Source organism: Sminthopsis crassicaudata, chromosome X (assembly GCF_048593235.1).
Source record: "Sminthopsis crassicaudata isolate SCR6 chromosome X, ASM4859323v1, whole genome shotgun sequence".
Classification (NCBI taxonomy): Eukaryota; Metazoa; Chordata; class Mammalia; order Dasyuromorphia; family Dasyuridae; genus Sminthopsis; species Sminthopsis crassicaudata.
This window is the reverse complement of record NC_133623.1, coordinates 89,356,417-89,428,505: the sequence shown is the minus strand read 5'-3', so window position 1 is coordinate 89,428,505 and position 72,089 is coordinate 89,356,417. Positions and strand designations below refer to the sequence as shown.

Genomic DNA, 72,089 nt, shown 5'->3' with positions numbered 1-72,089 from the left:
ACACCAGAATCAGATGGATTTCCAACTGAATTCTACTAAACTAAATGAAACTAGTGTGTGTGTGTGTGTGTGTGTGTGTGTGTGTGTGTACTGCATTTATTTTTTATTAAAGCTTTTTATTTACAAAACATATGCATGGGTAATTTTTCAACACTGACCCTTGCAAAACTTTCTGTTCCAAATTTTTCCCTCCTTTCCCCACCCCTGCCCTAGATAGCACCTAGTCCAAAGCATTAAATATGTTAAAATACATAAACTCAACTTTTAAAAAAGCTAATTCCAAATAGACCCGAAAGGACCTTTGAGAAGAAGGATGCTAGCCACATCCAGAGAAAGAACCAACAAATAGAAGTAAGTGTAGCATGGTTTTATGTATCTATATGTAATTATGTATTTGTGTCTAATGGTAGCCTTCTCTAGGGCAGAGTGAAAAGGGAGAGAGAGAAAAAAAGTCTACAGCTAAGAACAAAAGAAAAATTAGGAGGAAACAAAGAAAAGCAGGGTGGCTTTGAAAAATGATGTGTGGTGTTGATTTATATGGCTTTTCAAACAAAAATAAACAGGGCGAAATGGAAGCGTATGGTTTTATACTGAATCTTCTTCTTACGCTGGGCTTTATACACGGATTGTTCTCTTTTTTCATCTTTGTATTTAAGTTCAAAATGAATTTTTAAAAAATCAGCATGACTCACAAATAAGATGTGTGATTCTGATACCAAGGAATTTCCTACGTAGGTGAGAGCCCTAGTATAATTTAAAACTTGCGATTCAGTTGCTGTGTGATGATTCATGAATGTTGCAACATTTCTATAAAACTTCTCTGCCTTTGAAAGAGGATTGTGAGTCATTTTTCAGGTACTGGTCCCATCTGAATTTTGGAAGGTATATTTGAGTGGTGAATTAGGTCTAGGATGTCTTTAGGAAAAGTCTCCTCAACTCCTCCTAATATGGGCGATTTATGGTCCCCCAAGCCTTTTATGCTGTCTTTCAAAACCTTTCTAATCCTCAAGCTCTGAAATCAATTCTCCCCTTTATGGATGTCAAGATTCAGATGAAAGCTCTGCCTATGGGAAATGCACAGCATTATGAATGAAAGAAAGAACAACTTGTCATGTTTAGCAAGCAGCACTTAAGCGGTCAAACTGAAAAGCAAACTTGCCGGCCGTTCAACTGCACCTAGCCAGATAGCCAAATGATTTGCTGTTTGCACTCTCTGGATGTGCCCAAATGCCATGTGGGAAATGCACATCTGTGGGTCAACCACAACTTTGTGTGAAAAAATTGCAAAGGATATATTCAGGAACAGGCTAGAGCATAACAAGGAGCCCATTCCTCGGTAACAACCAAGCCAGTGGAGGGGAAGGGAGAAACCTTCTCACTTAGATCCTTGGACAACGTGATTCAGCTTTATCCAGCTCCATCTTCCTGGGTAGATCCACCAAGGAGGCCTTCTACTGGGACCCCACATATCAGCCGGCTTTCTAATCCTGGATCATTTTCTTTTCTGCTCCTTAGTTCTAGGGAGAAGAGCCAGCTGCTGCCACAACTGCAGCTTCTGGGTACTCTGTCCCACCTCACACACTGCTGTCAGCCATATTCCTAAAGGGTTCAAACTTCCATTTAGGTGGCACCCCAGTGGCTGGAGCAGGGGAGCAGGAATCAGGAGGACCTAAAGTCATATCCAGCCTCAGACTCAGTGACTCAGGGTAGGTCACTTCACTGCTGTCTGACCTGATGTCCTCAGCTGTGAAATGGGGATAATACCAGCCCCTAACTCCCCGGGGCTGTGGATCAAATACGATCCTATTTGTAAAATGCTTGGCCCAGTGCCTGGCACATGACAGTTGCCATAAAGATGCTTGTCGGTATATTCATTGATTGTTTTCCCCTTTCTAAATCGAGTTCCCTAGCTGCTGTTCCTCCAGCTATAGGATTCATGAGAGTGATTGTTTTTTCTCTATGCGAGGCCCCCTGCTCAGGAAGCCTCCTCTCTCCAAAAGATCCAATCTCTGACTTCGCAGACTCTGGTTACCATGGCGGCAATCCTCCAGACTAGACAATCTCGCTTTTCTGTTCCAAGACAACAATGTAACCTAGCTGGGTTCATTCTGCCCGAGAAATGCTCCTCCTCTAACTAGGATTTAGGAACACTGAACAGGAGCCCCCCTCTTTGCAGGGGGGCGTCAGTAAGCACATGTCTGGTCCTGCTGCATCTGACAGGTGCTTCTTGGGGGAACCTTGATACGGCTGCCCTGATTGCTGACCTCTTTAATGGGAAAATAGCCTAACAGATGCCCGCCAGAAAAACAACCGAAGAAGCTTTAGGCCAATGCATGTAACTGCCCAGAGCTTCTGAAGCAAAGGAGCCATTAATAATTGGGAGGGGGGAGGAGGGACAAGAAGAAAAATTTACAGACACTGGCCACCTGCTGACGTTGCACACGCTGTGCTCTGGAAGAAAGGGACTAGGGGAGAGGACGGGGAGAGGTTTAGTGGATGAATTTTGGAAGCCAATAGAAAAGGTGGCCCCTTTCACCAGAGACTGTTTCCGAGCTGCCTCTGGATGGCCCCTGACACTGGAAGGGTATCCCTAGGAGGTGCCCCTTCATCTTGGTGCAGTCATGGTCACACCTGAAACCTCATCGCGCTCAGAAGAAGGGCAGAGGGGACAGCTTAGGGCCCAACTAGGGCTCGAGAGGGAGAGGGGGGGATGGCATTGAAGACCTCCTCTGACCATCTCTTCATTAGCATCCTCCCCCACCCATACCTCAGGAAGGAATGGAGCTTGGTGGGAAGTACACCCCAACTTCCCAGCATGCCTCCTTTCCCAAGACCTTGCTTTTTCCAAACCTATTCTTCATCCTCCCTCTGAGCCAGGACTCCTCTTAACCCTTTCCAAACTGTGCAGCCCCTAACTCTAACCCCACCATGTCCCCCCTTTTCCCTCTTGCTCCTCTCCAGGTGGTTGGAAGTAGACACCTTTGGGGCACAAACGGTCTTGATTTCTCGCATGTACAACTCTATCACTTAACACAATGTGGGGCAACAAAGTGGTTACCTTTAATTATGAATTTATTAACGTAGAAGGGATTTTCTCTTTGCTGTTAACATTATTTCGGGCTTCTGTTTCACCCGAATTCACAGTTTCATCTATTTGCTAAAGGAATGGAGATTTCAGCTGAGTACCACCCTGATGGAGGTTTTCCATATATTCCCTCAAAGAAGACTAGATCAGCAGCATTCGTCCATCCATACCCTCTCCTGGATGAGAAGGGAAGAACAGATCAGACTGAGACAACTGTGGCCCTCTAGACCTGCCCCTCTATTTCCTCCCACAGGGGAGACCTTTTTTTCTCTCCAAGTGTGCCCAAAGGAGCAGATCCTCATACTTATCTCCCATTCCGTGGAAGATTTTTTCTACACTATGGTAGTTACTGCTGGACTGCTTAAGAGGTGAAGATGGGGACAGCTACTTGGTGCACTAGACAGAGCAGTCAGGAAGAGCTGAGTTCAAATCTGGCCTCAGACACTTAATATTTACTGGGTGATTCTGGACAAGTCATTTAACCCCAGTTGGCTCTGCAAAAAGGGAAAAAAAAAAGAGAGAGAGAGAGAGAGAGGTTAGGATAGGAGAAAAGGTCCCAGTTTGCAGGGCCTTGCCTTCCCGATCATTAAAACTGGGAGGAAGAGGAGGATCTTGGGCATAAGGGGCTGTATTGCCACTCTTGACAGACTTCAGTTCCCTCATTTCAAAATTGCTCAAATGATCCCTCTAGCCCCTTTTTAACCCCGACCCTGTGAGCACATGCTTAAGCTGAGAATTACCAGTAGGAGAAAGAAGAGCTGTCCACCACATTTCATATTTAACAATGAAAGCTTAGAGGGCCCAAGCCGTCACAGGCAATGGTGATAGTCACAGTCACAAGAGGGCCCTGGTGGTTATACTTCTTGGGGGAGACTATGTCCTCGGTTACTTGACAAATAGTGAACAGAGGTTGCCTGCGCTGGGAACATTCGTTCTCCTCATAAGGGGTGTTCGGAGCGTCATGGATAGCTTTGCCTTTCTCTTGTTTTTGATGGATTACGGCACGCTTTGCCTTACATGTGTTCTCTGGCTCCCAGGCCTTCCAGGCCATCATGATGCTGTGGTCCCCATTAAACTGGACCTGCCTCAGGTAGGACGCGACCTCCTCACGGAAGAGGTCCTCAGCCGCCGGCTCTTCCACATCCCTAACTTCATCTTCTCTGAGAAAGGCCTCTGCCAACGCTGATTCCGTGGAATCCAACAGCAGCATGTCATTATCGGCCTCCTGGGGTCCCATGGCTTGGATGACATCCACATCTTCAGCTGCATCCTCCCACGAGTCACTATCCCAAAACTGATTCAGTAGCTCCTGGCTATCCTCTAGGATTGCTGGATCCAACCGGTATCCCCACCCTAGGCCCAGGAGCAGCAGCAGCATGGGGAAGATCTGCAGAACTGCCTTCATCTTTCCTGAAAAAAGAAAGGCAGACTTGAGGGAGCTAAGGATGGTGGTGGGAATCTCTTCAGAAAACACTCACATCCTCTCCCCTCTCCTCATCTGATCGTTTGCCATCCCTCCATCTCAATTTAGGACAAAGTGTCTGTTCTCTCTTATGTTTCCCCAACTCTTCCTCCTTCCCTGCCTGGCCTGAGACATGATGTCGCAGTTCTGCCCCCTTCTTTTCCCTCCCCACTTCTCATGCTGTGGTTTCTGCAGAAACAAAGTCCAACCGCGGCCCGATACTTCTCGGTACGATAGACGGCGGGGCTGGCCGGAGCTGGAGACAAACCGAATGGCAAGAGCTTAGGTCTACGAGAGGAAAGCTGGAAGTCTTAGGTTCTCCCTTTGAACACCAATGAACCTCAGAACCCTTAAAGGTGAGCCAGGGCTGTCCCACAAGCACTTCCCTCGAATAAGGTGGGAAAAGGTGGGGAGCTTGAACTCCAGGCTCCTTAGGCAAGGGCATCACAGGTGGCCAGAACGCATCAGCAAAGAGATGGCCCCTCCCTCCCATCCCTGCCACCTGGGTCAAAAGGACTGGCCCCTCTAGGCGATGAGACTGGATATAGTGGGGGAAAGTGCCAGAGCCCAACTCCACCCAGAGGACAATACTGGCGATTGCTGAGTAGTGATTCTAAAGACTGGTTCTGGCCCTTGCTCTGCCACCACTTTGAGCAAGCTATTCAGCCCTTATGGGCATCAGATGCGTCCTCTGCAAAATGAAAGGATGGGACCGGATGACCTCCATGACCCCTTGGAGCTTCCGAGGGTCTAGGAAGCCCTTTTATGGCCAGTCTGTTGTAGTTACCCCGCATTTCCCTTGCTGTGGGATCAGCCCATTCTTGCTCCTCTTCCTCTATCCCCAACTCAGCATGGGAAGAAAGGCCTCCAGAAACAATGTCAACCTCTGGACCCAATCCAGTGGGAAGAGGATGAGGATGTCCAGTTGGACATATCAGGACCTCAGAGCCTCACCAAACGCTTTGAGGAGGAGGACACAAAGGAGGAGGGGGGAGGAGATAATTCACGTTGACACAGAACTTCCTGTACGCTATCTCACTGGATACCACCGACAACCAAATGAAGTAGGTGCAGTTATTGACCCCTTTTTACAGACGAGGAAAGGGAAGAAGGAATACAAACTCAATTCTATGTGACTCCAAGTCCAGCCTAGAGCCCGTACCACCCTGTGACAGGTCCCTTCTGCAAATGAAGAACTATCGAAGGTTCTCCTCCTCCTCCTCCTCCTCCCAGTGAAGTCTGAATCCAAGCCATTCCCAAGCAGCAGAGGGAAGCCGAAGAGTTGGTCTCCTGGGCTGTCTAGAGACGGGTAGGTGAGGAAGCGTCTGGCCGTGAGCCTGTCATCCCTGCACCGACTGGCCCCCTTCCATAAGGGACGTGTCCCTCCACCTCATTGTCTGCGCTGCCACCACTACTGTTACCTCCATTCTAGTGTCGGATGTCTGTCGTCATCTTCCATCTTATCCCATTTAGACATCTGGACGGGACTCTTTGCTTGTTGTCTCTCCCATCGGAACTAACTCGAAAGGCCTGTCTTTTGCCTTCTTCTGTTTCCCTGGCACTTAGCATGATTCCTGGCACATAGTAGGTGCTTAAATCACCATTGAGCGACTGGCTGACTTACCTAAGCACCCAAGAGACTTCCAAGGTCCCCTTTCATTATAATCTTTACCCCAACCTTCCAAAGGTGGAGTCCTTCCTCCCGGGTCAATTACCTGGAAACTCAGCTGCAGAAGAAACACAGGTGCTTCCAGTGCGCCATGTACCCTTAAATAAAGCACTGCTCAACCCGTCCTTGAGCACACTCCTAGCCTTTGCTCCTTCCTACCCACATAGGCTCCGTCAAACTGGATCACACTGCTCACAAGCTGCAAGCGAACCGAATGCCAAGATAGGAAATGACCCAGGAATGTAAGGGGGCAGGAAGGCATGTTACATCAAGGGGCTGTTCCGCTCCTTGCTCACACCCACAGTCCTGCCGCGGGTAGCTGTTCTAAAGTTGGCCGACCAGATCCCACCGTTTTCCATCTCTCTTTCAGTTCTTGTCCGTTTAACTCTTTCCTGGGGAAAAGCAACAAACCTGGTCATCATTCGGCTCCATCGTGGATATCTGGCTTTTCATTTCAGGCAGGAAATTGTGCCTGGGCTTAGATTGGACTTTTCTACCAGATGCGAATGTACACGTCCCTCTCTTGTTAATCCCATCCCTACTTTCACGATCTTCCGTGACATCCGTGAATCTTGTTTCTAATCACCCGATCAATAACTCTCATTTCCACAATGACATCCCGTCTCTTTGAATTGAATCATTTGGCCCCAGAGAAGAGAAGTACCAAAGCAGGATCCCCCTGTACGGAGCCAAGATCACCAACGGTTTCTTCACACCCAGAACAAGGATAAACAAAACAGGATCAAAGAAACTCTAGATCAACTTGAAAGGACCATCGATCCTTAGCTAATGGATGAAGACAACACCATACAGGAAACGGAGAGCAGATCGGTCACTCCTTCGGCAATTAAAAGGTAACAGGCAGTTGTGAAGGGAGATCTCCTCCCTCCACATCCACTGCAGTTGTTAGGTACGCGGTAAGAGACTTCGGGAAGGAATCAAGGGTTCCGGCATCTAGCCCCCTCATAGTGAAGGGCTCCAACCAAACTCCTCAGAAAGAATCACTCAGATTCGGGCAAAGGGTTGAGGAAACCTCTCGGACTTAGGTTCCTGTCTTCCTTTGCCACACCAGGGATTGTGCACTCCAGAGGGCCAAAGGATTTGGACCCATTTATCGGTATCCTCATCTTAACTTTCTCTGGGTCAGCATGTGGCAGTATCTGTGTCAGGGATCAAAGATCAAGCGACCGTGATGGAAAAAGGAGGATTCAGTGCTCTCCAAGACAGCCGGCAAAACAGCCACGCCAAAGCAAAGGGGAACGGCAAGAAGGCCTCAGTAAAAGGACCTCGAGAGCTGTTACCCCTTGACTACATACTCTCTCGGAGCTGGAGCTCATCTTCCCGTGCGCTCTGTGGAAACACAGTGCAAGCTCATAGACTTTCAGAGAGCTTGGGGGCAGAGCTATTTGGGCCAACTTTTGAAAAATCTCGGAAAATGCGTCCTTTCCAAAAGCTAAGCCTGGCTACCTAATGGAGAACAACTGCTAATTGGGAGTTCGAGGTGGGGAGCCCAGAAGTCAGGGCTTGTGAGTACATTTAGGGTTAGAGCCTATCTAGCAGAACAAACTGGCCTCTGGTCTGTGGCTGGCTGGGGCCCAACAGAGCAGGTTACAGACACTAGAGTCAGGAATCAAACAGAAGTTGAATTTCAAAGTGAGGGATGTATGCTTTGCAAGCAAAGAGGCAGATTAAAGCAATACATGTGCCAGAGTCCTGCCCTTAGTGGGGGACCTGAGGCAATGTGCTTAAAACAAAGGCTGTGCAGCGAGCTGTCGCCCTGGCAATAGAGGGTCACAGCAGCAATGTGACCAGCTTGATTCATGGCAGGACTTCATGACCAGAACACGAATACTTGTCTGGTGCTTGTCCAAGCTCAGGGAACACCTGGTGCTGGTCAAAGCCATGTGATAACTATATGATGTTGCCAGAGGGTGAGATCATTCAGGGGGCGAACACAAAGGATTGTTGTCACGCCAAGCTCAGGGCACGGCTTGTTCGCCGGGCCTTAACTCCAGAAAACAGGGTGTCTCCCGAGGCGATCATCGGCCAGCCCCTCGGAGCTAACCCCAGACTCCCAAGGGGACGTCGTGCCCTCCCCTGCCCCGGGATCCGGCCTCCAGTGAGAGCCGGGATGGTCACTGCAAAGCACGTGCTATGGTCATATCTCTTTGGCAACTGGGAAGATAGCTTGAGGTAATGTTACTGATTAGGAGACTTGCAATAGTCCAGGCAAGGAGGGAAGAGGTTCTGTTCTAGGGAAGCAGCAGAGCGAGTGGAGAGAGGAGAATGGGCCCGAGAGAGATTTCAGAGGCGTAACATGACTCGGGGACTGACTTGTTCAAGGGATAATGCTAATCAAGAGAAAGAGAAGGGGAGGAGTGTTTTAAGGGACTTCCCGATAAGCTCATACCCTAGCTTCTCTGTTGTTGTTCCCTTATTCTTCAGTTGTGTTCAACCGTCTATGACCCTAGCGGAGGGCTTCTTGGCAGAGATCAGATCGATTGGCCGTTTCCTTCTCTGGCTTAGTTTACAGATGAGGAAACTGAGGCAAACAAGGCTAAGTGACTTGGCCAGGGTCACAGAGCCAGGAAGTGTCTGAGGCTGAATTTATCTTCCCGACTCCAGGTCTAACACTCTATCTATTGCATCACCTAGCTGCCTGACCAGTGCCTCGTTAAACAAACAAAAACCAGTGCTATTCTCCTCATGAATTCTCTCTAGGTTTATCTGCAGTCGAGCATCCGAGCAGTCAGGAGGATGAGTGGTCTGTACGGGGTCATTGATCCTGAGGTGATCTTCAGCCTGCAAAAGCTTCAGAACTACGACTGCAGGTGACTCTTAACTGCCCATTCCCAAGTCCTAAACGGGCATATCGTGCCATCCCTCTTCCAGGCTGTCAGCTCTGTGCTGTTTGCCCTCCTCCTCTCCCAATCTCCGTCACTTAGTGACCACCGAACCTCACACTGCCCTCAATTCTCAAATCCCTTCACCCCTCTTCCAGTCGTCACTCCTGATCTATCCAATGTGTGCCCCGGATTACTGCAGCTGAGCAGTGCCATGCCCCCATGCTGCCTGGGTCCAATCACATCCCCTTTTCCCCTTTGCTCCACAAGCTCCCCACCACAACCTTCCCTTGCGTATGGGAGCTGAGAAGCTTGTCTCTTATTTTCCTGTGGCAAGAGAAGTCATTCTCAATTAATTTCCTCTTCTTCTCCATCTTGAAATCAGCTTGACATCATCCCCCATTCTCCCCTCTTTTAAGCTCTACTCTGATGAAAAGGTGATCATTCCCTTCCAAAAATGGCAGCCCCTCTACATATACCCTGGGTCCCTTCTCAAGCTCCTGGAAACAGTTCCCCCACTCAAATCTTTTGACCCTAACCCTTTGGTTTTCAATTCCTCCCCATCTACTGGCATTTTCTCTGATGCTTATGAACACATGCAAGTCTCCTCCATTCCTAAACCCTGAGTAGACCTTACCAGCCTCTCAAGCTATCATCTTCTCTTTCACACACTTCTAGAGAAAGCGATTATAATCTTTTCATCTCTTTCCTCTTCTCTCACTTCTCAGTGCTTTGCTGACCTCATCACTCAACTGAAACTGTTCCCTCCAAAGTTAGCAATTATCTTTTAATCGCCAAACCTAATGGCCAGTGGTTGTTTTTTTTTTTTTTTTTTTTTTTTTTCCAATCATCCTTTTTATCTTCTTGCTAGCATCTGTCGATCACTCTCTCTTCCGGACACTCTCCTCTGTGTTTTTGTGGTACTTAACCCTCTTGGCTTGGCTCCCACCAGTCCCACTACTCCTCTGACTCCTTTACTCATTATCCACATCCCATTCGTAAAGTGTGGATATCCCCCAAGGCTTCATCCTAACCCTTCTTCCCTTCTTCTTCTCTATTCCTTCTTTTTCTCTGAGTGACCTCATCAGCTCCCATGGATTTAAATCATCATTTCTGCCATCATATGAATACAGCAGTAGTTTTTTCCTCTAAGCTTCAATCTAGATGGATGGGATTCCAGCCTGATATTCTGTGAGCATCTCAAACTCAACGTGTGCAAGATAGGGCTCAGAATGTTTCCCCCCAAACCCTCCCTTCCTCCAAACTCTCTCACTTTCTGTCAAGTCATTGTCATAAGGCTTTCAGGTATACAACATTAGTATCATGCGCACCTCTTCTTTGTAATCATACGTATCCAATCGAGGGGCCCAATCAAGCTCCTTCTACTTCCCCAGCATCCGGCAGCGGCAGTGGGATACAGAGGATGGCCTCAGCATCTGGGATAAGCTCTAAGCAGTCCTTAGGGCTTCAGCCACCTTCCTGGCCCCGCCCGCTGGAATGAAATGTTCTCCTCCACCCACTCTGCCAGGGAAAGTCTTCACAGACTTGGGGTAGACAACCCCCCAACTCACCAACGGGTCTGAGGCCTGTCAGTTCCCCTCTGCCTGATTTCGGCCACTCGCCGAGACATCTCTGCCGAGCCGTGGCTGCTGCACGTGCTACAGCTTCTCGGGGCCACGGTTGAGAGTTGGGTGCCAGCCAAACACCCCGATTAAATGAGCAGCCCTGAAAAGAGCTCAGCAAGCCCTCACAGTAGAGGTGCTAGTCCTCCCCCAACGCCCTATACATATTTTGAGTCTTCCAATTTAAACAAGACATTTTTCTCTATTTAAATCCCAAACTTGAAAGTCATCTACCTATTTCATTAAATTATGCAGGAAATTCCTTTTTGCATGGCCTCAGAACTGTCTTAAAAGATATCTTTAGTCAGCAAATTGTCCAATATTTCAAGAAATAGGAATGCTAATCACCAGCAAAAAAGATAACAGCAACCAGAGTCATGATGGCTTTCAGTCTGCATTCCCACCACATTTGGCTTTGAAGCCATTTAGCTCTGTTGCATTATCTGTAAAGCTTTCTGATTTGTTTTGAAATTCTACCGATCTCTCTCCTCTTTCGGTCACTTTTGTAATGTTCTTTCCTATACCATCAATTACTTGATTCATGCTTGAGAACGTCTAAATGTTGGTAGAAATAAGCCCCTTAGGAAAAAAATCTTCTTTTTCATCCGAATCTTCTTCCAAAAGATTTCTTCTTTCACTTTTTACGGAACCAGTGACATCATCATCCGTTAGGTGGCACTTGAGTTTCGGAAGCGCCTTTATTACTCAAAAAGTTGTTTTCCTTTTCCCAACTTTAACAGGCAGACATATACCACCTGGGCATCTGCAAGGAGGCTTCTGGTTGCCCTTAGGAGTCAGGACTGAGCTGAACTAGGTAGGGAAAGGGAAGGGAAGAGGGGTAAGGGGAGTGGGAAATGGCCCAGGTCTCTGAAGTCTGCCTGAAGCCCTCATTGCCTTTTAAGGGGAAAACTAGTCTATTCTCTGTGGCACTTAGTCAATGTTGATGAGGCAGTTAGCTATTACAGTGGACAGGGCAGTTGACCTGGAGTCAGGGAGACCTGACTTGAAATACAGCTTTGGGAAACTGGAGGAGTCTCTTAACCTCTGTCTGCTTTTGTTTCTTTGATTGTAAAATGGGAATGTTAATACTAACAACAATAATGACACTTACCTCCTGAGAAATTCAATTGATTCTACTTTGTCATTGATTTTATAAAGTACTGATTTCATATTGCAATTGATTCTACTGAAGTGCCCTTTAGTCAAGTTCAGGAGTTGAGTTTTCACCTTTGAGTTTAAAGAGCAACCTGACCATAAGTTATTAAGAGGAAAGAACTATCATCTTCTATATCATTGCTCTTAGGTAAATACCAAGACATAGGGGGAGGGAGACAGAGCCAAGATGGCAGAGAGTAGAAAAGATTTTGTTTGAGCTCTTCCTAGTTTCCCTCAGAATCAGCACTAAAACAAGTCTCTGAACCTATTTTCGAATGACAGAACCCACAGACATTTGAAGTATAATAATTTTCCGATTTAATATATCTTGGAAGAACTTTAGGAAAGGTCTGTCTCAATTGGGCAGGGGGAAACGCGGTCCACTGACATAGGGAATCGAGCTCTTAGTCAATGTACAGCAGCATTGGCTACTCTGTCCTGGTTCAGGCCAGCAGAGCAGCAGACTACCTGGGAGAATACTAACACAACTATGGAAGGCGAATTGTGAGCCCCCCAACCTCAGCACAACAGTCAGGACTTGACCAGGCCCACCCAGCTTGGGGAGGAAGTCAGCAGTTATCACTGGCCTCAGCAAAGTCAGTGAGAATCCCCTGTCCTCCTATAGAGGAAGTGAGAAAATCTCTCCTGTGTCCTAAGAGCAAAGCTATACCTTTAAAAATAAGCAGGAAAGCAAAAAGAGCTCTGACCATAGAGAGCTACTCTGGAGACACAGAAGTTCAGAATACAACCCTAGAAGAGGACAGCAGAGACAAAGTGCTTGCAGATGAAGCATCAAAGGGGAATAAGCTCAAAAGACTCTTGGAAGAGTTCAAAAGCTCTTAAAAGAGAGATAGAAGGGAAAAAGTGGGGGGGAAATGAGAGCTATGCGAGAGATTTATGAAAGTTTGGGAGGGAAAGCCAATAGCTTAAAAAAAGGAAGAACAGAAATTGAGGAAAGCAACTCCTTAAAAAATAATTTTGGTGAAATGGAAAACTAAAATAAACCCTGACAAATAGAACTGGTGAGATGTAAAAAAAAAAAAAAAAAAAATCCACTGCAGAAAACCACTCCTTTAAAAATAAAATTGGCCAAATGCAAAAGGAGGTTTAAAAAAGGTAACCAAAGAAAATAATTCACTAAAGACTAGTGGACAAATGGAAGTCAATGAGACATAGAGAATCAGTCAACATTTTTTAAAAATTAAATGGAGGAAAATGTAAAGTATCTCATTGGAAAAACAAATAAGCTGAAAAATAGATCCATAAGAGACAATCTAAGAATTATTGAACTATCTGAAAGCCACGTTGAAAAAAAGAGCTGGACAACATCATTCAAGAAATCATCAAAGAACCAAGAGAATATTGTGCACAGCAATAAGAAGATCCTGATGATCAACTGTAATGGACATGGCTCTTTTCAACAATGAGGTGATTCAAGGCAATTCCAATAGATGTCATAGGAGGAAGCATTCACATCCCCAGAGAACTATATATGGAGACTGAATGTGGATCAAAGCAGAGTATTTCCACCTTTTTGTTATTTTTTTTTGTTTGCTTTTTCATTTTCTTACTCATGTTTTTTTTTTTCCTCTTCTGATCTGATTTTTCTAGTGCAGCAAGATGAATATGGAAATATGTTTAGACACTTAGCACATCCTGGCTGTGTGACCCTGGGCAAGTCACTTAACCCCAATTGTCTCAGAACAAAAAAGGAAGAAGTAGAATTGTACATCTTTAACCTATATTAGATTACTTGCTGTCTAGGGTAAGGGAGGGAGAAAAAGTTGGAACACAAAGTTTTCCAAGAGTGAATGTTGAAAACTATATTTGCGTGTATTGGGAAAAATCTAATACCATTAAATTAAAAAAACAAAAACATCAAGACATCTGGTGTTATCTCTAAGTCCTGAAGCTGGTCCTTATGAGATATGTTGTCCCAGAAATGACAAAGACATCAGAATTTCTAGGAAACTCAGCCATACCTCTGAGATGAATAATAATTAAGGGAGCAGAAAGACCATACTTCTAGCTGGGTGCCCTTTTCTCTGAGGAGAGCAGAGCGATCTCAGGCCCCAACTTCCTGCTTCCCCTTCTAACAGGAATGAAAATCTCTTATCGGAAAAGGGTAGGGGAAGAAGAGATGTCTCTTCTATAAGCCTTTAAGCTCCATAAGGACAGCATCTTCCCTGACACAAGTGGAGCCCCGCCATCATGGAGGGCCCTCTCTTTATTCTGCTCTATATTCCTGCTTAAGCAACCCTTCCATACCATCCGTATTGAACAGGGTGCGCTTGGAAGCACACAGATCCCTTGGGTTTCAGGGGGGTATTGGTCTTGGAGAGTGAGTAGGCTCTTTTATGTAACCCATATTCTTATTTGCTCTAGCATATAGTGAAGGTCTTTGCCAGCCAGATTAATTTATGAAGGGTTTGTTTTAATTCATGCATCTCTAAGTACAGTCTTTTTCAAAAGCTTTTGTCAGGGGACCTTCTGGGAATGAATGCTCTTCAAAACCTTTGAGAGTCGGTCCAGAAGGAATGAGAAATGGTCATCCTTTATGTTTTTGCAGGTATATCTAGGTTCAATCAATTCTTTTGATCAGGGCAAGCAAGACTACATTAATTAGCTTATCCTTGAATCTCTGAACACTCTCTTGCTCCTGAAGGTAGAATGTCTTTGAGCCACTCCGCCTTGCAGGTGAACTAGCTTTCGTTTGGGGATTTTCTTCTCTTTTTAATTTTTATCACAAAAAAAGAATGAGGAAGAACAGTTGGTTATAATTTTGTCAATTTGGAATGTAACATTCAAAAGCTGTTCTCAATTCTTCCTGGAATTGTATGGTATCTCTAAGCTCCCGGCAAACCCCAAGGACAACGTTTTAAGTTGATTAACTGGACATGAGGTAATATGCCAACTCTTCTTCCTTCCTGTTGGCATGTGGCACAATGGTTGGGGTACTCTGAAATTGCCTCCCAAGGATTTTCACATCTCATACTTGGGAGTATGTTGCCAGTTGGACAGAGCAATTACTTGTTGAATTAGGAAATCCACCAAAATAAGAACAAATTGAGCAGCTGTTTAAAAGTGTGGAGGAGATAAAGCTAAGATGGTGGAGGGAGAGGAAGCATTTTTTTGCCTGGGTTGCCCAGCACTTGTCTTTTACAACAACCTAAAATACACACCAGTTCAAATTTTGGCTGGGAAAGCCCAGAAAGTCACAGAGAGTCATTTCCAACCCAGCCTAAGGAGATAAGAGAGATCTGTGAACACTCTACATGGAGTGTGATCAGGAAACTCGTCTTGTGATAATAGCAAGGAGCATCCCAGTACCCAGGGACAGAAACAGAACTGATACCAGTGCAGGAGGCATTTTAATGGAAAGATCCCTGAATAAGCATTGAGTGCAAGAAGTGGGGCTGCTGCATGGCATCTTTGTAGCCCACCACCCAGTGCCAAGTCAAAAATCCAGGGCAGAAAGGAACGGTCATGAGTGTGGGCCCTCATGCACTGAGCAAGGAACAGGTTTTACAAATGTCCCTGTATGGTTCTGATTCCAGGAGCAGAGAGCTGATGATTCAGTGGTAACCTTTTCCTCAGTACTATGAGTCTGTGGAAGGATAATCAGAGTAGAAGTCCCATTCTAAAGGGGAGTCAGAAGTCCCATTCTAAAGGGGAGTCAGAAGTCCAGTCAGGTACTTTCACGATTCCTGATTATCAGCCAATCACAAGACCGACCTACCAGACCGCTGTCTTTGTGTTCATTTAGTCTTGGATCTAGCAGATGAAAGCTCAAGTATACTCAAAGGTCTGGCTTCGTATTGTAATGTAGGATATGGAAATTATATGGTCAACTTTATTCCCCTTACTGAGAGGCACCAAATGCAGAATCTAAAAGCCACTGACCTGAAAGTAGCAAGAAACTTAAATTATGGAAGACACCTTCTGGCTGAATTACAGGGGAGGAAATCTCTCTGAATAACTGGATCACAGATTTGACCAAGGAAAACCAGTTGAGGATGCTGTTTTCAAAATCTTTTATAAGGAAAACCAGACAAGGAAGTAGGATAACCCAGCTATCCATAGAAAATGCTGCACAAAGACATAGAAAATGCATTGCCCCAAGTCCTGAGTGGAAGAAAACCCACATACCTCCCTTTTCTAGCACATTCAGCATTCAGAGATAGAGAGGTCTATGGACGCAGAATAGAGAGTCTAGCCAGGAGGGCGCTGTAGAGTTTTCCACCAGAACTGAGTGAAGGAATAAATGATCACAAGTGCCAAAACCTCTCTGACTAAATAATGCCAAGAAAATGAGCAAGATTCTGAGTGATAAAGCCAAGAGAAAGTCACAAGAGTAATTATTCAACCATGGCCCGGCAGCTTAGGAAGGCAGAGAGAGAAGTCTGCAGACTCAGGAGTCAGCAAGCCCCAGCGGGGCCCATAATGACACTTGGCTGTGGCAGTGGCAGCACTGGCAGCAGTGGCGAGGAGCAGCCCACCACCTGATCAGAAATAATCCCTACTTCTAGCATTAGGTGCAGTAGCAAGTTCCATTTGACAATCCGGTCACCCATTGCTCGGTTCGGAGTCAGTTCCAGGGCAGAGAGGCAGGGTCACAATGGTGAGGGAGTCACCCGAGAGTCTGTGGTTGCAGAAGAGGAGGGCACTGACCACCTTTCTTCCCAGTGATATCACTTTGTGTGGATGGGAGAGTGAGGCAGGTGACCTTGCCCAGCCCTCCCTCACTTAAGTCCAATTCACTTGTGGGTCACTGCATCTCCCCCCTGATGTCACGGTCCTCTTGGAGAATGAAGGACAAACAGTGACCTCTATCAGGAGGAGGCGCTACCTCTGTGGAGACACAACTGGAACTGGCCAGCTGGACAATACAACTCTTTCTTTCTTTCAGTCCCGGCCCAGGCCGTGCCAGCCCACCCCCAACCCCAGCAAACTAGATTCAGGCCCTGGGGCCTCTCAATCAGTGCCAGTTTCCAGACCTCTCAAACCACAGCTGTCAAAGACGACTTGGAAGGTGAGCAGGAAAGGTTTGTCTCTCAGTAGGGTGACAGGACCTTGAGAAGCCAGCAAGCCACAAATAGGCCTGGGAGCCACTGAATTAGAGGCAACAGCAGCAGCTAGCAATCGTAATTGGGAAAAGAATTTTGAAGCAAGTTTCTCTGATGAAGACTCCATTTCTCAAATGTGTAGGAAACTGAGTCAAATTTATAAATAAAAAAAAAAAAAAGAGCCATTCCTCAATTGATAAATGATCAAAAGGCATAGTTTTCAGATGAACCAATCAAGCTACTCATAGCCATACTCTCCCTGTTGACTGGAGGAATGCAAATTAAAACAATTCTGAGCTACTCCCTTAGATCTATTAGATTGGCTAATGAGCCAAAGGAGGAAAATGACCAAGGCTGGAGGGAATGTGGGGAAAATGAGACATGAAGGCATGGTTGGGGGAATTGTGACTTGATTCAACCATTCTGGAGAACAATTTGGAATTATTCCCAAAGAGATATCAAATCATGCATACGAACCCTCTGACCTAGAAAGACCCCTACTGGGCATGAATCCCCAAAGAGATTTGTTTTGAAAGGGAAAACAATCTATATGTACAAAACTATTTATAGCAGCTCTTTTCTCAGGGCAAAGAATTGGAAATTGAGGGGATTCCCATCAAGTGGGAAATGGCTGAATAAATTGTGGCATGTGATTAAGATGGAATATTATTGTTCTGTAAGAAATGGTGAGCAGGATGCTCTTAGAAATACCTGGAACATCCTCCGTGAGCTCATACAAATCGAAATGTACTGTGTACAAAGTAATAGCAATGGTGTGGGATGATCAGCTGGGAACGCCTTTGCTTTTTCTCAGCAATACAGTGATCCAACACTATTCTGAAGGGCTTATGGTGAAAAATGCTATCCATACTCAGAGAAAAAACTGATTATTTCTGAATATAGATTGAAGAACACTATCTTTTACTTTATTTTTCTTGAGGGTTTTTTTTGAGAAAGGGATATTTTTGTTTTCTTTCACAACATGACTTATGAAAATGTTTTTCATAACTTCCCATGTGCCTTTCCAATGGGGGTTGGGGTGGGGAGGGAGAAAGAGAGAATCTGGAATTCAAAGTTTAAAAGAATGTTAAAAATTGTTTTACATGTACCAGGGGAAATAATATATTAAACAAATGAAAACAATATAAAAGAAGAAAGAAAGAAAGAAAGTAATACAGTAGCTTTGGAAAAAGCACTTTCAGTGAAATGATGAAGTCAGAAACTGAACTGTAAGGGGTTAAGAAGAGGGTCAGAGAAGGTGGGGATCATAGACGGCCTTTGAGGGACTTTAGCATAAACGGCAGGAGAGATATCTGACAAGATCTGTTGAGGATGGAAGGATCAAGTGAGAGGAGTGAGGGTAACAGGGACTCCAATCCGTTAGAGGAGATGCAGGGAACAAGATGCGTGTGGAGGCCACTTGAGTGTGGGAGACAGGTGGGGAGGAGGAGAGAGGGCCTGGGTGATGGGACATGAAGTAATGGGGGAAGAGGGAGCTCAAAGTGAATGGAATCAATTCTTTATGTAAAATATGGGGTAAGACAGAAGATTCTGGGAAAATGGCAGAGTAGGTCAGAAAATCCCAGCTTTCTGAATTTCCTCCAAAAACAAGACAGAACACTGAGTCAAAGTTAACATAGAGTAACAGAAAGAAAGTTAGTGTAAAGCAGTTTTCCTCCTAAAAGAACTTGAAAGGACTTCAGGAAAGACCCTATTGCCAGAGCAAAAAGCAAATATTTCTAGGATGACTTCCCTGAATCATCAAACAATAAGTCCTGGGGGCAGCTGGATCCAATAGTAGTCTAGACCTCAGGAACTTGCACCTCATGGACAATATATAGGAGTTGGCCAGCTGAGCAGTGAAAATGGAAGGACTCTGCTCTGTGTTGACCATACTCTTCTGTGCTGACCAGAGTCCCAGGCTGCTGCTGTGAGGAGGGAATACACTCCCAGTAAGTGTGAGAGCAGAAGGTAGCAGAGGTAGCTTGCTGTGGGCATTAGCAAGAGAGTAATTTCTCTGGTTTTGGTTCCAGGTCAGAGTACAGAACTGAAGTTTACAGCCATGGGTGGGTCTGCAGGAAACAAGAGTATTTACAGAACTGCATAGCTAGGGTCTCTAGCTGTGTCTTTGGAGCAGAGAGCGGTACACAAGTCTGGGTCCCCGGATAGAATTCATAAAATCATTATAAGAAGGACCTGAGGCCTGGGACACCATTATCCAGACCTTAGAGACTAGAACATGATTATAATAATAACCTGCTAAAGATAAAATAAAAAAAAATAAAAATAAAAATGAGCATGAAAGAGAAAAGAACTCTACCATAGACCACTATGGAGAAATAGAAGATCTCGGTTCATATACAGAGGGAAATAATTTTTTTTTAAAAAGCCGCTCCTACTCTGAAAAGAAATATTAAATGATCATAACCCCGCCAAAAAATTAGTTCTTGGAAAAATGTAAAAAGACTTTCAAAAATAAAATAAGACAGATTAAGGAAAAATAGGGGAAAAAATTAAAGCAATCCAAGAATATTAAGAAAATGATAAAAAGAGAGTCAACTAATTGGGAAAAGAAATCCAAGAAGTTAAGGAAGAAAATAACTTGAAAACTAGAACTGGACAAGTGGAAGTGATTGGCATTCTAAGACACCAAGAAATTATAAAAACAATAAAAAGAATAAAAAAGAGAATGTGAAACATCTCACTAGAAAAACAACTGATCTGGAAAACATACTGAGGAGAGAGAACATAAAAATTGTTGCACTATCTGAAAGTTATGCTAAAGAAAAAAAAAAAAAGTTCTTGGGGCAGTAAGGTAGCTCACTGGATAAAGCACTGGCTCTAGAGCCAGGAGGGTTTGAATTCAAATCAGGGCTCAGGCACTTACTGTGTGATCCTGAGCAAGTCATTAAACATGAACTTCCTCCAAAAAAATAACGAAAATTACCATGAAGTTCTAGGACAAGAGGGTAAAGTAGGAAAAGAAAAAAGAAAAAAAAAAGCACCAACCACCATCTGAGAGATCCCAGAATAAAAACTTAAAGGAATACCATAACCAAGTGTCAAAGCTACCAGGTTAAGGAGACAATATTATAAGCAATAAGGTAAAGACAATTTAAATACTGCAGAGATATGATCAGGATTAACAGCCATCACATTAAAAAAAAAAAAAACTGTAGATCTTAGAACATTATAGTTAAAAAAGCAGATGAGCTGAGGTTATGACCAAAAATTACTTGCCCAGCAAAGTTGAGTATAATCCTAAAAGGAAAAAAAAAAAAAAAAAAAACAACAGACATTTAATAAACTGACTTTCAAGTTAGAAGTACACTAGATTTTTTTGGAGGAAGTTCATGTTTAATGACTTGCTCAGGATCACACAGGAATAGGGTAAAAAGAGAGGCTGAGAAAGATGGAGAGAAATACATAAGTACTAATTATAACTCTGAATGTGAATAGGATGAATTCACTCATAAAGCGGAAATGTATAGTAGAATGGATTAAAAATCAGAATCTGACAATACATTGTTCATAAGAAACAAATTTTAAAATGAGAAACACGTATACAGAGTTAAAATAAAAGGTTTTGGGGGCAGCTAGGTGGCGCAGTGGATAGAGCACCAGGCTTGAATTCAGGAGGACCCGAGTTCAAATCTGGTCTCAGACACTAAACACTTCCTAGCTGTGGGACCCTGGGCAAGTCACTTAACCCCAGTTGCCTCAGGGAAAAAAAGAGAAAGAAAATAAAATCCTTTTAACAAAAAAAGAAAAGATTGTAGTTTAAGAGAATTTCAGAATTCTTGAACTTGGAGGTGGTATATTTGTGAGTGAGGACAAGATTGAAGGTATGACCCTTTTTGTGTTTAACTGAAGTATGGTCAAGGAGAAGGTCAGAGGAGATGAGTCACTGTCGAGTAATTTAATCTGGTAAGGGTATTTGAGGAACAATCGATGTGTATGTTGGCAGAGGTGGGGAGGAGAAAAAAATTGGCAGCCAGGTATTGAACTCATTGACAAAGAAAGGGGTCTACAAACAACAGCTACCAGGATTTTGATTGAGTGGTAGATATAAATAGTATGAATTTCACATGGTTTAACAACATTCTTGTTATGGGACAGAACTTGAAACAAGGTGTTAACGCAGTGGAATTGATAGAGACAATGGTTATTTAGCATGGTGCTTAATACTTCTCTAGTTCAGTACATGCACTTAGCACTTACTACAGTTCTACAAGGTTCACACCTTGGATAAGAGACCATATAAGCTGGGACAAACTCAGCCAGAAGGAGAACTAGTGAAGACCAGAGAAGTGGTGGCAGGCTCTCCTCCTTTGCTTCTCCACTGAAAGCAAGATCTGGAAGGCCTCCAGAAAAACTAACCGGGCCCCAAGTAAAGGAGACAAGACTTTGAAGGAGACAATAAAGGATTTGAACTTTAACCCCTGGCTACTCGTGTGGTGAGTACTGAACTGAAAGGAAGGCTGCCTCCAGAGACCCCAAGAAGAGAATATTACATTTTGGCATCCAAATGTGAGACAGACACAACCCTCATTTCAGTGGAAACATCTCTGATCCTAATTTCAGTAGAAAAATCTCCTCGACCCAGAAATTAGGGTGAGTGCAAAATTAGATAATTAAAGGGCTAAAGCAGTACTTCAGCTAAAATGGGGCAGATGTTTAGAAAACAGCCTTGTTTTCCAATTCAAGGAAAATGTGTAGAGAGCATTGTCAGACTTATGAAAAGCCAAGGTTTGATTATAATTTGAGAGCAGATCACTGAACTTTTAGAAACTGTACAGCGCACATCTCCTTGGTTCTCTAAGGAAAAAGAATTGGATCTAGAGGAGTGGAAATTAGTAGGAGAGCAACTATGTCAGTTCCACAATGAAAATGGACCTGACTCAATTTCCAAAGATACACTTTATACATATAATTTAATATAACTGGCTTTAGGAAATTATATAAGTTATAGAATAAGGAAAATGAAGAAAGAGCAGGAGGGGGAGGATCCAGATAAACTAGGAGAAAAGGATGAAGAATCAGATAAGAATGGAGTTAAGTACAATTTTAAGTGTAGTGCTTCACAGCAGGATACATTATGGCATTCCCCATCACCTGACCTACTTCCTTCAATTAACCCTTCCTGGGTGAAGGGAGAAGGAGGAGGGGGAGAGGCAGTGACACAAACAGAATCACCTATGAAGCAGCCTATGACAAGATTGCAAAAGATTAAGACAAAGAAAGAAGGGCAGCTAGGTGGTGCAGTGGATAGAGCACCAGCCTTGAATTCAGGAGGACCCCGAGTTCAAATCTGATCTCAGACACTTAACACTTCCTAGCTGTGTGACCCTGGGCAAGTCACTTAACCCCAGCCTCAGGGGAAAAAAAAGACAAAGAAAGAAGGACATACCCTGTAATTGAAGAATTTGACTCTTCAGGTCAACAAAGGAGAAGATCCAGTCCTTTTGATCTGGAAAAAATCAAGGATTTGAAAAAGAGTTGTACTCTTCATGGGGCTACATCATCTTATGTTAAGATGTTACTAGAGAGTTTGGCTTGTGAAATTCCAACCCCTATTGATTGGAAATCCATAGCAAGGACATGTTGAGAACCTGGACAAAACTTGTTGTGGCTATTGGAGTATAGTGAATCATGTAGGATTCAAGCCCAATGCAGTAAGCAAACTGGAGTTAACATACAAATCACTTTTGAACAACTAGCAGGTGAAGGTCAGTATGCAGAGAATTCAGCACAGATTAATTACCCCATAGGAGCATATGAACAAATTGCTACAGCTGCTATAAAAGCTTGGGAAACCCTCCCAGGGAAAGATCGAGGAAAAGCCTTTACAAAAATGGAGCAAAGTCCCAATGATGCCTTTGCTGATTTTGTGGGACGTTTGCAGACAGTTGTCACAAGAACCATTGGAGAAAATGCAGCTACAGAAATAATGACCTAAGGAAATGGGCTAAGGAAAATGCTAATGAAGTTTGCAGAAGAAATATATGGGGAATACATAAGGATGCTCCTTTAGAGAAGATCATAAGACTGTGCCACAGAGGGCACAAATGCTTATTATACCCAGACTATGATGAACATGGGAAGATAGGATCCCTCTTGGCAAGGGACTTCTAGAGAGACTCGTCAATGCTTTCAGTGTGAAAAAGGAGGACATCTGAGAGCGCATTGTGTAGGTATAGAGATAGAGTGAGAGAACAGGCTGAGAGAAGACCTAAAACCCTATGCCCAAAATGCAACCAAGCTTTCCCCTGGGCCTCAGAATGTAGATTGACCCAGGGAAATGAGAGGCAGGGCCCAGCCCCAAGATATCAATCAAGACAGATGGCCCATGATGGCAGCAGAAGTTACACTTTTCGGAGTTCAGGACTCTGATGTGATCCACTCAGTGATTAAGGCTGGGTAAGAAATGGGGCAGAAAATAGCCTCTTTTACTTAGTCAAAAAAAAAAAAAAAAATCAATCCTGTAGGGGAAGACCCTCAGGGTTTCCAGCCATATTAAACAATTGTTATTTACATTCACTCTGAACCAATCAAGGCTCAGATAAAGATTGGATTCTCAAGGACATATGTTCTGAAAGATTTTAGCAAAGTAAGGAGCTTTTGTGCCAACAATGAACCATGAAACAAAATTTTAAAACACAGATCTTCCTCTTTTTAATCTTATTTGGTGTCTTTCTTTTTCAGTCAACTAGTGGATCAGTAGCAAAGAAGCCAGCGTATGTTGAGAATGAAATTTTGTTAATTCAACAGCTATTCCTTCACATTCAGGATCTTTGTAGAACTTATCAGACAACTGAGTGATACTTCTTTGGATTAATGGATAATGTTTTCCCACTGACATTCTCAGTAGAAGTGAAATGGAAAGACTAAAGAAATTGTAGGTAAGAGAAATGAGTATTAAGAATCCCCCCTCCAGAAATGAGTGTAAACTGTTTGCACTTCTGCTTTTCTTCCCAGGTTATTTTTACCTTCTGAATCCAATTCTCCCTGTGCAAGAAGAAATTCGGTTCTGCACACATGTATTGTATCTAGGATATACTATAACATATCTGACATGTATAAGACTGCCTGCCATCTAGGGGAAGGGGTGGATGGAAGGAAGGGAAAAATCGGAATAGAAGTGAGTGCAAGGGATAATGTAAAAAATTACCCTTGCATATGTTCTAGCAATAAAAAGTTATTAAAAAAAAAAAGAATCTTGCCTCCAGCCATTCTGGAGAGTGATTTGGAACTATGCTCAAAAATGTATCCAACTTAGCATACCCTTTGATCCAGCATTGCTACTGCTGGGCTTATATTGCAAAGAGATCTTAAAAGAGGGAAAGGGACCCACACGTGCAAGAATGTTTGTGGCAGTCCTCTTTGTAGTGTCCAGAAACTGGAAACAGAGTGGATGCCCATCCATTGGAGAATGGCTGAATAAATTGTGGTCTATGAATATTATGAAATATTCATTGTTCCATAAGAAATGACCAGCAGGATGATTTCAGAGAGGCCTGGAGAGACTTGCATGAACTGATGCTGAGTGAAATGAGCAGAACCAGGAGATCATTATAGACTTCAACAACAATATTATACGATGATCAATTCTGACGGGCGCGGCCCTCAGGAGATGAGATGAACCAAATCAGTTCCAATAGAGCAGTGATGAACTGAACCAGCTACACCCAGCAAAAGAACTCTGGGAGATGACTATGAATCGCTACATAGAATTCCCAATCCCTCCAATTTTGTCCACCGTATTTTGGATTTCCTTCACAGGCTAATTGTACACTGTTTCAAGTCCGATTCTTTTTGTACAGCAAAACAACTGCTTGGACATGTGTACATATATTGTATTTAACTTATGTTTTAACATGTTTAACATGTATTGGTCAACCTGCCATCTGGGGGGGGGGGTGAGGGGGAAGGAAGGGAAAAATTGGAACAAAGGGTTTTGCAATTGTCAATGCTGAAAAAAATTACCCATGCTTATGTCTTGTAAATAAAAAGCTATAATGAAAAAAAAATAAAATCTCCCCAATGACTTGGGGAGATCCCCTTCTTCTAATGGTGTGGTTTTTTAAAGTTCAGTCTCTTGAGGAACACTCCCCCCCACCCCTCCACCCCCTGGATGGAGTAGCCACTGGACTTTGCTCGAGCTTGGGAAAGGCATAAATTCTTTGAAGAGATTGCCTAAGGCTGGGGGTGGTCTGGGTATACAGATATGTCTGGGTTCAAGGATGACATGACGTCACTCTCAGCCTCTCACTGCACACCTACTCTTGGAAGATAAACTGTGAGCCCATGCATGATGGTCTTTGGTCTGAGAGAGACTACGGCTAAATTGCCATTCTTTTATTAGTAAATGTGATGGCTTTATTAAAAAGATTACTAAATTATCCAGAAATTAGGACTCTCAAACCTTTTTAACTGTCCCATAGGTCAAAGGAAAGGCTACAAGCTTCTAGATTATCAGCCAAATACGTGCTCAGACATCAACTCTTTCAACCTGTTTTATCATCTTGATTTGAAAGACTCACGACTTGCTAAGCAAATACACTAAACACACAAACCCAGTTTCTATGGTTACAGAATAGAAAATCTGGAGACATTTTATGAAGAACTTAAAAAGATTCTGAAAACTATCACCAGTTTCCTAGCTACTCAGTGTAATGATGAGCACAAAAGAAATGTGAAAATGCTGTGGTGAAATTAAATTTGACCCTCAGGGGTTATCATTCACTATTCTCACTGAGCTGATGAGGAAATAGTAAAGACATAGGAGTCTAAAAATAAAGCAACAAGGACCTTGTATTTGGCTATCTCGAGAAATACCCATGAGAACACCTACAAGGAGGAGAGGGCAGACAGCATTTTTTTTTTAAAGACGCCACTTCTAGACAGCATTCTGCAGCATTAGTTAGAATAGTTTAAACCAATCCCAGTAAAGGTCAACCTTCACATCAGCTGAATTCCAAGGAGTGGACAAAGCTTTTCTCACAGAATTGTTTTCAGAACAAGATGTGTACATTTTTAACTCGGGGAATGTAAATTAAAAAGTGTCATCTCTACAGCTGCAGCCCACAGTCTTGTATTTTCCCACAAGGCTTTTGGAAAGCATGCTTGTAAATCAATAAATGAAAGAAAGCAAAAGCTGAGATACTGCTCGAAAGCCTCATGACAAGCTACCATGGATCCATTCTTCAGGAAGGGTATCAAAGACCCTCCATGTGGTGAGCACTGACTGGCAGGATGACAAAGTAGATATCCTCCAGATTCGGGGGGCAACAACTAATTGCTTTTCAAAATCAGGAGATCATAGATTAAGATCTGGATGTAACCTCAGAAATGATTTTAGAGAGGAGGAAACTGAGCCAAGGTTCCAAGCAGGCTCTGATTACAGATGCAGTGTTTTCGGCATGGCAACTACATAGAGCTAAATCAGGTGTCTCTGTACAGTCAAACAGCAAAGGTCCACTTCAGAATAACAGTGAGAAGAAGGGGCTGGAGGCAAATTCAGCTGCTCTAACTTGATATATTAAAATGATCTGTTGGCTAAGAAAAATGAGAAAGAGGGGGAACTAATCAGTCTACAAATATAAGAGGCAGTTAGGGATGCCCAGGATGCAAAGCAATAGACCTGGAGTAGAGAAGACCCGAGTTCAAATACGACCTCAGACGCTCACCGTCACCCCGAACAAGTCTTTTCACTTCTGATTGCTTCAATTTCCTCACCCATAAAAGGGGAACAATAATAGCAGTATTTCACAGAGTTCTCGTGGGCAGCAAATGAAATAATATTTGCAAAGTGCTGCGCCTTGGCTCACTGCTGTCCTTGTTGTTTGTCCCTTAATGAAGAGGCCCAGTGACATCACAGGATGATGTCTCGAATCATGAGGGGATTGGATTTATGTTCCACAAAGTCATTATCTCTCTCTTCCAGAGTCAGAGAAGTCCAGAGATGGGACAAAAGGACAACTGACAATGGCCTGGGATACAGCGGATGGCCTCAGCATCTGGGATAAGCTCTAAGCAGTCCTTAGGGCTTCGGCCACCTTCCTGGCCCCGCCCGCTGGAACGAAATGTTCTCCTCCACCCACTCTGCCAGGGAAAGTCTTCACAGACTTGGGGTAGACAACCCCCCAACTCACCAACGGGTCTGAGGCCTGTCAGTTCCCCTCTGCCTGATTTTGAGACATCTCTGCCGAGCCGTGGCTGCTGTGCCTGCTACAGCTTCTCGGGGCCACGGTTGAGAGTCGGCTACCAGCTGACCACCCCCTTCTTTTGCAGCTTTGTACACATTGCCCTGATGTCAGCTATTGGGGGGGCAATTGTAGGGAACAGAATCTCATCAGGAAGCAGAGAATGGTACCTCTATGACTGCCCAGAAGAGTTAATCTTAAGATTAAGTTAATCTTTAAGAGTGATCTTAAAGCAAGAAGGAAACTTACCCACTAGCTGCTGTTCGAGTTGAAATAAATTCCTTTCCACATTTGGCCTTTGTTGTTGTTTCTACTGGATACCTTTGATAGAAAGAGTAGTTACTCAATATTCTAAGATTTGTGGGAAAAGAGGATGAAGGGAACCACTGGAGAAAAGCTGGGCTTGGGATCTTGAGGCCTGCTCTCTAATTTGTACATCTCTTTTCCTTTCTCCTGTCTTTCCTTGTATAAAATATATAAAACAACATATTTGATATACTCAATAGGCACACTATCCTAATGAAGGCATCAGATCTAGAAAAGTTTTTCATAAACAGGTGCAGGAACTATGGACATCTTGCGAACTAAAGGGGTCTAGCCTCTCATATGGCTTAGCATTTTTGCCTAGCCTGTTGTAAAAAAATAATAATTAGAATTGTCACCATCTTGACTTCTCTAAGTAGAAAGATCAGAGGGGGGGGTTAAACTCTTTAATAAAAATCACATTATCCTGATTAAACAAAAGAGGGAAGTTGTTCGATGAGCTAACCCTAAATGCCTTTCCATTTTTTATTCCTCTGCTTTCTTCCAGAGAATTCCTTTGGCTCAGCTCTTTTTGTCTTTCTAGTTCCTATTAAAAGTGAAAGTTCTTAGGCTTACGTAGGCTTGAGTCTTTGGGCGTAATTTCTCATTCCCTGGAATAGCCAAAATTCCGACCAAGTGCATAATGTGGATGGGAGGCTCTCTGTCTCAATTGAGAAGTGAGTAGTAAAGAAGGAAAGGTCTAGCTAGACCCATAAGCTAAAGAGAGGCATGAATAGGGGGTAACACTTGGAGACTGGATCTCCCTTCTTAGCTGAAAAGTAATAAATTAGCACCCATTATAAACTTGAGTACGAGTGTCATGCAATTTACAGCAAAAGTTCTCATTTCGAAACACATACCAATTGAAAAGTTATTCCTAAATCGATTCCTACTTCATTTTAATTTATAAAATGCTCCCGAGGTTCTGATTGTCTATTCTAACATCATTCTACTTATATATGTACATGTACCTGTATATTTTCACGTGTGTGTATCTGATGAAAAGTTCTACTACCTTTTTTTTTTTTTTTTTTTTTTTTTTTGAGGCAACTGGAAGTTAAGTGAGTTGCCCAGGGTCACACAGTCAGGAAGAGTTAAGTGTCTGAGGCCGGATTTGAACTCCGATCTTGGCGCTGTATCCACTGTACCGACTAGCTGCCCCCATTCTACTATTTCTTACAAGTTTGCTTTCTTTTCGCAGTAGTATTATCTTTGTCTTCTAGTTGCACAATCACGAACTGGTTACCCTGGAGAGGAGGTGCTCTTATCTCCCAGAAAAAAAATTCCCACGAATGTGAATCCCATTCTTAAACCCCGAAATCTGGCCAGAGTTCAGGAAAATAAAGGGAAAGAAACGATCTTTTAAAAAACTTTTTTGAAAGAGCAGGAAGAAGGGCATTTAGGGTTAGGCAGGGAATGGTACATCTGATGGTCAAAACATGAAAGTTCATTTTCCTCCTGGCTCCCTTCGCCCTCCTCAGCTTTCCCATGAGTCCCCAGTGTTTCCTCCATCCTTCCTACTGCGGGTAACTTCTTTCCGGGGCTTCTGTCCAGTTTATTGTATATGTAGTTTATTTGCACTAACCCTAACCCCCCTCCCCCATGAGACTCTGAGACCTGGTTTGGGTTGGTTTTTTGGCACGCCTCAGCACCAGGGCTGGCGCGCAAGTAGGCAGCGGCTACGTGTTAGCCGGCCGATCCATGGGCGGCCTGGGAAAGCGCCACGGGCACGCGTGCCAAATCCGTCCCCGCTGGATAAAGGAGGTTTTCGGGGAGGTAGCCCCGCCCGCGGTGCAGAGGGGGCCGCTCGGCGGAGCTGCCAGCCCCCGGCGCCGGCCAAAGTCCCGGCCGAGAGCCGGTTCGGACGGCCCAGGGACTGGGGCGCAACCCGAACAAAGGAGAAGGCGCAGGCTGAAATCAGGAGGAACACACACAGGGCCGCCCGCCCGCCCGCCCGCGGGGTTCTGGCCCAATCCCGGAGCGGCCCTCTGCCCCTCCTCGCCCAGCCCGGGGGCGACCCCTAGGGGACGTGGCGTCTCCAGAACACATCCCGGGAGCGGGGTGGGGGATCCCCGGGAAGGAGTCCCCGGGAGTGTCGTCCCCGCCCCCCGCCCTTCTAGGCCGAGAGAGCTCCCCGGTCTCCCGAGAACTCTTTGCGGGATGGAAGGATAGACCCCCGGGGGGGCCGGGCCCTTTCACCCCGGTGCTACCCCGCCCCTTCGCCTCGTCTCCCTTTCCCCCTGGCTTCCGGGAAGCTTCCGTTCCCGAGGCCTTTTGGTTCAGCCGGGGATGGGCGGCTCGCTACCGGCGCTCGTTTCGTGTCCCCGCGCTGTGGGGCACAACTCAGGGGAAGCCAGGCCGAGCTCCCACCGCGTCCCCAAAAGACGTCCCTTCTCCTCAAAGGCCGAAGAAACTCGCTCCGGGGTCCGCACTGGGGACACGGCCCGGGGGGGCGGCGTGCCCCCCCCCCCTCCCGGCTCCCTTCGTGCCGCTTCCTCTGATAATGGCTGTCTTGTCATTTCTTATGATCTTCCATAGGGAATATTCCATGTGTTCAGCCTCTGTTCAGACTCACTAACCCCCCCCCTCCATTTCTGGTTTGGGGCGCCTGGGGAAACAGCTGCTGTAAATCTTTTTATGGGCACGGCTCATTTTCCTCCCCGTTTGGGCTGGTCCCGCTACAATTGGACCCAATGGTGCGTAGCATTAAGAAACTTTGAGGGCCCGGCTGTAATTTGCTTTCCAGAACAGCAGGCCCGATTGTCACCTCCTCGAGGACTGCTCCTTGGGGTACCTGCTTCCCTTCTCCCCCTGCGGGTGGCATTTCCTTTTCCCGGTGTGAGGTGGAACACAGCATCACCTTAATGGACCTTTGCTAATCCGGGATGATTTGGATCCTTGGTCCCTATGGAACAATTGGTGACAATTTACACTGTTGTCCTTTGCAATCTTGCCGTTTTTATCCATTGTTTAGCCACTGGGGAGTTGTGAATTGAAGCAACCCTTGGCCAGAACCCCCTATTTAAGGGGCCTTCACTTTCTGATGAGATTTCAGTGGCTCCTCGCCCTTGCCATCTGGGCTGGGGCCAAGAAGATATGAGGGCTAGTCTGTGAAAGTTGCCCCAAGTGTGCCCACTCTATGTCTCCTCAGTCCCCAGGCAAGGTGGAACTTAGCACCCTTCTAGCACGGCCTGATCTCCCTTGCTGGTGAAGCCAGAAAGCCTGAACTGAACTGCGGGGAATTTCAGGATGGCAATGAAATGAGACAGATGGAGGTGCCAAGGTGACCAGATGTCCTTGAGGGGGACAGCACGCCCCATGAACTGGCAGCACGCTAGAAGGCCCCATTGGTGAAACCAGACCTTATTCCAATGCTTATTCCAATTCCCATCCTGACCCCAGAAGCCTATCTGACTCCTGTGTAAGAAATCACACGGTTGGCTGTCCTAGGGGAGTTTGGGGCTGGGAAAACTTTCCACTTTGTGCCCGGTGTATCCCTATGTATCTGCTTCCTAAGTCCAATATCCAGACTGACTAGAGGACTTCCAGGTCTCCATTTTAAGATCCCAGCAAGCACAATAGAATCATGAAGATTCACAAGACTTGAGTGTGGGAAGGACCTGACATCTGGGTTGGGTCTGGATGGCGGTGGGCAGAAGGGAAGAAGAGATCTGAATCTTGCCCAGTAATTAGCAACGGACAGGGAAGGGGGGGGCAGTTATCCTTCCAAAGTTTTTGCTCCATCAGGTTTAGAAGCTAAGGAACAGAGAGCCAGGGATGGTCTGAAGAAGCCAAGGCTCTTGGACCAGGATAGTCTGGTGGTGACTGCAATGGTGCTGGGACAGGAGCAGGAGCCTGCGGGCAGGGAGTGCTCCTGGGAATCCTGGCCACTTCCTGACCTGCTTGAGTTGTAACCCCATAGCAGCAGGTATGTCTGGGATCCCCAGGACCATGGAGTGCTCAGGCCTGCTGTGCCTTGCAATGGATGTGGGAAAGGTGGCTTTTCCCTCCGCCCCAAGGGTCGAAGGGTCATTTCTGTCCTCCACTCTCACCGAGCTCTCCTTCCTTGTGCCCTAAACTCGGGAGTCTATGCTAAGGAGGCGGCTCAGAGGTAGTGGCTCCACCCGTATAAAACATGTAACATACACATGACCCCCGCACCCCAACCAACAGCGGGCCTGTCAAGAAGGGCCAGAGTCCCGGTCTCGGGCCTCTCCTCAATGCTCCCAACCTCTGGTACCCACAAGGTAGGAAACTCGATGGCCAGATGAGAATGTGGACGGAGGGCAGATTGGAATGTGGGCTGAGGCTTAAAGGAAGCTGGGGGACTGAGGGAACCAGGAATTGTCCATCTGGAAATGAGAGAAGGCCCCAGCCCCCTAGGCCAGAGGGGGCAGGCTAAGGAACCTGGGAGGTTCTTCCAGAAGGGGAGGGAAACCGGGGTCACCCCGGGAGGTTCTTCCAGAAGGGGAGGGAAACTGGGGTCACCCCGGGGAGGTTCTTCCAGAAGGGGAGGGAAACCGGGGTCACCCCGGGAGGTTCTTCCAGAAGGGGAGGGAAACCGGGGTCTTTTCCTCCTGGGGTCTATAATCGTCTAGTGAATGAAGTCGGTTTAAGTGGTGACATAAGGAAAGGCTAAAACAGTCCCTGTTCCCCCGAAACTCTCCGATTAAGGGGGGAGGCCACAGGCAAACGGCTGCCCGCTGCTAGGATATATGGGAGCACTTGGAAATCTGTGGAGGGCGCTGGTGGGAAAGGCCCCTTGCAGGACGGGCTCGGAGAAGGCGGGGGGGGGGGGGGGGGGGGGGGGGCGGGCGGGGGGGGGGCAGGGATGAGGGCACCCAGGAAAAAGGCCGGAGTCTGAAGCGAGGACGACCAGAAAGGGGACCGAGTTCCCTCCGCGCGCGCGCGCGCGGACGGAGCGGGCGCCGCCGGCCACTCCGAGGCAAAATAAAGCTGCTTCAGCCCCCCCACTGTTCTCCTCCCGGGTGGCAGAAGCGCGACCCCCTCCCGGGAGTCCAGGAAAGCCCTCGGGAGATCTGCTGCAAAAACTCCCACGGAAGTTTCCCAGCGAAGCCGAAAGGGGCGGAGCGAGGGGCCGCGGGGAGAAGAGCACCCGCCGTGGGCGCTCGGGCAGAGCTAGGGAAGGGCAGGGCGCCGAGGCGCGCTGGGGTCCCCGGGGCGGGGCTGAGCGTGGAGCCCGGGGGGCGGGGGCCTCCACAGCCGAACCCGGTTTTACGACCAGGATTCGGGATGCGCCCACGCCGAAAACTTCGGGGGAAGGACGGCGGGGCGGGAGACGGAGCCTCGGCGTTGCGCCCCACCCCCACCCCCCCTCCTGGCGAATCCCCAGATTCGGCTGGGCAGAGAACTTCGTGGCGGACCCCGGACGAAGGAGGTTCGGTTGAGGGGGTTGGGGGGAGCGGGACGAGACCGGGAAGAGACCGTACCCGTCAGCCCGTCCACGCCGCCGGGGGAAGGGGGTGGGAGGGTGGGGAAATAGAAGGGGCCGAGAGGCGTGGCTGCGGCCGGAAGAAAAGAGTGTGGCTGGAGGTGGAGGGTTCGCTCTGGGAGGCTGCTGGGCGCGGGGATCGGAGGCCGGTCCTGACCTCCGCCCCGGGAAGCGGGAAGGTGCCCGCCCACTTCCGGATGGGCCCGGTAGCCGGGCCGGACGGAGGCCGGTCATCCTCTGGGAAGGGGAGGCTCGAGGGGAGCCGGCTGGCCGACAGATCCGGGGATGGGCTGGGGGTGGGGACTGGGCCGGCGCCCCTGTAGCTTGTCACTTACTGCGGGTCCTCGGCAGGCCCGGGGCTCCGATCTGGGCTGGGCTGCTTAGCGCGTGCGGCCCCGGAGCTCCAGAGGTGGAGCGCGCTACTTAGGGGTCAGAGGGTAGCCTGGGCTCGGGTCATGGCTCACACGCGGTTTAGGGAGAAGGGCGTTCATTGGAGCCTGCGCGGGAGGCCCCCAGCCTCGGCCCCGACCGGCTCGTGCGCGGGGACTTGGGCCCGGCTGCTCCCGCTGGACCCTGAGGTGAGCCACGAGTCCGAGACCGCGACCCGGGGGGGACTCCCATCCCCGCGAGCCGCCTCTCCCGGTCACCTCCAGGTCAGCCCGCCCAAGCTCCGGAGGGGTGGGCCGGAGGCTCTCTCTGCGGGGCTCCCCCCCCCTTGCCAGCAGCACATTTAGGGGAGAGTCTAGATGGCTCCTGGGGCCCGGGGAGGATGAATAGCAGAGACCGGGGCCCGCAAGTGATGCTTCGTTCCCTTGTGGGGATGGTTGGGTGGAGGGAGGGGTGGCCAGGAGCCAGAGCTCATCTCCCTTCTCTCCATCTCTCCCCCATCCCTTTCCCCTTCTACAATCTGCTCCTGGGAATTGAAATCAAGGACGTCCCCTTTCTTGCCCTCTGAGAACAAAACGTGAAAGGATGTTTTCAAAGTTCTTTTTCAGTGAGCCTGGAAATAGGAAAGAATCCATTTCTCTAGGCCGAAAATCATCACTTCAGATTGTTCCGAGTTTGAAATCGGTTGTAGACCGAGAACAAAAGGGCTTTTTCTGGAAGAGGATGGGGGTGGGGGTAGACAATGGAGGAAGGGTGTAAACAAATGGTCCTGCCCCGGCTGCTCTGGGTCTGGGACCCCTTCTGAGTATGGGGGAGGGGAAGGAGGCGGGAAGTGTTTTTTCATTCAGAAAGGATTTACAAAAGGACGGAATCCTTTAGGCCTCGAGGGGAAAGCCACGGGAAGGGGTCGACTCCGAGTTCCAGCTCCTTACCTTGAGGGTCTGGACCCGCTATAGGCTTTTGTAACCGAATATTGTGTTTATTAGTTAATTAAATTAGGATTCATTATCAGTAGATGATACCTTCCTTCTTCTACCTCTATCCCAATGGCATGGAAAAACTTCTCAGGGAAAAAGGGGGGGAAGCTCCAGAAGGCCCGCATGAAGTAGCTTTGTTCAGAGGCTCAGATTGGGTTTTAGCCTAGCTGTCTGAAGGTGGGGTGAAGGAGTGGGGCTTATTGTTTCTCACGGCTTGAGTAAAATGAATGGTGAATTAAAAAGTGTTTCTCTCTCCCTTGCCCCTTCCCCTCACTCATTCGGAGAGTGCAGGATTAATCGTTGTTGTTGTTGTTGTTCAACAAAAGAGTGTATGTAACGGGAGTGGGGAGAAGAGAAGGAGCCAGGAATTTGAGGTCTGGCATCCTCGGCGTTTCCTCTCTCTCCTAGCTCCAAAGTTGCCGAAAAACCTTCTTGACCTTATAGGGAGTGCTTTCGAGTCATCCTTTTTTCTAATTCCTTCTAACTCTATCAACATCGAAGCTCTTAAAGCAACACTTTTTTACACTTTCTATGAGCTCCTCATTGGAAATAACCATTGAAAGCGATTTTAAATTGCAGGAGAAAATGCCTCTTGGCCCAGAGATCCCATCGTTTCCGATTGGCAAAAACCGATAGGCCCCAGGTAGATACTTAGTACTTGGTTGGTGTCCCAAAACTGGAAGCAGGATGGGTTTCATCAACTAGGGAACAACCAAATTGTGATGTAGAAATGTGATGGAATTCTAAACAAAAACATCAATAGACGGAAAATAAAAACGTCAATATCCACTCATAAATTGAGTGGATAAAGCAGATCCCGGAGCACATTCTCCCCAACTCTAACGTTGTAGGACTCTTCTGTACTTTTGCTTTTAGCACATAATAGTTTATAAGGAAGATCCAGAGTTTGAGAAAAGGCTTTCAGAGCTGGCTTGGTCCCCCTGACCCTCCCCCTCCTCCAGGCCTGGCCCCTGCATCTCACATTTCTTGTAGCACTTTGACCCCCTCTTTTACATTTTTCCCATCTGTCTCTCTTAAAACTTACTTATTTGTATACCCAGATTCAAGAAAATTCAATCTCTAACTCATCTCAAACTGTTTCTCCCTCGGACTATCAAAATAAAAACAGCTGGTGCTAACCCTCAATGAACTGGAAATATGCCGGGAAGACTCTGACAGCTACAGAACTAACTGTGGTAGAAGACAGAATAAAATAGGAACCAGAAATAAAATAGGATGAGAGGAGGGGAGGGAGATGGGCACAGCTCATCACAGGGTCATAAAGGAATGGGTTCCAAACCCAACCCTATTGCACCGATGTGATTTAATCAGTATAAAGAAATTAAATAGGGGCAGCTAGGGGGCGCAGTGGATAGAGCACCAGTCTTGAATTCAGGAGGACCTGAGTTCAAATGTGGTCTCAGACACTTAACACTTCCTAGCTGTGGGACCCTGGGCAAGTCACTTAACCCCAGCCTCAGCAAAAAAAAAAAAAAAAAAAAACAAGAGGTTAAATTTAAAATGGGTAATCAAAATGATCCAGCCCTACCTGCTATTACCGAAGTATCAACTAGAAGGCTGGATTGGCTAGTCCAATAGCTAACCAATAAGCTAATCATAAGTTATATATTATTATATAATAATAAGTTAGTCCAATAAGCTAACCATGGATCTGAGGCCCTTTCAGTAGAGGAATCTCAGTATTAGACCAGTCTAGAGAGAGAAGCCTCCAAATTCGGGAGTAAAGGATTCAGTCATTGGGTCACAATCCTGAGAGATTGACTGGAGTGGGGGGGAGGGCAGGACAAGTTTCCTTTTCTTCATCACACAGACTGTATTAGTATTTACCCGTGCATCCAGCTGAGATCAGAGAGGAAGGAGCTATAGGAGAAAATGCATCTAGCTGGGAGGAAAGGAACACCGGCAGAACTAACAGATGCAGAAAGCCATTTCCCGGGAGGAAGAAATGCCCTCGAGGAGCATGACCACTTGCATCAGAGCAGAATTTCGACTGTGGACTCCAGAAAAGACTTGGTGGCCATGAAGCACAGAAGTGAGTTGTCCCCTTCCCCGCTCTGTAGGCTGTACGTGTGCCTTATAGCATTGTGCTCGGAGTTGAGCTGCCTCTTCCGGTTACCCGTGTGTACTTGGGGAAGAGCAGGGGGGGAGGGGGGGGCAGTAGAATGCTTTGTACCAATTGTTCTTAGCATATTATCATTAAAAGCTATTTAAATCCGTTGGCCGACTTGAATAGGAACCGAGGCTTTAGAATAACTCGGATGGGATTAGCCTGCAGAACCCTGAGGGCAATAGTAGTTAACTTTCTAAAAACTGGAACCTAGTTCACCTGGGAGTTGAGGAAATGGCTCCAGAGGGAGTGCTATAATAGAATTCTAGCTCTTGAGCTGGAAGGGGCCTCAGAAGCCATCCGGTCCAAGCTCGTTCAGACGAATTTTGTCTCTGTAATGGGTACTCATGGTTCCCGCTCCCCCCCTTGACCCAGGAGACCAATTCTTACCCCATATGATGCATGAGGGTCGCTTTCAAATACTCAAAGGGTTATGTATCCCCTGCGTTTTCTCTTCTCCAGGATAAACATTCCCATTTTCTTCAGCCCATCTCCATATAGTGTTGCCTTGTGGCTTTGGCCAATCTGCTAAGTCTCCTTGGCGCACTCCAGTTTGTCACTCAGATTCTTCCAGATGGGGTCTGCCCGTGGCAGAGCTGAGCAGGACCAAACATTCCTCTTTCTGCTGGGTGCTTTATGGGCGGAATTCATGAACGCTTCACACGCCATCGGGCTCGCTGGATTCCAGTGGCGCACACCAGCCACGGTACCCTTTGCGCTCTTACCCTTCCTCAGCTGGCCCACAAGCAACCTAACCCGGAGACATCCACATCCGTGCCCCCATCCCCAGGAAATCATCTCCCTCATCTTTGGCATTGTGGCTGTGTAATAAACCAGCCTCCTAAAGTTACTCTCTCCTTCTCGGAACCCCTAAATGCTGTTGTCTTCCCTCAGAGACCTTGCACCTACGTGGTTGGTTGTGTGTTGTGTCCTGCCACTATTAGAGTCACTTCCTTGAGTGCAGGAATTGTTTTTGTCTTTCTTTCCACAGCGCTTGCCATAACATCTGGCACACAGTAAGTACTAAAGAAATGCTTGTCTGACTGACTGGCCCTATACACCAAATGAGGTTTGAGTCTCTCCACTTCACACCTACATCCACACCCACCCACTCACCCACATATACTCAGTCACCCACCCACTCACCCACATATACTCAGTCACCCACCCACTCACCCACATATACTCAGTCACCCACCCACTCACCCACATATACTCAGTCACACACCCACCCACCCACACACACACACCCTATTTGCCCATATTCCTGCAGGCAGATGTCAGCTGTTTTGGCCAGCCTCCTTCACTGGCAGTTTTAAAAGCATGTGAATCAGATTTGTAACACCCAAGGTCAATATTTTGTGATGGCGCGCATTAGGTGCATTCTGTTCCTGGGCCCCATTCCTGTATTTTCAGCCATTCTCCAGAAATCCCTGTTCCGTTCTCAGACGCCATCTTCTCAGCCATCTGGTCCCTTCCAGATCCAACTTTCCCAGCTGCAGCAGCGATGAAAAAATACCATGGGTGTTACGGACGGCCTCGGTCGCTTGACAGGAATTCCCCAATCCTTGGTAAGGCTCTCTCCGTTCCCTCGGATATGTCCCCACGTGACTTCCTACATGGGCCGGTTGGTCAGGTGTCCGGAGGCTCTTGGGTACCACCCCCAGACCATGGAAGGAGAGAAGACTTCCCAGCTGTGTGATCCTGGGTGAATAACTTAACTTCTCTCATTTCCAGTTTCCCAATTTGTGCAAAGGAGACACTGTGGCGTTAGAAGGAGCGTTCCTTTGAGAGGCAAGAGACCTCGATGCCAAGCCCCAATTCACTTACTACTTGTATGTCCTTGAATAAGTTCTTAAGCCTCCGTTTACCCATCTGTAAAATGAGAAGATTGAGCCTAGGCCAGGGTTTTTCAAACTTTTCCCACTTGGGACCCCTTGTTGCCTGAGAAGTTTTTACACACACACAAAAAAACTGGGTATATAGGTGTATAAACTAAGTCTATGAATCAAACTGATGATAAATCATAGAGATTTGTTTTAAAACAGTTCATACATCATTTAATTTCGTCCTTTATTAAAGATGAAAGCAAATTTGCCTACTGAGGAGCTGGGTGCGCTTCCTTATTTTTCCATAAAGAGTTAAATCTCAGAGGAATATTTGATTTTACTGTTGCCAGCTTTTTCAACACCCCCACTGGAAGCTTTGAACTAGTTGACTTGGAAAGGCCCTTCCAGCTCTTTTACTCACAGGTTTATTGTGAGGAGCAAATAAGTTCTGTGTGAAGTGCATTACGAGCCTTAAAGGTATATAGAAATGTGATTACAGCTGGGACCAGAGCTTGAAAATAGGACAATATAAGTGGTTTGCCCCGGGCACCGAATTAAGAGAGAGCTGACAGTAGTGCTCTTCTGTAGCTCCATGGAAGCAGCAATCCAGTAATTACTTGGCAAAATGAGTTCCACTTGGAAGTCACCAGATGGCCTGCTTCCCCTCACCCCTCATCTGCCCTGAAGTGGAGACAAAGGCCCTCCCCCAACAGCAGTCTGTGCCCCCAAAGATAGGTGAGGGTAATGCCCTGCTGATTCCATGTTTCTAACCTTACATCCCAGGCTGCTGGGGTGCCAGAGTGCATGGAGTATTGCATGGAATGGGGAAGAGAGATTTCAAATTCAGCCTGAAACACTTAATAGTAGTGTGACCCCAGGGAAGTTACTTCACCTGCCTGCCTCAGTTTGCCCGTCTGTAAAAATGGGTACCATAATAGCATCTACCTCCCAGGGGTGTAGTTAGGATGGAAGGAAATGATTTTTTGGTAAAGTGCCTTAAGAGTTGAGAGGCACATTTAGAGTCGGCTGTGTGCATTTTGGGTTAGGCTCTAACCCGACTCCCTGCTGACCCCAAATGCCTTCCCACTCTAACCCTAACCTGACATGGAGCAAATGCTGTGGAAATGCTTGTTCCCTGCTGTTGTCCTGTAGCCAGTTGGTACCAGGCACAATTATTCTGGCTTTTCCACGGCATTAGACAGACAGGAAGTGTACTCTCAGCCCCTTATATCGGAATGCTCCTCCCATATTACTTGCCAGAATAAAGATCCTCCAAGTTGGTTTTTCCCATCGCTAGCTCTTGTAATGAGCTGCTGTGCCCAGGTACCCAGGTGCCTATGGTCATGTTCATTCGCTACACCAGAGACTAGGCAATGACTTGTTTCTGACTGCATTCAAAATGACTCCACCCAATTTTAGCCTTAATATTTAAAGGAGAAAGAACATCAAATAAGAACATCTTTGAAGGCCACTGACTGGAGTGAGATGACCATATAGGAATTTTGCTCCAATTAGCTGAGGGATTTCATCACACCCTCTGGGACCCTTCATCAGGCTAAGTAAAAGACGGGGGTCAGGGCAGCTAGGTGGCGCAGTGGGTAGAGCACCAGTCCTGAATTCAGGAGGACCCGAGTTCAAATGTGGCCTCAGACACTTAACACTGCCTAGCTGTGTGACCCTGGGCAAGTCACTTAACCCCAATTGCCTCAGGGAAAAAAAAGGAGTGAGAAGAGTGGTGACTAATTATGAAAGTGTGTGTGGCTAGAATTCTAGTTAACCCCATTAAGAAGGAACTCTAGACTGTCAGATAACATGTTCTGACTTTAAGGGAAAAAAAAATCATACTCTGTATATTGAGATGATATCATCATATAAATATTTCTGAATATTCACTCTTAAGTGTTTCTTACCTTTTATAACCTAATGGGCAGTTTAAATGGCTTAGGATGGCTCATTTGGGGAGATGCGGGGTGCTGGGAGAGCAGTGGAAAGAACTTGCAATTTGACATTATAGGATCTGAATTTGAATTTTAAATTATTTTTAAATTAAAAAAAAAAAAAAAAGAAGGAACTCAAGGGTGAAGGGCAGGACTCTACATCCTTCATTCTCCTGTCATTCTCCTAACTCTGGTAAGAAGAGTATTGAGAGAATTTGGACTTCTCATCTTCCCATTAGCATCTAACACTGGTTTCTTGGTCTTTGGTCTTTCCCCCTCTACTGACTCCTTTTCCTACTGTCTGCAAACATGCTCACGTCTTCCCCACCCTAAAAACCACCCTGACTTTGATCCTTTCCTCCCCATTGTCATCCTCTTCTACCCTTGGTGGCCAGACTCCTCGAAAAGGCCATTTTCAATGACTCCATTTTCTCTCACTCTCACTCTCTTCATTGGTTATCATCCAGCTCCTGAACTCATCATTCCCATTAAACTGCTCTCTCCAAATTTTCCAATGATCTGTCAATTGGCAAATCCGATGGCATTTTCTCAGTCCTTGATCCCCTTGACCTTTCTGCGGACTTGGGCCTGGTTCTCTTCTTCCTAAGACTCCGGGCCATCCCTCTCTCTCCTAGCTCTCTTCCTACCCATCTGGCCCTCCTCTGTTTCCTCGTGGGTCCCTCCGAGCTTATCTCCTGTGATCTTGGGCTCTGTCTTGAGCGCCCTTCTCTTTTTTTTCTCGAAGCTGGTTCATGTGCTGATGTCTCTATGCTGAGGATTCTCGGGCCTCCCTTTTCTACCCCAGTCTCTAGTCCTCCAGCTGCCTTTCAGACATCTTGAAATGCGTGTCCAGCAGACATCTTAAACCGTGCAAAATAGAACTCATTCTGTTCCCCCTAGATCCTTCCCCACTTCTCACCTTTCCTATTACTGTAGAAGGTAAGACCGTTCTCCCCGCTTCTAAGACCCTTTACCCTGCTCCTCAGGCTCATGACCTAGGAGTCATCATGGACTCCCCAGTCCCTTCCTCCCCCAGCCTCCAAATGCAACGGCCTGGCAAGTTCACCTTCGCAGCGTCTCTCCCCACTCCATCCGTCCACCAGAGTGATTTTCCTAGAGTGCAGGTTTTATCATGTTGCCCTCTATTCCATTAATTCAAGAGGGTTCCTGTTACCTCCAGGATCAAATCCGAGGGAGGGAAGGGAGAAGGAATGCACGCTTCTGTGATACCTACTATGTGCCAGGCATTGTGCTGAGCCTTATTTACAAATGTCGTCTCAACTGAGCCCCACAACCACCCTGGGAGAGAGGTAGTCTATCTCCATTTTACAAATGAGGAAAATAAGGCAGGCAGAGACTAAAGGACTAGCCCAGGGTCACACAGCTCTGAGAGTGACCGAGGGTGGATTTGAACACACTCCAACTGTGGCACTTGGCTGCCTCTGTTTGAGCTCCAAAGTTCTTCATAAACTGTCACCCTCCCCAATCTTCCTAGTCTTACACTTCCCACATTCTGTGATCTGGTGACGACGGCCGCCTTGCAGTTCCTGCACCGGGTGCTACATATCCCAAGTCCCGGCAGGTTCACTGCACCCTAGGCCTTATCTCCGCCTCTTGGTTTCCCAGGCACTGTTCGCAGCTGGGGGAAAGAAAGGCAAAAGTCATTCTGTCTTTGAGAAGGTTATGTTCGAATGAATGAGGCAGAATGCCACCAACTGCGAAAAGCCAGATATGCACAGGATAAATTGAAGAAAGACCTAAGAGAGAAGGCCCGAAGATGAAGGAGGACCGACAAAGGCTTCCCGAATAAAGTGGGACTTCAGCTGAAACCTGACCAAAGCTCAGGTGGCCGGAAGGTAGATAGCAGGAAGGACGGCCTTTCAGGGATGGGAGGCCATCAGTAACAATGCTGCGGGACCAGTTTCTGAAACCTAGGACAAACAATGTAGACTAGGAAATCCAAATCCCCCAGGTCCCCTTCTCAGCCTAGGTTAACCAATAGGGCCAACAGGAAAAAGAAGTCATTCATCCTTCTGGGGAAGGGGAGAGATTATTATCCCCAATATAGGAGCTAAAGCACGGAGGCACCCTCAAGGGACCTTGGCTGGGGTGTTTTCAGATCTCTTAAAGTGGGGGTTCCCTTTCTCTCTCTTTCTCTTTTGGCTCTCTTGGTGCTGTTAAGACAATTACTCTTTCCTGCTCAGACTTGGGAGCTTGATCCATGGAAACCTTGGAGCCAGGGTCCCAGGGAGGATTGTATAAGAGGTTATGATTTTTTAAAAATTCTCCTAATCCATTGTTATTTGGATCCAGCATGGTCACTTTAATTTTTTTTTTTTTTTTTGCTAGACAATTGGGGTTGACTTACCCGGGGTCACACAGCTAGGAAATGTTAAGTGTCTGAGGGTAAATTTGAACTCAGGTCCTCCTGACTTCAGGGCTGGTGCTCTATCCACTGAGCCACCTCGCTGCCCCTTGGTCACTTAAATTGTGTGTAACTAGTTGAGATTTTTTTCTGAGATTTCCAATTATTTCAATCAATATAAGGTGTTAAGAATGTACATGATACTCGTCTGGTAAAGCCCTTGTTAATGGGGGCGGGGCATTTGGATAAACTGGATCTGATGTGATTTTCTTCCTCAAACATCTTTGCAAAGTCACTTTCATTTCTCTCATGGGTTGTCAATTCCTCTCTCTTTGACCACTATAGCTCAACATTGTGTTCATTTCCTTGGTCAATCTGATGTAATTAGAAACTATACATTTGAGGAAGTCTTTGCTTTGGGTTGAGTTACATTTGAATTCTGGGTCTCTGCTTTATTATATATTATGTATTATATATAATACAAATATGTGATAATATATATATCATATAATAGACTTTGCTTTTGCCTCCTAGATCTCTACATGTTGGTAAGTACGATTAGCAGCAATAGGCATCAGTTAATCATCGGATCTTTCCATAACAAGATATTGCAGCCAGCTAGACCATTTGGGAAGCTTGGAGAAGCCATTGTGTCTGGGATTTGAGCCTGAGGGAGTTTGGGACTTGGAACTGGGACTGTGCACACTCTCCTCCCATTCCTCATCTCCTCTCACTCGGGTGCCTTCTGCCTCTTTCTCTTCCTTCAATCTGTTTCATGTGAAGAAATGGCCTTACTCCACACCAAAAACAAACCCTCTGCTGTTCAGCTGATCCCACTGCATCCCATCTCCATGGATTGCCCCTCTATCACACCCACACGTTCCCTTATCTTCCATCTCTATCTCTCCGGCTTTTTCCTTAGTGCCTGCAAACATGCCCATGTTGTCCTTCTTAGTCCTTCACTTGATCCTTTCATCCCTGCTGACTATTGTCCCATATCCCTTCTGCTTTTTGGAGCTATGCTCAAAAGGCCATCTACCACAGGTGCCTTCATTTTTTCTTCCCTAATCCTACCTCCCTGTTAAGATTCTTACAAGGTGCGAACTAAGTGGAATTGAGGAGATGATGGTTAAATCTAGGTTGGCACTGATTTAATCCCACAACAAATGAGAGTTTCCTAGTGATATAATGATTGATGTATACTCAGTGTGGGCCATCTAAAGAGGAGCTGTCAGGGCCAGAAAGGACAAGCCCATAGAAGTCTCAGAGCCTCAGCCAGGATTCAGTGGGGGAGACTCAGAAGCCAGAGAAGGCAGCTTAAGCTCTCAGAACCAAGACTACAGAAGGTCTTTAAGAAAAACTAGCCAAGCTCCCAGTGAAGGAGATAAGACTTTGAAGGAGACAATAAAGGATTTGGACTTTAATCCCTGGTTGCACTTGTGATTACCGAACTGAAAGGAAGGCTGCCTCCAGAAACCCCCAAGAAACCTGCTCCCAGAAGCCCAGAGAACATTACATTTTAGAGAAGAATACTACACATCCCCTTCTTAATTCCTTACAATTTAGCTTCCCAGATTCCTGATTGCACCTAAACTGCTCTCCCCAAAGGTACCAGTGTTCTCTCAGTTGCTAAATCTAATCAATGGCCTTTTCTCAGCCGTTTTCTGTGACTTTCTTGGAGCCTCTGACACTGTGGATCCGGGCTTAGCACATGGTTCTCAATAAATGTTGCTTCACCCTCTTCTTCTTAGTACTTTCTTCTCTCTCTAGGTTTTTGGAGGCATGATTCTCTCCTGGTTCTCGGTCCCTATCCGACCGCTTCTTCTTGGGCTCCTTTGCCAGTTCTTTTTCAGATCAGGTCCTCTAACCATAGGTGTCCTGTATGGCTCTCTCCTGGGTCCTCTTCTCCCTCTCCATTACTTAGTGATCTCGCCAGGTTTTATGGACTTAACTCCCATCTCTCTTCTGATGATCTCAAATCTACCTATGCTCCCCTAACTGCTGACCTCCAATCTCATAATTTCAACTGTATTTCAGACATTTTAAACTAGATGTCCAGGAGACAGCTCAAATTCGAGATGCCCAAACCAGAATTTGTTACGTTTCCCCATTATTTCCCTCTTCCTGTCGAGGGCCTCCTGGTCCCTTGGGCTCACCACCCAGGAGTCATGCTGATTCTTCCCTATTTCTCCCTGCCAGCCTCCCACATCCAAGCTGTTGCCGAGGGCTGTTGACTTTACCTTGGCAGCATCTCTAACATTCGCCCTTCTCTCCTTTGACACTGCCGTCTTGCATGTCGTCTCCTACCGGCACCGTGGCAGTAACCTGTTGGTGAGCCTGCCCGTGTCAGATCTTTCCTCATTTTAGTCCACTCTCCATTCAGCCACCAAAGTGATTTGCCTAAAATCATCATTTCACTCCCCTGCTTGTGGTTTGCCCTTGGTTCTCGACATCGTGGAGGTGACGCCATGACAGGCACGTGATGTGAAATGAGGGAGAGCTGGGGGGGGGGGTGGCCTCTGTGTGGGGAAAAGGTGAAGAATTTACAGATTAAGCAGATGTTGATTAAGACTGTTTATCTAAAGCCTTAAAGGCCTCAGTTTAGGAAACGTGTGATTTTAGATAAGGCCTGGACTATATTCTATTGTTCAAAGGACACCGGTTAGAAAGCTCTGCATCTACTGCATTCCACTGACCCAATAGGGGAAGACAGGCTTAGGTGACCAATCACAACATACAGAGGGCGGGACTTTGGAGGTTCTTTGTCTGAAATGTATAAAAGCTGTCAGCATTTTGAAGGCTCTGGCCCTATCCTGCTTTGAGATTTGCCTCACAGACCGGGAAGGGGGCCGCTTCTTGAGATTCTAATAGATAATTCTGCTTTCTCTGAGTGATCTCTGTAGTAGTCTCTTTGGGTAGGGCTTTTTGTCCCAAACACCTCCCTTCCCCCTCCAGTGCCACCTGAGCCCAGTGGCAACAAAATACTCTTATTCCAAGTCCTGCCTTCCCTCCAACTTGTGCATACGGTTTTAGATCCAGTGAGCCACCGTGGCCTCCTGGCTGTTCCACCTCTTAGCTCTGGGCGTTTTTGCTGTTTGTCCCGCGTACTTGGGATCACCTCCTTCCTGGGCTCCAGCCACTAATCTCCTTGGACTTTCTTCAAATCCCAATTAAATCCCAACTTCTACAAAAAACCTTTTCCACCACCTGTTAATGGCAGTGCTTTCATGCATTATCTCACTTTCATCTTCTATACACTTGTTTGCACATTTCTCTCTTTGTCTTCGTTACATTGCGAGTTGCTGGAGGGCAGGGCCTTTCTTCTGCTTCTTTTTGTATCCTGGGGCTTAGTAGGGAGCCTAGCCCTCCATGGGTGCTTAATAAGTATTTATTTTGACTGACTTCCTGAATGGAGGAAAGATATATATATATATATATATATACACACACACATATATATATATATACACACACACACACACACACACACACATACCTCTTCACAACTCTACTCTCCGAGGTGGTTCAAGGGAGAAGGGATTATGCCTCCTATCTGGGGGGGGGGGGTGTTATTGCGATTGTCCCTTTGGAAAGCTGTATTTCTTTGTAAAATCTAAAGAGATTTACTGGCCAAATAGGACTTGAAGTGGACTACCCGCCCCTGCACTTGGAGGAATGCCATTGGCTCCATGGCATCTCCCTTCAAGGGTCCCAGAAAATTCTACGGGTGGGTTACAATCCAAGCCACCTAGTAGTGGGGGCCAGAGTGGCTAGTTTTACGTTGCCTATAGAGTACTTTTTTTTTTTTTTTTTTTTTGAGAGTTAAAACACAGTGGATGCCCATTGATTAGGGAAAGGTTAAATCAATCGTGACACAGAAATTTAATGGAATATTGGAATGTTGTGCCCTGTAAGATGTAAGAAGAAGGAAGGAAGGCTCAACATGAACCACAGAAGGAGTTAGGAGAGAGCGCCAAGAAAACAATGGACGCCGTTACTACGACTCTACAAATGGAGAGGAGACCGCACTAGAAAATAAATCTTGCAAAATTCCAGTAAACACACAAGGCTGGAAAGAAGGGCGAGACACCCGCATCCTGTGCCTTGGTAGGGGTGGAAGATCCAGGGATGGGGCCTATTGTACCCATCTTCTGGTTTTTCGATTACTTGATTGTTTTTGCTGTTTTGCTTTTTGAATTAAGCAAATATTATTTGTGATACGAAATGGCTTTGGGAGAAGGAAGGGGGAGTGCTGGGGGAAAGCTGTACTTTAAAGAAAAAAAGACTGATAAACATTCCCCAAAACAAAAGCAGAGAATGGGAAGGTGGGAAAGGGGCAGGTCGCGGACGGCTTTCAAACCCTGGCCGAGGGGATTCTTTGGGAGCCCAGACACCCGAGGAAGCAGTTGCCATTTAATCGAGTTGGGGGATGGGGGTGACGATGACTCGGTTGGATCTGCGCTTTGGGAACGTCGCCCTGGCAACCGACGGCAGATGGATTAGAGTTTGGGGGCGGGGGGGGGGAGAGACGAGGCAGGCCAATCGGAAGGCTACTGCAGCAGTCTGGGCTGGAAGGGATGGGGGATCTGCACCAAGAGTGGGGGCTGTGTAAATAGGGGGAAGGAGGCGTGTGGGCCGGGCGCTGCCATGGTAGAAACGCTAAGCCTAGGCCGCCCATTGGACGAAACTCGCCGCACCGTGGCGACGGAGTGGCTCTAGGCTGGTTGGGGCCGCTGCCGGGCGGGGGGGGGATTGGGGGGGGGGGGCAGAGAAGCAAGATGGCGGCGGGGGAGGGGTGAGCCGCAGTCCGAGTGGGCGGGTGACGTCACGGCCAGGAGGCCCCGCCCTCACGCTCTGCGCCTCTCTCAGCCCGGCACGTCAGCTCAAAGCAGCAGCGGCGGGGGCGGCGGCGGAGGAAACGGTCACTGCGCGCTTGGGGACGCCACAGAGGCGGCGGCGGCGGCGGCGGCGACGACGACGGCGACGGCGGCGGCTGGACCCCAGAGCCATTGTCAGGCCTGCTACCGCGCGCGGCCCGAAATCCGCAGAGGCCCCGGGAAGAGGCGGCGGCGGCGGCGGCCTACACCGAGACCTACGGCTAGGCCCCGGCGCGGCTCGAATCGGCGCGGCCCGGAAGCTCGCGTCCGTGGGTAAGGCCCATCTCCCCGAAGCCTTTCTCCGGCCATTGCTCCCCCCCCCACCGCCACCATTTCCGCCACCATTCCCGCCCCGCTGCCCCCCCCTGCGTGCAGGATGACGAGCAGCATAGTCGGGGGCAAATACGAGCTGCTGCGGAAGGTCGGGGCCGGCTCGTTCGGCGACATCTACCTGGCCATTAACATCACGAACGGCGAGGAGGTGGCCGTGAAGCTGGAGTCGCAGAAAGCCAAGCACCCCCAGCTGCTGTACGAGAGCAAGCTGTACAAGGTCCTGCAGGGCGGGGTGGGCATCCCCCACATGCGCTGGTACGGCCAGGAGAAGGACTACAACGTCCTCGTCATGGACCTCCTGGGGCCCAGCCTGGAGGACCTGTTCAATTTCTGCTCGCGCAGGTTCACCATGAAAACCGTGCTGATGCTGGCCGACCAGATGATCAGCAGGATCGAGTACGTGCACACCAAGAACTTTATCCACAGGGACATCAAGCCTGACAATTTCCTCATGGGCATCGGGGCTCACTGCAACAAGCTCTTTCTCATTGACTTTGGACTGGCCAAAAAGTACCGAGACAACCGCACCAGGCAGCACATTCCTTACCGAGAGGATAAAAACCTCACCGGCACCGCCAGGTACGCCAGCATCAACGCACACCTGGGCATCGAGCAGAGCCGTCGAGATGACATGGAGTCCCTGGGCTACGTGTTGATGTATTTCAACAAGAGCAGCCTGCCCTGGCAAGGACTGAAGGCCGCCACCAAGAAGCAGAAGTACGAAAAGATCAGCGAGAAGAAGATGTCCACCCCCGTGGAAGTTCTGTGCCAGGGCTTTCCTGCAGAATTTGCCATGTATCTCAACTACTGCCGTGGCCTGCGCTTTGAAGAGGCACCTGATTACATGTACCTGAGGCAGCTGTTTCGTATTCTTTTCAGGACTCTCAACCACCAGTACGACTACACTTTCGATTGGACAATGTTAAAGCAGAAAATGACCTAAAAGGCGGGCCCCTCTGGTGGGGAGGGTGGGCAGACCCCCTGGCCCTAAGGGTTTCCCGGGCATGGAGAGAGACGGATGAAGTAGAGCAGATCAGAGCAGATCTTGTTACTCCCCAAATGTAGACATTTTAGTTCACGTGTACACTTCTAGTGGTGGTGAACAACCATTTCTTTGGTGTGAAGAATTTAATTTCAGTCTAAACTGGCCGTGGTTAACACTAGCCCAGTATTCAGAGTTGTAGCTGCTGTGTTTGTGATTGTTAACTGACATAGTGAAACATGATGTTCAGTTTTCTATTGCGTTTTTCAAGGGGAAAGTTAGCTACACGGTTGACACACAAGCGGGAGAGCTAAATTGTGCATATGCCAATTTTCTGTTACCTTTTCTTTCGTTCCGATTGCAATCCTGAATTTGTGCTTTGGGATCTTGTTTCAAAAGAATGGCATGAACAGTTTTCAACCATGGTTGTGGTAATTGTAAATGCTACAATTGTACACTCGTGGAGTTTTGTTTTTTCCTCCCTGGAGTTTAAATGTTGTACACTTAAACATTCTTAAAATCTGTTGGCTTCTGTGTGCAAGGCAGCTGACAAGGTAGCAACCAAAGATTCCAGTTTTTAAGCATATGAAAGACTCTGCCTGCTTAATGTGCTAGAAATAACATCATCTAAGTGAAAACTTAAGAAAATCGTAGTGACTACTAGATTATCTGTAGTGCTCTGCATTAACTCTATAATGTTCTTGATATTAAAAAAAAATAGCCTATTTGTCACAGACGTTTTGTTAACACCTTATGAACCTGTATGTGTTACTTATATAAATGTAATCAGTGTAAACATCTATATGATCTGGAATTTCATGTTTATGTTGAAATGAGAGTTGTTTTGTTTACAAGTTCATTAAAAACTAAAAAATTGACTCTGTTTAAAAAACAAATTGGCCACGTGTGGTGAATACAAGTGAAGGGCCGAGGGTGGCGAATCTGCACCGCGGAGCTGCAAACCTGGGTTATTGGGAAAATAGTAGTACCTTGGACAGTACTTGGCTGTGGCGAAGGGGCGGGGAGGGGGAGGGAGGACGAAAGAAGGGGAAGGAAGAAGATGAAACCTAAGTAGACACCGGCCACTGGGAGCAGAGGGAAGGTTGGGCCCCTCCTGTAGGTAATTCTTGACCTAGAGCAAACAAAATAATTTGACCGAACTTTGTCGTGACTAATTTTGAATAGGCTGCCCTAGTGTGGTTCGGAAAGCAGTGTGCTTTCTGGAAATCACATTAAATGTTCCCTACTAGCCCCTACGAATTTGACTGTTTGCCAACCATGTCCTCAGGTATGATTTTCAGCTTCTGCAGTGTCTACTGTATTCGGTTACCTATGCCAAATTAAGCCAGAAATATAGGAAAATATACTTAATACAGTCATTAACCAGAGGAAGAACATTGTCTCCCAAACCAAGGTTTCTGCTAGGTGGTAACTAATTCCTAAATCAATTAGAGCATTCAGATTAACTTCCTCTTCTTGGGTTACAAATATATCTTATTTGAGGTATCAAATACAACTCCTTTTTAATCTTTTCCCCCCAAATCCTAATATGGGAAATTTAAAAGCATCACTAACAAAATAATCTCACCCTCTCAGACCTCTCCCACACAAAAATTAGGCATCCCAAAGCAGTTTCCTTGTTTTAGAACACCCGCAATCCAAAGGAAGCTTCCAAAACAAACAAACAAACCAAGGAACGGATTAGTAACCCCAAGTTCACTCTGCACTCATCCCCTACCTCCCATGCTACCTACTAGCAGGGAAGCCGACCTATAGTCTTCCCCCCCCCCCCCCCGCTCCTCCTCCCTCTTCCCAGTGTCAGGGACCCTGGCTCCAAACTGTGGAAGTTTGGGCCTCAATAGCCAGATTAGCCACAGCCTTTAGGAGCAAAACCCTGAAACACCAGGCAATGTTCTGAAGTGCCCCATGCCAGAGAAAACAGATTGAACTGCTGGTGCTGGGCCAGGGAACTAGGGAAAAGAGGGAATGGGGCAGGTCTGTCTCTCTCACGAGAGACCCCCCCTCCCCCCAGCACCACTCTACGGAAATTGAGGGAAAGGGCACAACATCCAGCTAGGGCAATTCTGACCACCCAAAAATCACCTGCAATAGAGACCTAGTGTGACAAACAGTCAATTGCTCAGCGTGGGAAGAAGCTGAGACCCATTTGAAATCCAGCTTGCAAGAATCCACAATCAGGAATGAGGAAGAGAGTGATAAGGAAATTGTGATGTGTGGAGGAAGATAACACTAAAACCACCAAAGACTTCAAGAAGAAGAAATCGCAAAGACCTACATATATATATATATATATATATAAAATCAACAGGGAAAGCCATTAACAACTAAAAAGGAAACAAATGATTTTTTATTGCTTTGATTTATTTTAAAGTTTCATTATAGGATTAAGCTCCCTTCTTTAGGAAGAGCTAGCCCTAAACTAAGTCAATCAATAATGGCAAAAGGGGGTCTGGTTTTGTTTGGGTTTTTTTGGTTTTTAAATTTTGGGGAAAAAACCTTATTAGAAATTTTAAGAGAAAAAACGTTTTTAGGGAAAAAAAACCTAAGAAATAAAACAGGCATTTTATTTTTCTTTTAGAAATTATATTTATGTGATTTAGCAGAAAGCCTAGAAGTAGAATTTTCCATTAGGGATTAGTTTTTAAATAAATTTGCTAAATTGTCTCTTAAAATATTATATATATATATATATATATATATATATATATATACACACATATGTATTATATTATGTAATATATAATTATATATTATGTATGCATGTACATATATATGTATATACAAAGTGCCCTTTAAATGGATGAATCCAATAAGCAAGTTAGGCCAAAGCAATTTGACATTGTTACTAAATCACATTTGAAGATAATTAAAACTCAACATAAACAATAGACAGCAAGACCCCAGCCACAAGACTGTCATGCTATATATTTAATAGAGGAAGCAGGTAAAATTTTAACTTGAAAATCTCCTAGAAAAAACTTAGAAATGGCATATTCATCTGTGAATGATAAAGAACTAAGTTTAGGAATAGTGGGTTCCTTACTTCAGATTCAAAAGGACTTTATACACTTAGAAATCTTTAAGAGAATGGGAAATCTGTGCTGATTTTCTGTTTTGTGCTAATCCATGCTGGTAGGTGCTTCCAAGCATTTGTTTTCTTCTGTCCTTTTTCCTAATAACTGGGCAGGGGGGATGATATAGCTATTGCCACTAGTAATTATAAATAAAAATTGATTAGGTTGGGTTAGGGTTAAAATTTTGAAGCTACATTGTTATTGTAGTATATTAGAAAATATGATTAGTCTTTGTATATACAAGGGGATAATAATAATAATAATAATAATAATAATAATAATAATAATAATAATAATAATACTAGCATCTGCCTCCCAGGGTTGTTGGAGGAATTAAATGATTTTAAGGTGCTTAGTATAATGAGTAATGTGTAAATGTTGACTTTTGTTATTGGGTTTTGGAGTAAATAACACATCAAAGATAATGACAGGCAAGTTTTTTAAGAAGGATAATTTAAGATTTAATCTGATTGAATAGATGGAATTTGACTTGAGAAGAATTTGAGAAAATTTGCGTTGTGTTTAAAAACAAAAATGACAACCAAAAAACTCATGATATTTTTTAGACTTCCAGTTTTCTTATATAGTGAAATTTGGAGATATATTAGACATATAATTAGAAATGTAAATTCTCTTTTACTTAGAAAATATGTTTTTAAATACATATTGTTATGTGAATTTTTTCTGAGATACTGTGAAATACTGTTAGAGAGATCTCCTTCTCTATTGAGTTATTAAAGTAAATGTGATAACAGTCTTTGAGAGAAATGGTAATAATGGATTGCCTTTTGTATTAAATTCTTATGATTTAATAGGAGGTTTGAGGATTCCTCCACCTACCCACCCCCACCCCCCAACCAGAATTGTGATCTGAATCTGTAACTGTACTTGGGTAAAATTGCTTTGAAATAGACTAAATTGATGTCATATGGCTAAAGTAAGCATCTTTTGAATTGAACTAAATTTATGTAGCAAAATTATTTTAAAAACCACAATTATTACATATTCAATAAGTTAGTCAACTAAAGGGAAAGGTTTCACTTTTGATGTTTACAACTGCCTTATAATGTAAGTTAGTAAGTAGTTTAATAACTGAGAAATAAAAAACAAAACATTTTAAAGTACTACCAAAAACAGGTCTCTGAAATTCTTTCAGGTAAACAAGAACTAGAGAAAAAAACCTGGCATGTGGTAAATACTATATAATGAGCTATTATTACATTTTTATTTGATCCTAATTACTCCATACTAGATATCTCTGCTGGGTTTTAAATGCTATTGTTTGTGATTAACAAAATGCTAAAGGAGATAGGGATAGATTATTTTTCCTGTAATATAATTTTAAAATGCATCCCACTGAATTATTGTCATCTGACTAATAATGTTTCATGTTTTAAATACTTGATATTTAGCATGCAAAATTTTCTCTGTTTAAAAAAAGCTGTTAGGTCATAAATGTATATTATAGAATGTGACAAATAGGTTTGAAAGCTGTTAATATTAATGAGGTATTTCTGTTTAAAATTAAGAAAATAATAACAATAATAGTAAATGACTTACTTTTGGGAGAAAAGCATACTAGATCTTTGTGAGGTTCCTAAGAACCAGTCTTGTAAAAACAATTAATTTACAAACTATTTTGCAATTTTACAGTGTTGTAAAACTCTAGTGCTGCTGTTTAAGGAGCTATGGTCTCTCCCCACTAAAAGAGGAATTTTATGCATTAAATTTTAAATAAAAAGTTAATTTTATTTGAGATTTTTAGATGAGTGTGGACTAAAGTTTTGAACCAACTATTTCCTATGTGTAAACTTATCTTCACTGTATTCATGTAAAATTCCAGAACGTAGCCTCTGTGTTGCTTGTCTCAGCCAACATTCAAGCAGCTTAAGTCTCCATCATTTCCTTTGGTAGTTGCTCCTTCAACTTATTTGGTGGGTTAAAGCTTTTTCTGGAACTTATAATGGTTTTGATATTGGCAAGTAATATTCTGAAGCCCACCTAAAATGGCCAAATGTACTTCCTCTTCCTTTAAGCTATCTATAGAGCAGACAAAAGGGGGGGATTAAAAATCTATCATGTATTTACTTAGATATATTTAAGGCACACACACATATATATGTGCTAATTTTGCCTCCAACAACTATTTTGAATACATGAAAACTCTGTTAATGAACACTCTGAATTTACATCCTGTCCTGATATAATTAATGAAATTTTGTTATGTAAGGACTTTAATTTTATATATTTCTAAGTTTTGATTTCAGATATGTGTCTGACTTCTCATAAGGCCACCAGTCCATCTTTTAAGAAAAATGTCAGTAGCTCAATGGAAATAACTTCTATGAACTCTAGCCATGGATATCTATCCCTGGAACATAGTTTTGAAGGGGCAATCTTAGACATTTTCCTACCTGGTTATTCTGAGCCTGACTATGACATTCTGTCATCCAATTGGCCGCCTATGACTCATAGCTGAAATTGAAAGGAAGTAGTGCTACTCTCTGCCTGTCTCTTTCCTAGCCAATTCCATTGATCAGAAGTATAAAATGATAGCTCATTTTCCCACTGTAATACAATAAACACTATTGGCAACTTTTAACTAAATAATATAAGCTAGTATAGTACTACTGTAGTGAGAAATCCTTTTGAATTTTCATTTGAATCACAAATAAGAAGGACCAATTTATAGTATTTAGTGTATTGTAGATCATACCACAATATTCCTTCATTATGTTAATAGGATAGTATCCTAAGGAGGGTAATGGGAGATTATGACTTAGTGAGAGGTGTGACAGTTTTCAAAAGTGGATTGAGAATTTTACATGTAAAAATTGTATGCTAATTTTGAAGAAATTATTTTTCTATTTGAAGCATCTATCTGGGAATTTTCTTTTTCTTTTCTTATTCTTTCTTTCTTTCTTTACTTTTCTTTTTCTTTTCTTTTATTTTCTTTTTCTTTTCTTTTCTTTTTTTCTTTTTCTTTTTCTTTTTTTTTTTTCTTTTTTTTTTTTTTTTTTTTTTTTTTTGCTGAGGTAATTGGAGTTAAGTGACTTGCCCAGGGTCACACAACTAGGAAGTATTAAGTGTCTGAGACCAGATTTGAACTCAGGTCTTCCTGATTTCAGGGCTGGTGCTCTATCCACTGCACCACCTAGCTGCCCTGTCTGATAATTTTAAGAGAGAGATTCATTTTTCAATCAGGCTCTCATGAGGTAACAATTGAAATTCTCTGAAGTTGCAGGTGAATTATGCGTTCTTAATGTGATGACTGTTATAGCTCTATTTTGTATTGTTTTCCTACATGGTCTTAGAAGTAACAGATTGAGAAGGAAGAAAGGAAGAAGCCTTTTCAGAATTGTCCTAAGGGACTTCTGGCCAAAATGGCAGAGAGGACACATATCCATTTAAGCTCCATCTTGCTCTCAGAATGTATATATTTATAACAAAGCCTCGGAATTACTGCTTGACTGAAAAACCCCACAAATAATTACCAACAGAAGATATCCTCCAAATTCACCAGAAAAGGTCTGGTTTTTGGTCATGGGCGGGGATGGTTAGATCAGGCACAGATTGAAGGCAGGCAGCTCACACTGAGCAGACCTGAGGGGGGTAGGGTGTGATCTCAGCCATTTCTGTGGGGAGAACTTTACCACAGCGTGGCTACTTTGTCCTGGCAGCAAGCCAGTACATCAGCAGAGAAGCTATCAACACAGGAGGTAAAGACCATAACCCCAAAAAGCTAAGATCTCTCAGGACCTGGCCACCCCAACCCAGAGTGTCTCAGCATGCTCTCAGAGTCTCATAGCGCAGATGCAGCACAGCCCTTGCTGTCCTGCTAGTGTTTCACTGCTGCCCCTGCAGTCTGTAGAGAAAGCTTGGTAATACCATCCAGCCTCCCCCACCCCCAGCCAAAAAAAAAAAAAAAAGCAGACTGCATTTGCTTTTATTGTTAGTTTGTTTTCTTTGGTTCCTCTTTGACAAAATGAGCAAAAAAGTTCACTCTTAACTATTGATAGCTTCTATATGGATAGACAGTAGACTTTAAACTTTGAGGAGACTAAAAACAGACTGTCTCCAGATGAATTCCCAAAGAGGGATATGATCTGGTCCTCAACACACAAGACTCTCATAGAAGAAATTAAAAAGGCTCTCAAAAGAGAGCTAGAAGAAAAATGGGAAAAGTAAAGGGACGCTTGGCAAGAGAATCTGGATAAGTCATCCCACTGATTTAAAGACAGGGTAGACAAAAACATCAAATCCAGGGGCAGCTAGGTGGCACAGTGGATAGAGCATCAGCCCTGAATTCAGGAGGACTTGAGTTCAAATCTGGTCTCAGACACTTAACACTTCCTAGCTGTGTGACCCTGGGCAAGTCACTTAACCCCAGTCCTCAGAAAAAAAAAATCAAATCCTTGAAAAGCAGAATTAGTGAATTGGAAAAAGAAAATAGTTCTCTAAGAAAAAAAAGAAAATTGGCGAAATGGAAAAAAAAATTCCATAGAACAAAACAATTCACTTAAAAACTCAATTGGATCAATTAGAAAAAGATATAAAAAAGTAAGTGAAGAAAATAATTCATTAAAAATCAGGAATTGAACAAATGGAATTGAATGACTCGAGGAGATACCAAGCATCAGTCAAGCAAAACCAAAAAAATGAAACAATGGAAAAAATGTCAAATACCTTCTTGGGAAAATGACAGACATGGAAAATGGATCTAGGAGAGACAGTCTGAGAATTATTCAACTTCCTGAAAAATATGATGGAAAAAAAGAAAAAAAAAATTAAAAAAAAAAAAAGCCTAAAAAAAAAAAAAAAATTGGAAATGGAAAAAAAAAACTATTTTCCCTGAAATTATCAAAGAAAACTGCCCAGATGTTATAGAAACAGAGGGTAAAATAGAACATTGAAAGAATTCATTGATTACATACTGAAAGGACCTAAAATCAAAACTCCAAGAAATATTGTGGCTAAATTTCAGAACTATCAAACCAAGGAAAAAATACTACAATCTGCTAGAAAAAATCAATTCAAATATAGAGGAGCCACAACAAGGATTACTTAGGATCTAGCAGCATCCACATTAAAGGATCTGATATTCTGAAAGGCTAACGAACTTGGTATGCAGCCAAGAATAACTTACCCAGCCAAAATGAGCATCTTTTTCCCCCCCAGGAAAGAAGATGGACATTCAAGGAAATAGATGAATATCATCTATTTCTTTTGGAAAAACTGGAACTAAACAAAAAGTCTGATCTCCAAATATAGAACTCAAGAGAAACCTAAAAAGGTAAAAAGAAATATTGGGAACTATATTTCTGTTGTAAAGATATATAAAGAACACAAGTATAATTCGTTCTAGAAACTAGAGGTGGAAAGGGAATTGTACCAGAAAAAGGGTAAAGTGGGGGGGTACTACATCTCACGAAGAGGCAAAGGAAACCTATTATATCTGAGAGAAAGAATGGAGGGGGATGAACATAGTGTGTATCTTACTCTCATCAGAACTGGCTTAAAGAGAAAAATATTAGACATATTCGATTTACGTCTCCCACCTCACTGAAAAGTGGGAGGGGAAAAGAGAAAAGGGAAGGAGTAAGCTAAGTGGAAGGGAATACAAAATTGTGAGAAAAGAGGGTAAGAAAGGGGGAGAAACTCTAAGGTGGGGGAGGGATCCTAAAAAGGGAGGGCTGTGAGAAGCAAGTGGTGCTCACAAGTTTAATATTGGCGAGGGGGCGTAAGGGTAAGGAAAGGAGAAAAGCATAAGCAGGGTTAACAAGATGGCAAGTAATATAGAATTAGTCATTTTAACCATAAATGTGAATGGGGTAAACTCCCCCCAAAAAGAGGAAGCAGATAGCAGACTGAATTAAAAGCCAGAATCCTACAATATGTTGTTTACAGGAAACACACTTGAAGCAGGCCAATACATACAGAGTAAAGATAAAAGGTTGGAGCAGAATCTACTATGCTTCAGGTGAATTAAAAAAAGCAGGGGAAGCCATCCTGATCTCAGATCAAGCAAAAGCAAAACTAGATCTAATGAAAACAGATAAGGAAGGGCACTATATCTTGCTAAAGGATAGCATAGATAATGAAGCAATATCAATATAAAACATATGCATCAAGTGGTGTAGTATCTAAATTCTTAAAAGAGAAATTAAGAGAGTTGCAAGAAGAAATAGCAAAACTATAATAGTGGGAGATCTCAACCTTGCACTCTCAGAGTTAGATAAATCAAACCACAAAATAAATAAGAAAGAAGTCAAAGAGGTAAATAGAATACTAGAAAGTTTGATATGATAGATCTTTGGAGAAAACTAAATGGAGACAGAAAGGAGTACACTTTCTTCTCAGCAATTCATGGAACCTATACAAAAATTGACTACATATTAGCACATAAAAACCTCAAATTCTAATGCAGAAAGGCAGAAATAGTAAATGCATCCTTTTCAGATCACAATGCAATGAAAATTACATTTAATAAAAAGCCAGGGGAAAAAAGACCAAAAAATAATTAGAAACTAAATAATCTCATACTAAAGAATGATTGGGTGAAACAGCAAATCATAGACATAATTAATAACTTCACACAAGAAAATTACAATAATGAGACATCATACCAAAATATGTGGGATGTAGCCAAAGTGGTGATAAGGGGAAATTTTATATCTCTAGAGGCCTACTTGCACAAAATAGAGAAAGAGAAGGTTAATGAATTGGGCTTGCAACTAAAAATGCTAGAAAAGGAACAAATTAAAAACAAACACTAAACTTGAAATTCTAAAAATAAAAGAAGAAATTAATAAAATGAAAGTTAAAAAAATCTATTGAATTAATTAATAAAACTAAGAGTTGGTTCTATGAAAAACCCAACAAAATAGATAAACCCTTAGTATCTGATTAAAAAAAAGGAAAGAGGAAAAGCAAATTGTTAGTCTTAAAAAAGAAAAAGGAGAACTCGCCACTAATGAAGAAGAAATTAGAGCAATAATTAGGAGTTATTTTGCCCAACTTTACGCCAATAAATTTGATAACTTAAATAAAATGGAAGAATACCTTCAAAAATATAGCTTTCCCAGATACACAGAGGAAGAAGTAAATTGGTTAAACAGTCCCATCTTAGAAAAAGAAATAGAACAAGCTCTTAATCAACTCTCTAAGAAAAAATCCCCAGGACCAGATGGATTTACATGTGAATTTTACCAAACATTTAAAGAACAATTAATTCCAATGTTATATAAACTATTTGAAAAAATAGGGATTGAAGGAGTCCTACCAAATTCCTTTTATGACACAGACATGGTACTGATACCTAAACCAGATAGATTGGAAATAGAGAAAGAAAATTATAGACCAATCTCCCTAATGAATATTGCTGCTAAAATCTTGAATAAAATATTAACAAAAAGATTACAAAAAATCATCCCCAGGATAATACACTATGACCAAGTGGGATTTATACAAGGAATTCAGGGCTGGTTCAATATTAGGAAAACTATTAGCATAACTGACTATATCAATAACCAAATTAACAAAAACCATATGATCATTTCAATATTTGCAGAAAAAAGCATTTGATAAAATGCAACATCCATTCCTAATAAAAACACTTGAGAGTATAGGAATAAACGGACTTTTCCTTAAAATAGTCAGGAGCATATATTTAAAACATCAGTAAGCATTATATGTAATGGGGAAAAACTGGAACTATTCCCATTAAGATCAACAGTGAAACAAGGTTGCCTATTATCACCATTATTATTCAATATTATATTAGAAACACTAGCCTTGGCAATAAGAGTTGAGAAAGAGATTAAAGGAATTAGAGTAGGTAATGCAGAAACCAAACTATCATTCTTTGCAGATGACATGATGGTATACTTAGAGAACCCCAGAGATTCTACTAAATAGCTATTAGAAATAATTCACAACTTTAGCAAAGTTGCAGGATACAAAATAAACCCATATAAATGATCAGCATTTTTATACATCACCAACAAAATCCAACAGCAAGAGAGTACAAAGAGAAATTCCATTCAAAACAACTGGTCGAGAGTATAAAATATTTGAGAGTCCATCTACCAAAGGAAAGTCAGGAATTATATGAGCAAAATCACAAAACACTTTCCACACAAATAAAGTCAGATTTAAATAATTGGAAAAATATTAAGTGCTCTTGGATAGGCTGAGCGAATATAATAAAGATGACAATACTCCCTAAACTCATCTATTTATTTAGCGCTATGCCAATCAGACTCCCAAGAAACTATTTTAATGACCTAGAAAAAATAACAACAAATTTCATATGGAAGAACAAAAGGTCAAGAATTTCAAGGGAATTAATGAAAAAAAAAAACAAACATCAAATGAAGGTGGCCTAGCTGTACTGGATCTAAAACTATATTATAAAGCAGCGGTCACCAAAATCATTTGGTACTGGCTAAGAAATAGATTTCTTAGCCAATACCACACAGTTCACAGGACAAAATAGTCAATAGCTATAGCAATCTAGTGTTTGACAAACCCAAAGATCCCAACTTTTGGGATAAGAATTCACTATTTGACAAAAACTTCTGGGAAAACTGGAAATTAGTAACTACATGGACCCACACTTAACACCATACACCAGGATAAGATCAAAATGGGTCCATGATTTAGGCATAAAGAATGAGATTATAAATAAATTAGAGGAACATAGGGTAGTTTACCTCTCAGACTTGTGGAGGAGCAATTTGTGACCAAAGAAGAACTAGAGATCATTATTGAAATAGAAAATTTGGATTATATCAAATTAAAAAGCCTTTGTACAAACAAAACTAATGCAGACAAGATTAGAAGGGAAGCAACAAACTGGGAAAACATTTTTACAGTTAAAGGTTCTGATAATGGCCTCATTTCCAAAATATATAGAGAATTGACTCTTATTTATAAGAAATCAAGCCATTCTCCAATTGACAAATGGTCAAAGGATATGAACAGACAATTCTCAGATGATGAAATTGAAACTATTTCCACTCATGTGAAAGAGTGTTCCAAATCACTGCTGATCAGAGAAATGCAAATTAAGACAACTCTGAGATACCACTACACACCTGTCAGATTGGCTAAGATGACAGGAAAAAATAATGATGAATGTTGGAGGGGATGCAGGAAAACTGCAACACTGATGCATTGTTGGTGGAGTTATGAACAAATGCAACCATTCTGGAGAGCAATCTGGAATTATGCCCAAAAAGTTATCAAACTGTGCATACCCTTTGATCCAGCAGTGTTACTACTGGGATTATATCCCAAAGAAATACTAAAGAAGAGAAAGGGACCTGTATGTGCCAAAATGTAACAGCCCTTTTCATAATGGCTAGAAATTGGAAAATAAATGGATGTCCATCAATTGGAGAATGGTTGGGTAAATTGTGGTGTATGAAGGTTATGGAATATTATTGTTCTGTAAGAAATGACCAACAGGAGAAATACAGAGAGGCTTGGAGAGACTTACATCAACTGATGCTGAGTGAAATGAGCAGAACCAGGAGATCATTATACACTTCAACAACAATACTGTATGAGGATGGAAGTGGATATCTTCAACAAAGAGAAAATCTAATTCAATTCCAATTGATCAAGGATGGACAGAATCAGCTACACCCACAGAAGGAACACTGGGAAATGAATGTGGATTACTTGCATTTTTGTTTTTCTTCCCAGGTTATTTTTACCTTCTGAATCCAATTCTTTTTTGCAACAAGAGAACTGTATGTATCTAGGATATACCATAACATATTTACCATGTATAAGACTGCTTGCCATCTAGGGAAGGGAGTGGAGGGAGGGAAGGGAAAAGTCAGAACAGAATTGAGTGCAAGGGATAATGTTTTTAAAAAATTCCTATGCATATGTTCTGTCAATAAAAAGTTATAATAAAAATAAAATATTTTTAAAAATTGCCCAAGAACATGGTTTGTTCCAGAAATGTACAAAGTAGGCTGAAAGAACTCTACATCATGGGGCTATAGTACAGAGTGACCTTTGAATTTTTTCATCTTTATCAAGCATTTCCAGTGAACTGGTGGAATTCAACAAAGGGCTTTGTTTTCCTTTCCCATGATCCATTACTTCTGGATCAACGGGTTAGGGTTAGGGTGGCCCTATAATTTTTGTCAATGCATCAGCCATAAGTAATGTTTGAATTTGTATGACAACCCACTCACTTTGGGAAGTTGTATCATTGCTAACACTCTTAGAACTATTGCTTATACCCCTCTCATATGATAACTGGGTAATGAATAATGCTAGGTCTAGACTGCATAATTAGGTATGCGATAAACTGCTCATTGGGACCCATACATGTTGGCTTTGTCACCAGGTCGACCTAAGCACCCTAAATAACAGCTGCCTCTTCCTGCCCACATACTAATAACAACAATAATAATGATAAATTCATTATCATCAAAACTAATAGGAGATATTGCATCTCATGTAAACTACAAAATGTCTCATAGTAAGACTGGATAGCACAAAGGACCATCAAATTGATATCTTGATTAAAGTATCCCCTTTACTTGAGGGAGAACTTTACCATCTACCGCTATTAAGACGTCTAAAGATTTGGTAGTGAAAACAAGACAAATAGCCTTGACTTTGACTTTGCAGTCTCAGACCTTTTAGGGAGATTGATTGTTAAAACCATAGACCACCTGAAGGAATTTGACTCGATTCAATTGAACCATATTGAAATTTATTTCTTTTGGATCAAAAGGGGGAATTGAAAAAGAAATCAGCTACTTTATATGACTTTGATTTATTTTTAGTTTGATTATAGGATTACGTTCCTTTCTTTAGGAAGAACTAGTTCCAAGTTAAGCTAACAGTCTCTTAAGTCTAGGCTACCTATAGATTTAGTGACTAGATAGATTGAGAAGACTATCATTTAGTAGCAGATAACTTAAGAATAATATAATTATAAAGATTTTTGAAAAGGCTAAATTTCTTTTTCTAGCAAAAAGGGGCCTGAGAAGAGGCTAAGATCCCCTTCCTGGCAACTAGAGAAAGGTTAACCAGAGGTTAAAATAAACCCCTTTTTTTTCTTGAGCTAGCATATAAGTTGGGGATTATTCCAAGAAAGTTGGAGAGGGAGTGATTGCTAACCACTGATCACAAGTTTCTCTTTTCCAGTACATTTTTTATAAAATGTACCACCTGAGTTGTGAATTGATCCAACCATTTTGGAGAGAAATTTGGAACTATGCCAAAAGGGCTATAAAACTATGTATACCCTTTGATCTAGCAATATTACTATTAGGTCTATATCCCAAAGACATCCAATAAAAGGGAAAAGATCCTATTTGTATAAAAATATTTATAGCAGTTCTTTTTATAGTGGCTAAGAACTGGAAATTGAAGGGATGCCCATCAATTGGGGAATGACTAAACAAGTTGTAGTATATGATTGTAATAGAATATTATTGTGCTATAAGAAATGACAGGACAATGTCAGAAAAATCTGGAAAGACTTATATTAACTGATACATAATGAAATGAACAGAATTAAAAGAATGTTGGTCACAGTAAAATACTGTTCAGTCAAGAATTGTGAATGGCTTAGCTATTCTCAGCAATACAACAATCCAAGACAATTCCAAAAAACTCCGATGGAAAATGTTTATGGTTGCAAGAAAACAGGACACCTTACTGGGTGAGACAAGAGCATAGACCAGGAGACCAGTGATCACACATCTCCCTGAATCACACCACCTTGGAAGCACTGAAAACTTGCAGAACCCTAGAACTAGTTCTGAAAATAGCAGTGCAAAAATAAAAGGCCTGAAACTTGGGACGGTGCCTCCCCGCCTCCAGGTAAGCAGATCTTAACTTTAACATAAAGTTCAGTCAAAAAACAGGCTGGAAAAAATGAATGAACACCATCATCACAGCAACAAAAGATAATATAGTGGCATGGAAGACTAAGACACAAACTCAGAAGACTAACAATGTGAAAGGAGCCACAACCAAATCCTCAAAGAAAAAATGCTACTTGTACACAAGCCCAATGAGAATTCCTAAAAGATGTAAAAAAAGAAATCAGAGGAAAATTTGAGGAAAGGAATGAAATTGATTTTAAAAAAAATAGGAAAAGAGCAGTTCATAGTTTAGTAAAAGAGGCACAAAAAATAGCACCTAAAAAACAGAATTGGCCAATGCTAAAAGAAGCATAAAAATTGACTGAAAAGAATAATTCCTTAAAAAGCAAAAGTGGTCAAGTGGATGCCCATCAGTTGGGGAATGGCTGAATAAGTTATAGGATATGAATGTTATGGAATATTATTATTCTGTAAGAAACAATCAGCAGAATGATTTCAGAGAGGCCTGGAGAGACTTACATGAACTGATGCTGAGTGAAATGAGCAGAACCAGGAGATCATTGTATACTTCAACAACAATACTCTATGATGATCAATTGTGATGGACGTGGCTATCCTCAACAATGAGATGAGCCAAATCAGTTCCAATTGAGCAGTAATGCACTGAACCAGCTACACCAGAGAAAGAACTCTGGAAGATGACTATGAACTACTACATAGAATTCCCAATCCCTTTATTTATGTCCGCCTGCATTTTTGATTTCCTTCACAGGCTAATTGTACACTATTTCAAAGTCCAATTCTTTTTGTACAGCAAAATAACTGTATGGACATGTATACAGATATTGTATTTAACTTATACTTTAACATATTTAACATGTATTGGTCAACCTGCCATCAGGGGGAAGAGGTGGGGGGAAGGAAGGGAAAAGTTGGAACAAAAGGTTTTGCAATTGTCAATGCTGAAAAATTGCCCATGCACATATCTTAATAAAAAGCTATAATAAATAAAAAGTACCTCAATCCTGAAAAAAAATAATTATTGGACTACCAGAAAGCCACAATAATAATAATAATAATAAAAATCCTAGAAGATATTATTCAAGAAATTGCCCTAATATCTTATATCCAGAGGATAAAATTGAAAGATTCCACCAATCACCTCCTGAAAGATATCCCCAAATGAAAACGCCCAGGAATATTATGGTCAGATTCCTGAGCGCCCAGGTCAAGGAGAAAATATTGCAAGCAGCCAGAAAGAAATCACTAAAAAAACATGAAACTACAGTTAAGATCACATAAGATTTAATAGCTTCCATGTTGGAGTAGAGGACTAAAATCAAGAAGGCAAATGAGCTATGACTATAACCAAGGATAACCTACCAGTCAAAACAGGGTATAATCGGAGAAAAATACTGGAAATTTCATGAAACAGAGAACTCTGAAGTACCCCTAATGAAAAGGCAAGAGCTGAATAGAAAAGTTGACCTTCAGACAGAATATTCAAAAGAAGCAATAAAAAGGTAGAAATGAAAGAAAAATCTCAATAAACTCAATAAATGAAAACTTTTTACATCCCTATATGAGAAAATGATACATGTAATTCCTAAAAACATCACATGTCTACATAGTGGGGCATGGGGGTGTGAGCTGATTATGTTGGGATGATCTAAAAAAAAAAAAAAAAAAAAAAGGAAGGATGAGAAAAAGGGAACAATAGGAGAAGGAGGAAAAGGAAAGGAATAATGGCAAAATTATTTCATATATTTTACAAAAAAGAGATTTTAAAGTAGAGGGGAAACTGGTGTCAGGGTTTCAGACTTAAAATATACTCTTCTGAACTGGTTCAAAGAGGGCAGAACATAGAGTTGGGCATCAAAATGTATCTTACCCAAAAGGGGCTAAAAGTAAGGGGGTATGTGGTGAGAAAGAGGGTGGATTAAAGGGAGGCAGTGGTCAAAAACAAAACAGACTTTTGTGAAGGGTAAAAAAAGAGAATAAACAGAAAATAGGATAGAGGGAAAGATACAGGAATTATAAGTGTGAATATGAATGGAATGAATTCATCCATAAAATGAAAGGAGATAGAAGAATGAATTAGAAACCAGAATTCAACAATCATTGCTTACAAGAAACATACTTGAAATGGAAATACACACGTGGAGTTAAAGGCATTGAAACAGAATATATCATGCTTCAGCTAAAGTAAAAAAGGCATGGGTAGCAATTATTATTTCAGGCCATACTAAAGCAAAAATGGCTTAATTAAAATATTTTGCTAAAAGACACCATAATCAATGAAGTAATACAAATACTAAATATATGTACCAAATGGAATAGCTTCCAATTCATAAAAGAAAAGTTAAATGAGTTATAAGGAGGTAATACTAATATAAGAAACCTTAGTTTACTCCTCCAGAACTATATACATCTAGACATAAGTACAAAAGAATTTAAAGAAATGAACAAAATTTTGGAAAAGTTAGGGTCTAGAGAAACTGGAAGGGTAATAGGAGAATTTTTTTTAATATGGTACTTATCTTCACAAAAATTACTTGTATTAAGGTACACAAACCTTACAAACAAATGTAGAAAAGCAGAACTATTAAATGCACCATTTTTGGAACCATAATGTAACAAATATTATGGTCAATATAAGTTCTTTGAAATATAGATTTTAAATTAACTAGAAACTAAACTAGTCCTGAAGAATGAATGAGACAAAGAACACATCATAGAAACCCTCAACAATTTACAATAATATGGAAATATGTTTTAAATGATTGTACATGTCTAACCTATATGATATTGCTTATTGTCTTGTGAAAGGAAGAGGTAAAGGAGGGAAGGAGGAAAAAAATTTGGAACTCAAAATCTTACAAAAATAAATGTTGAAAACTATCTTTACATGTAATTGGAGAAATGCAATACTATTGAAATGAAAAGAAAAAATACCTAAACCATGTAGAGCAAAAAGAGAGAAACAAAATTATCAACCAATTTCTTTTATAAATATTGATACAAAATTTCTTTTAAAAAATTCTAGCAAAGAGACTACACTAATATATCACAAAGATCATGTAGTATGATTTATATCAGAAATTTAGGGATGGTTCAATATTAGGAAAACTATCAGCATAACTGACCATATCAATAGCAAAGAGAACAAAAATCATATGATTATCTCAATAGATGCAGAAAAAGATTTTGACAAAATACAATACCCATTCCCATTAAAAAGCACTGGAAAGGGGCAGCTTGTTGGCATAGTGGAGTCTGGCCTTGCAATCAGAAGGATCTGAGCTCAAATCTGGACTGAGGCACTTGATGTTTACTAGCTGTGTGATTGCCTTGCCTCTATCTCTCCTCTCGCAAAAGAACTAGAAAGCTTAGAAATAAATGGAGCCTTTCTTAAAATGATAAGGACTATTTATCTAAAAGCAAGAGCAACTATTATTTGTAATGGGGATAAACTAGAAGCCTTCCCCAAAAATGCCTTACCACCATTATTGTACTGTATTCCAGTATTGTACTGGAATATAAATAAGCAACGAGGCAACAAAATTATCACTCTTTGCAAATGATATGATGGCATACTTAGAGAACTGACTAAAAGCTAATTGAAACAATTATAATTTAAAAATAAAAGAAGAAACAATTAAGAATTTCAGCAAAGTTGCAAGATATAAAATAAACCCCTATAAATTGTATTTCTGTATATCCTACATATTCCAAACAAAATCCATTAGGAAGAGATAGGAAGAGAAATTCAATTTAAAATAACTTCAGTCAGTATAAAATATCTGAGAGTTAACCTGCAAAATATATAAAGGAACGATATGAAGAAAATTATAAAACACTTTTCACACAAATAAAGGCATATCTAAATACTCCGAATAAGATTAACTTACCATAATTAGACTGAACAAATATGATGAGAATGACAATAACACTTAAATTAATTCAATTATTCAGAACCATAGCAATGGCGGTGTCATATGAATCAAACCAGACCAAAGACTTATTTTATAAAGCTAGAAAAAAAAATTCATTTGAAAGAACAAAAGGTCAAGCATATCAAAGGAATTAATGAAAAGGAATATGAAGGAAGGAAGTTTAGCAGTGAAGACTTCAAACTGTATTTACACAATGGCAATCATCAAAATTTGGTCCTGTTGATGAGGTTGATGAGGAGAGCAGATATCACTTTCTGTGACCTCCTCTGACCTTCTCTCAAACCAACAGCAGATTAAGCCTCTGAATTGGTTTTGGAGTAAAAAACAACAACAACAACAACAACAAAAACCCTTAAATATTTGGAGTACAACACATTCCCAGAAAAAGATATCTTGGAAGTACTTCAGAACAGGTCTGTTTCAATCAGGCAGTGGGACAGTCTGCAAGGCAGGGGAACTGGGATCCTGGGGCTAGAAGCTGGGTGGAGGGGAAGTCAGAGCCTTGCAACATCTGCACAGTGCTCTGTATTTAGTTGCAAATGGATGGTTAGCAGATTTGCTGTAAACTCCCCAAAAGTGAATACAAAGGGGAAATTGAAAGCCATTAAACCCAGAAGAACCAGCAGAAGTCAATCTGAAACACTGGCCACAGGGCAAACTAAAGTGGCTGTCACCCCTTTGCCTTAAAAGCAGATCTCAACCCTTAACAAAAATGAAAAAGCAACAAGAATTCTGACCACAGAGAGAGAGAACAGACCTCAAACCCTGAGGTTCCTAAATGCAAATCAATTCCAGATGAAGCCCCCAAGGAAGATGCCCATTTCACTTGGTTTTCTTGAAAGATCTAGAAAAAGGATCTTAAAAGAGAGTTAGAAGAAAAATGGGGAAAGGAAATAAGATCTTTGGAAGAGGATATGGAAAAGGAGAAACAAAGTATCTGAAGAAAACACCTTAACAAATAGACTTGACAAAATGGAAAAAGCATTAAACTCCTTACAAAATAGATATAAAAAAGATGCCAACTCATTGAAAAACAGAATTTGTGAAATGGAAAAAAATGCAATGAACAATACACTTCATATAAAAGTTCAATTGGCCAAATGCAAAAGGAGATTTTAAAAAGCTAACTGAAAGCAATTCACTAAAAATTAGAATTGAACAAAGGGAAGTGAATGACTCAGTTAAACTTCAAGAATCAAACAAAACCCCCCAAAAATGAAAAAAAAATTAGGAGAAAATGTAAAATACCTCATTAGAAAAACAATTGACTTAGAAAACAGATCTAGGAGAGATAATCCAAGAATTTTTAGACTTCTTGAAAACCATGATGAAAAAAAGAACCTAGACATCATCTTTCAGGAAATCATGAAGGAAAACTGCCTGGATGTTATAGAACCAGAAGGTAAAAAAGCCATTGAAAGAAGTAACCTTGGGTGAAACAGCAAATTATAGACATAATTAATAATTTTACTCAAGATAATGACAACCATGAGACATCATACCAAAATTTGTGTGATGCAGCTAAAACTGTAATATCTTTAGAGGCTTACTTGAATAAAATGAGAAAGAGAAGATCAATGAATTGGGCTTGCAACTTAAAAAGCTAGAAAAAGACCAAATTAAAAACTTCCAATCAAATACTAAACTTGAAATTCTAAAATTAAGAAGAGAAATTAATAATATTGAAAGTAAAAAAAAAACTATTGAACTAATAAATAAAACTGAGTTGATTTTATGAAAAAAACCAATAAAATAGATAAACCTTTGGTAAATCTGATTAGAAAAAGGAAAGAGGAAAATCAAATTGTTAGTCTTAAAAATGAAAAGGGGGAACTTTCCACGAATGAAGAGGAAATTAGAGAAATAAGGAGTTACTTTGCCCAACTGTATGCCAATAAATTTGATAACCTAAGTGAAATGGATGACTACCTCCAAAATATAGGCTTCCCAAATTAACAGAGGAGGAAGTAAATTGCTTAAATAGTCCTATTTCAGAAAAAGAAATAGAACAAGCTATTAATCAACTCCCCAGGAAAAAATCCCCAGGACCAGATGGATTTACATGTGAATTCTACCAAACATTCAAAGAATAATTAGCCCCAATGCTATATAAATTATTTTTAAAAATAGGGAATGAAGGAGTCCTACCAAATTCCTTTTATGACACAGACATGGTACTGATACCCAAACCAGGTAGGTTGAAAATAGAGAAAGAAAACCATAGACCAATCTCCTTAATGAATATTGATGCTAAAATCTTAAGATATTAGCAAAAAGACTACAGAAAATCATCCCCAGGATAATACATCATGATCAAGTAGGATTTATACCAGGAATGCAGGGCGGGTTCAATACTAGGAAAACTATTAGTATAATTGGCCATATTAATAACCAAATTAACAAAAACCATATGATCATCTCAATAGATGCAGAAAAAACATTTGATAAAATCCAACATCCATTCCTATTAAAAGCACTTGAGAGTATAGGAATAAATGGACTTTTCCTTAAAATAATCAATAGCATCTATTTAAAACCATCAATAAGCATCATATGTAATGGCGATAAACTGCAACCATTCCCAATAAGATAAGGAGTGAAACAAGGTTGCCCACTATCACCACTACTATTCAATATTGTATTAGAAATTCTAGCTTTGGCAATAAGAGTGGAGAAAGAGATTAAAGGAATTAGAGTAGGTGATGAGGAAACCAAATTATTACTCTTTGCTGATGATATGATGGTATACTTGGAGAACCCCAAAGATTCTACTAAAAAGCTATTAGAAATAATCCACACCTTTAGCAAAGTTGCAAAATACAAAATGAACCCACATAAATCATCAGCATTCTTCTATGTCACTAACAAAATCCAACAGTTAGAGTTACAAAGAGAAATTCCATTTAAAGTAACTACTGATAGTATAAAATATTTAGGAATCTATCTGCCAAGGGAAAATCAGAAACTATATGAGCAAAACTACAAAACACTTTCCACACAAATTAAGTCTGATCTAACCAATTGGAAAAATATTAAATGCTCTTGGATAGGGCGAGCAAATATAATAAAGATGACAATACTACCTAAACTAATCTATTTATTTAGCGCAAACCAATCAGACTCCCCCAAAAACGATTTTAATGACCTAGAAAAAATAACAACAAAGTTCATATGCAAAAACAACAGGTCAAGAATTTCAAAGGAATTAATGAAAAAAAAAAAATCAAATGAAGGTGGCCTAGCTGTACCAGATCTAAAATTATACTATAAAGCAGTGGTTACCAAAACCATTTGGTATTGGCTAAGAAATAGACTAGTTGATCAGGTTAGGTCCAAACGACAAAATAATCAATAACTTTAATAATCTAGTGTTTGACAAACCCAAGGACCCCAGCCATTGGGATAAGAACTCAATGTTTGACAAAAATTGCTGAGAAAATTGGAAATTAACATGGCAGAAACTTAGGCATTTGCACACCAAAATCAGGTCAAAATAAGTTCAAGACCTAGGCATAAAGAATGAGATTATAAATAAATTGGAGGAACATAGGATAGTTTACCTCTCAGACCTGTGGAAGAGGAATGAATTTATGTCCAAAGAAGGACTAGAGATCATTATTGATCTCAAAATAGAAAACTTTGATTATATCAAATTGAAAAGTTTTTGTACAAACAAAACTAATGCAGATAAGATTAGAAGGGAAACAATAAACTGGGAAAACATTTTTACAGTCAAAGGTTCCGATAAAGTCCTCATTTCCAAAATATATAGAGAAATGACTGTAATTTATAAGAAATAAAGCCAATCTCCAATTGGCAAATGGTCAAAAGATATGAACAGACAATTTTCAGATGATGAAATTGAAACTATTTCCACTCATATGAAAGAGTGTTCCAAATCACTATTGATCAGAGAAATGCAAATTAAGACAATTCTGAGATACCACTACACTACATGACCGGGAAAGATAATGCGCAATGTTGGAGGGGATATGGGAAAACAAGGACACTGATACATTGTTGGTGGAACTATGAATACATCCAGCCATTCTGGAGAGCAATTTGGAACTATGATCAAAAAATTATCAAACTGTGCATATCTTTTGACCCAGCAGTGTTACTACTGGGCTTATATCCCAGAGATCTTGAAGAAGGGAAAGGGACTTGTATGTGCAAGAATGTTTGTGGCAGCCCTCTTTGTAGTGGCCAGAAACTGGAGTGGATGCCCATCAATTGGAGATTGGCTGAATAAATTATGGTATATGAATATTATGGAATATTATTGTTCTGTAAAAAATGATCAACAGGAAGTTTTCAGAAAGGCCTGAAGAGACTTACATGAACTGATGCTGAGTGAAATGAGCAGGACCAGGATATCATTGTATACTTCAACAACAATACTATATGATGATCAATTTTGATAGATATGGCCATTTTCAACAATGAGATGAACCAAATCAGTTCCAATAGAGCAGTAATGAACTGAACCAGCTACAC

The 72,089-nt window shown here is 42.8% G+C and overlaps 1 protein-coding gene, 1 long non-coding RNA gene and 1 pseudogene across 4 annotated transcripts; 2 read left to right on the top strand and 1 right to left on the bottom strand.

Annotated features, from left to right (window-relative positions):
- Positions 1-3,527: 3,527 nt before the first annotated feature.
- LOC141549129 (inactive ribonuclease-like protein 10) lies at positions 3,528-4,490 on the bottom strand. Its single transcript, XM_074278485.1, has one exon. It carries the CDS (start codon positions 4,488-4,490, stop codon positions 3,864-3,866), a length of 627 nt encoding a protein of 208 aa, XP_074134586.1. The 3' UTR covers positions 3,528-3,863.
- Positions 4,491-32,620: 28,130 nt separating this feature from the next.
- On the top strand, positions 32,621-42,628 carry LOC141548370 (uncharacterized). 3 transcript variants are annotated; one of them, XR_012483914.1, is made up of 3 exons: positions 32,621-32,808; positions 36,058-37,925; positions 38,092-42,628. It is a non-coding gene; the product is annotated as an uncharacterized LOC141548370 (long non-coding RNA). The 3 variants fall into 3 exon arrangements; XR_012483915.1 differs by lacking the exon at positions 32,621-32,808 and adding an exon at positions 32,934-33,440; XR_012483913.1 differs by lacking the exon at positions 32,621-32,808 and having other exon boundaries at positions 32,934-36,279; positions 36,817-37,925.
- A 4,732-nt stretch (positions 42,629-47,360) lies between these two features.
- On the top strand, positions 47,361-49,573 carry LOC141549188 (casein kinase I pseudogene; annotated as a pseudogene).
- The last annotated feature ends 22,516 nt before the right edge of the window (positions 49,574-72,089 follow it).

Coding starts and splice junctions, on each gene's coding strand:
- LOC141549129 (XM_074278485.1), bottom strand. CDS start 4,490: ATGAAGGCAGTTCTGCAGATCTTCCCCATGCTGCTGCTGCTCCTGGGC.